We start from the raw sequence: 72,089 nt of genomic DNA, 5'->3' as shown, positions 1-72,089 counted from the left end.
GATTTAGCATAATTTTAGCAGCAAAGATAAAAGATAAACAGCTCTACCGGCATAAGGATCCCGGTTCGAGCCCCCGGCTCCCCACCTGCAGGGGAGTCGCTTCACAGGTGGTGAAGCAGGTCTGCAGGTGTCTATCTTTCTCTCCCCTTCTCTGTCTTCCCCTCCTCTCTCCATTTCTCTCTGTCCTATCCAACAATGAATTGCGTCAACAAGGGCAATAATAATAACCACAACGAAGCTACAACAAGGGCAACAAAAGGGGGAAAAAAATGGCCTCCAGGAGCGGTGGATTCATGGTGCAGGCACCAAGCCCAGCAATAACCCTGGAGGAGGAAAAAAAAAAAAGATAAACAGCTCCAAACAATGCAATTTACTTACAAAGCATTGTTAAGCAGACTTGCTTAGTTCACAGCAACGCCCATGATGCTGTGTGGTCATTAAGGTTGGTGGTGAAAGCAAGTGCTTTAGGGCCTCAGCAGGACTTTGGATCTAATACTAATGAATTCTTCACTCCAGGGAGAGAAGTCATTATATGCTTGAGGATGTCTGACTTGGTCGATAACCAAAGGGAATAAATCAGAAATCACCCAACACTTTTTCGGTGGGTTTTTTTTTTTTTTTTTGGTCTTTATTTTCAGCTTTTCCTTGCCTTCAGATCTTCACACACACACACACACACACACACACACACACACACACACACAAATAAATAAATAAATAAAGGGAGAAAAACAATAGAGCCGCATTTCTCCCCCAACCTTGTCTAATCCTTTCATAATTCAAGATCACAGGACGGCTATAAAACCTGGCCACACTGCTGTGCTTATTCCCTGTGTGTTTGGCAGAGCAAGCAATTCCATTTACCAGCACTCGGGCGAGCATGTGGTGATAAATAAAGCTGCCACCCTCCGCTTGCCCACCGTGTTTAAAGTGACACATTGGACAAGTGGGTCTCTATTGCCTCCGTTTTTTTTTTTTCATGAAAAAAAGCAAAAGGTGGTCTGCAAATGCAGTAAATCTTAATTTCTAATATAAACTCCAAACATAGGGGGGGAAACCATAGGGTAGTTTCGACTGGAGTGAATTTAATGATCAGATGGTAAGGATTTGAATACTGAAGAAGTAAAACCAATCTAGAATTCCTGCAGCTGCCTGGATGTGTGGAGCTTCTCCTTTACTCTCCTGGAAGCAAGTTTTCCTCCTCCCTGTGCCACTTGTTGGAAACTAAACACTCAAATGCATGGAGGGCAGATAATGTCTAAAAAAGGGTTTCTAAGAGCAGAATTGCAATTAAAATGTGACCTCATTGTGATTGTTCATTTAATAACTTTCATTGAAGACTTACTGTGTAAGAGGTCTATGCCAAGTTCTTTCATATATTTCATTGAACTTCTGAGTCTATGAATTTCCTTTTCAGATTCCCCTCTCTGGAATCAAGGACACTCTTTTTTCCTTAACAGGAGAATTGGATTTGAGTTACCCACTGAGTACTGAGGTTTGTGGGTATGACATCTAGGAGGAATAAGGCAGCGTGAAACCATCTCGTTGACCTATAATAATAGATCTCTTTGCCTATCAGCCAAAGTCCTCCTCAACCTTGTCCAGACTTACCTGTGACTCTTTATTTCTATTCCCTTGGTTTCATCTACTCTGTGCTCCAATCTCATCATTCAGTTTTTCCAACACATCCCATGCTTATCCACATCTCTACTTTTGTTGTTGGTCTGTAGTCTATTGGAATGGCCTTTCTCCACATCCTTATCTCGTTTCCTTGACTTCACCATCAAATCTAGCTCAGATTTCATCAGTGCCAGGGAGCCTTCTTGGACCCTCCTCCCCAAGCCGATAGTCACATCCCATTGAGTTCTGTTTACTAAGTTGAGGAATGGTCTTTGCAGCATAGTTATTACAGCAGCATAGCTATGATAACAAAAGATGGGGAAAGCATGATGATCACCCAGAAATGTTCCGGTTAAATAAATACTGTACTCTTGTATATTCTGAGAATTATATACCTGTTAGCCATGGTAATACAAGAGTGTGTGTGTGTGTGTGTGTGTGTGTGTGTGTGTGTGTGTGTGTGTGTGTAGGTGTACATGCACTGATTTAGGAAGATGCCCACTAAGTGTTGATAAATATTACCCTTAAAAACAAAAATAATTAGAGCTAACAAAGCAGCTTGTCTGAATAGTGCACCTGCTCAGCCACGGTGCCACCAGCCCAGGCTGCAGCCTGGCCCTTACTGCACTGAAGGAAGCTTCGGTGCTGTTTTCCTTCTTTGTGTCTGTCTGTCTGTCTGTCTGTCTATCTGAAAAAAGTCTGCCTGAAGTGGTGAAATCTGGGTGATGACCAAATTAACAACAACAACAATAGTAATGTTACCTGCTTTAATTTTCAGTGATTCCAAATCTCTTCTCTTTCTATCTGCCCAAGCAGGAACCATGCCCTGATCTTAGAAGTGTCCCAGGATTGTTTCTGAATTTTCAAAAAAAAAAATAAACAAAAAATAAAAAACCTAGGGAAAGAGGTTCCCATTTCCAGGACCTGCTTGTAAGTTCCTTTGTAACTACAGGATCTCAGTACTCTGCCTGTCACTTTCTAGTTCAATATCTTTGCAGGTTATTCCCCTCACCACACCACACCACACCACACCCCCCACAAATCCAAGGACCAGCTTCTTCATCTAAAATGGAGTGACTATATTATGTACAGCATATCTTTGTTTAGATGTATGCCATCAACGTTAGTCATGGGAGTGGGAGAGACAGCATAATGCCCATGCAGAAAGACTTTCATGCCTGAGGCTCCAAAGTCCCAGGTTCAGTCTTTTGTAACACTGCAAGCTAGAACTAAGCAGTGCTCTGATAAAAGACTCACCAACACCATTGTTCATCAGTTATAGAAATTTCTTAGAAACATTACTATTAAACACATCCCCAACTCTGTCCCTATTTCTCTCGCCTCGATATCAGCTGATTTCATCTGTGAGATTCTGAAAATATATATCCCACTACTTCTCATGTCCAACTGGACTTCTCTGAAATACAAAATTGTGCATGTCCAGCAAACCAGGATTTGGATGAACAAGCCAGCCTGGGAACATTGAGGACATTAGAGAGATTTTATTTTACTTCATCACTGCTGAGTCTTTGGGAAAATTTGTCTGTTCTGCCCCACAGGCTATGATATTTTGGGGCTCTGTGGATTGTTATGTGGAGTGGAACCCTGTGGAGTGGTTCCTTTTGTGGGTGTCAGTTAATTTATGAGGTGTTAACAGGTTCCTGGAAGAGTCATCACTGTCAAGTGAGAGGTGTTAGGTTTTGGTCCTCTGCTGAGGTTCAGGTAAATTGAATTTCAATCTTCATTCCCCCACCTCCACTAGCACCCCCCATTCTTATTTAACCTATTAAGATTTAAACTGTTAGGCCTATAACTGCAGTCATTGTATTCATATATTTTTAGTGGGCTAGACATTACCATTCTTCCCCAATGTAGCAGAGAGCCTTTTCTTTCCATGAGTGAAATTTGGACTTTCTTGTGAAAATCCACCATGCTCAAATTATGCTCTTTTGATCCATTCTCCATGTGAGAACTGGGCAGATCCTTACTGCTATGGCTCAAGTCAACTGAGAAAACAGGACAAGTAGGTTTACATTCTCAGGTACTTGGTCTCCATTTTATCCTGTGTTCCTCAGTCCAACAGCCACTCACTCTGTGTCAAATGTGCAAGGATTTCCTGCTGGTGGTTTTTCATCTTGATAAGCCTTCAGTAACTCCTCAATGGCTACTCCTTTGATGGATGATCATTCTTTTTCATATTTTTTTTCCTCTCACTTGCTTTTGATCTAAAAAATAATACCTATTAGAAAAATTAGAACATAGAAATGTGTAAAACAGAATATGAACGTCACGGATCAGCCTGTTGTCTTGAGACTTGTCAACAAGTGGGATGGCTTTCATCCAGACTCAAAGAGACTTGCTCAGTATTGGGACTGTCCTCTTTATGACCTTTTGCAGAGTCATTTTTTCCACATAGTATGTCAGAGCCACGTTACTATACCTGGTTGAACATTCTGACTTTTCGGCATGATTCAACCTGGCTCTAGAGCACTGAGAATTCCAGTCTACACCAGTTTCTCTGTGCTGACCTGGTCTGGCTCTTGAATTGGAAGCGACGACTAGAACTGGTTACAAGCTTTTGGAGTCCTTTAGGAAGGCTCACCTCTGGAACTAACTCAGATCTGAACATGGACATATGTTCATAGCAAGAATAATGTCAGCACCACAACAAAATATTTCCATCTCAAAATGAGTCAAAGGAATCTATCTGCTTAGGACCCTAGCTGAGAAACTTATTCAGCAGATGCTCTCATTGCTTTTGACCAGTTACCATTTTTATCTACTTACATATTCTTTGTTTATTAGAGCAATTTAGGTTGACAAAAAAATTAAACAGAAATTATAGAACATGCCCATATAACCGCTCCATTTCCCCGCTTCTAGCATTTCTCACCAGAGTGGCACACTTGTAGCAGTTATAAGTTGACACTGATACATCATTATCAATCAAAGCTACTATTTTACATTAGAATTCACTGGCTGCTGTAGCTTCTGTGGGTTTTGACAGGTTGAATGGCAAGTAGCCATGACTATAGTATCAGAACAGAAACATTTCAGAGCCGGTGGTGATGCACCTGGTTGAGCGCACATGTTACAATCCGCCAGGATCCGGGTTAAAGGCCCTAGTCCCCACCTACAGGGGCAAAGCTTCCCAAGTGGCCGGGCCGGTCTGCAGGTGTCTCTCTCGGCTCTCTCCCTCTCTATTTCTCCCCTCTTGGCTTCTGGCTGTCTCTACCAAATAAAGACAAAAAATATATAAATACATAAATAAATAGAAACCCAGAAGAGATTCACCTCCCCAAAATTCCTTGTACTCCACATACTTATCTTTCCCTCCCCTGAGTTCCTGGCTACTACTGATATTTTTGCCTCTACCATTCTGCTTTTTCAGGAATGCCATTTACTCATATCTTATGATATATAACTTTTTCAGATTGATTTCTTTCACTCATTAATATGTATTTAATTTTTTTTCTTGTCACCAGGGTTTAACTGGGGCTTGGTGCTTGCACAATTCCATTGCTCATAGAAGACTATTTTTTTCTACTTTTTCAAACAGAAGATGAAAGGCAGAGAAGGAGGAGGGATGCCACAGTGCTGCCTCACCACTTGTGATGACTTCTCTTTGTGTGGTGCTTCCATGTGGCGACCAGCGGTCAAGCCAGGGTCCTCACGCTTGACACAGACGACCCGAACTGCCCCTGCGGCTCCAGACAGACTATGACCCACAGAGTCAACGACTGTCACCTCTCCAGATTCAAAGGAGGTCTCGAAACTTGACATCAGGCTCAACCTGACGCTGTTGACTGGCTACGGAAGAAGGGCAAACGCTAGAAGAAGAACAGTGTGCTCTCTACAAGGTGACATGTCTCCTGGCCCCTTTCATGGGTTGATAGCTTTTTTTTTTTTTTTTTTAGTGCTAATGAACATTTTATTGTCTGGATTTATAACTATTACATCTGGATATAGTAATCCATCCACCTATTGAAGGCATCTTGATAGCCATAAGTCTTTCTCTCCCTGGGGTTAGTACCGAGGTGTATGATTGCTGGATTATATCACAAAGGCATGCTTAACTTTGTAAGAAGCTACCAAACTGTTCTCAGCTGGGTGTGCTGCCTTCACATCCCTACTAGCATTTTCTCAGTGCTCCTATTGCTCTGCATCCTTGCCAGCACTTGGGGTTGTCAGTGCATTGAATTTGAGTCATTCTTCTTTTTTTTTGTAGTTATTATTATTTTTAAAATTTATTTATAAAAAGGAAACATTGACTAAACCATAGGATAAGAGGGGTACAACTCCACATAATTCCCACCACCAGATCTCCATATCCCATCCCCTCCCCTGATAACTTTCCTATTCTTTTTTAAAAGTTTTTAAATATTTTAAAAATATTTATTCATTTATTTATTCCCTTTTATTGCCCTTGTTGTTTTATTGTTGTAGTTATTATTGTTGTTGTTATTCATGTCATCATTGTTGGATAGGACAGAGTGAAATGGAGGAGAGGAAGACAAGAGAGGGAGAGAGAAAGACACTTGCAGACCTGCTTCACCGCTTGTGAAGCAACTCCCCTGCAGGTGGGGAGCTGGGGACTGATCCTTACACCGGTTCTTGCCCTCATACCAGGTGCACTTAACCTGCTGCGCTACCGCCAGACTCCCGATAGCTCTCCTATTCTTTAACCCTCTGGGAGTATGGACCCAAGGTCATTGTGGGTTGCAGAAGGTGGAAGGTCTGGCTTCTGTAATTGCTTCCCGGATGAACATGGGCGTTGACATGTTGATCCACACTCCCAGTCTGCCTCTCTCTTTCTGTAGTGGGGTGGGGCTCTGGGCTTCGGAGCTCCAGGACACACTGGTGGGGTTGTCTGTCCAGGGAAGTCTTGTTGGCATCATGCTAGCATCTGGAACTTGGTGGTTGAAAAGAAAGTTAACATACAAAGCCAAACAAATTGTTGACCAATCAAGAACCTACAGGGTGGAATAGTGCAGATGAAGAGTTGGGGGTCCTCCATTTTGTAGATAGCTAGTAGGCATATTTAGTTATATTCCAAAGGGCCTGAGGCTATACTAGTTTTTTTTTTCCCCTGAGCCTGAAATCTGATATACAGGTGGATCTAAGTTATTGTCTGGGGAGATGATGTCATGGCTGGAAAAGGGACAGAAAGCTGGATCAGGGAAGAGAGTAGCTCCCTAATAAGGGAAAGGGGTATAAATATTGTTGACTGTAAACCCATCTATTTGATTTGGTCTTCTAACATGTAGCAGTGACTGTGTTTGAGAATATGGATCTGTGCTGTGTCTTCTCTGTTCCTAAATGGATGTACACTGACTTCTGGGAATTCCAAAGTTTACCCTTTTACCCCTCTGTTTCAGCAGTGAGCTTGGCATCTTGTAGGTGATTAGTACAACTGTTTTGCATGCAAAACTCTCAGTAGACTGGAAGCTTCTGCTTCTGAGAGTTGTATGGGGCTGATCTGGAGAGCTTGTGACTGACATGTAGGCATCTGCACACATGTACATGCAGACAGATGCACCGAGGAACCACAGGCAATTTTCTTTCTTTTTAATATTTTTTATCATCTGTATTTATTTATTGGATAGCAACAGCCAGAAATCAAGGAAGGAGGAGACTGAGAGGGAGAGAGATGGAGGGACATCTGCAGCCCTACTTCACCTCTTACAGAGCAGGTGGGAACTGGGGGCTGGAACCTGGGTCCTTGCATATTGTAACTTATATGCTCAGCCAGGTGTGCCACCACCAGGCCCCGTAAGGTGGTTTTCTGCACTATCTGGGACCACATCACCTGAGCTTTTGAATCCCAGACTTTGAGTACCTTTAAATGTTGCTGCTGATCTAGAAGTGATAATGAACTTTCAGTGCTGCCTTATTATGGCCAGTCATGAGGACCATAATTATCTTTGGGTCTTAGAACAAAGGAAAAGTCACTCATTATATTGTTGTCCACATACGCTAGTTCCACACTCCTGCATCTATGGGCAATGACTGATGACAGTTTTATTCACTACCCCTCTGTCTTCTATGTTCTTCCAAGAGGGTTCTTGGAAGCAAGGAGAGTCAACACATTCTGAGTGTTCTGGACATAAACATACCCCTCATTTCTCGTGCTTCCGTTCTACTCATTCTGACCCATGTGCCTGACACATGATGGGTGGTAGTGTTTGGTTTTTCAGAGAAATCCAAAGTTTGCTATTAAGAAACTACATAACATTTGTGGTCTCACTAATGAGAGATATTATTGCAGCTACTGTGCAGTAGCAGAAATCACCACGGGTTTGCCCTCATGAGCTCAAGTCCGTGGTCAAATGTAGAGTCAGTATATCCCACCCCACTTCCACCTCTTGCTTATTGTCAAAAAAAAAAAAAAAAACACGCCACAAATTGTAGCAATCATATTGCCAAAGCTTTACAGCATCTATAAATTGAAAACCACTGCCTCTGACAGTTATGTGCTGTGTCAACACCAGATCATATTGACTTTTCTGGAATGTGTTTGTGAATGTACCACACCAGCCTCGGAAGTTGTTGACATCAGAGGCTATAAGTTAATTAGATGTGACCCCAGAGTATTGTGGATCTTGCTGTATAGGAGGAATCCCCCCACCAACTTCTTTCACTCTCAGGGCAGGGGCTGTCTTGGCTGCCATGTCTGACAGCTAAAAAAGCCAGTCTAGAGGAGCTAGCTCTGCTGAATTAGTAACCTCTGTGAACTGCTTTCCCGTTTTTTCCCATTTTGTCAGATTGCAGTTGGAATGGTTGGAGACATGGGAAGTAGTGTGTGACCCTGGATCCAGCTGTAAGGGAGAGAATAAGCACGACCCGTGTGTGTCACGCAGGCTCTGGCTCAGTAAAGTGTGTGTGTGGGGGGGGGGTAAACAGGCAGAAATTAAGTTGCCTGGACTTTTTGTTGTGATCCCACTTCTTCAATGCACGTTATCTTTACTAATAGTGCATTAAGAAACTTCATATGGGGAGTCGGGCGGTGGCGCAGCAGGTTAAGCGCATGTGGTGCAAAGCGCAAGGACCGGCAGAAGGATCCTGGTTCGAGCCCCCGGCTCCCCACCTGCAGGGGAGTCGCTTCACAGGTGGTGAAGCAGGTCTGCAGGTGTCTATCTTTCTCTCCCCCTCTCTGTCTTTCCCTCCTCTCTCCATTTCTCTCTGTCGTAGCCAACAACAATGATGACATCAGTAACCACAACAATGTTAAACAACAAGGGCAACAAAAGGGAAAATAAATAAATAAATAAATATATATATAAAGAAACTTCATATGAATGTTAAACCAGTAACTACCACATCTTTGGAGGAAAACATTGACAGAACTCTTCTTGATCTAAGTTTTAAAGGTGTCTTCAGTGACTTGAATACATTCACAAGGAAATCAAATCAAATCAAATAAACCAGTAGGACTACATCAAATCGAAAAGCATCTGCACAGCAAAAGAAACCACCACCCAAATAGAGAGACTCCTTAGAGAATGGGAGAAGGTCTTTCTATGCCATATGTCAGACAAAAGGCTAATAACTACAATATACAAAGAGCTCACCAAACTCAGCAAAGAAAGAAAAATCCCAAAGTGGGAAAAATATTCACCAAAGAAGAGATTTAAAGGGCCATTAGACATGAAAAAGGGCTCACAGTCACAGTTTATCAGAGAAATGCAAATAAGGACAACAGTGAGATACCACTTCACTCTTGTGAGAATGTTACACATCAGACAGGACAATGACAACACATACTGGAGAAGTTGTGAGGGTTAAGAAACCCTTTGGTCCAACCCTTGTGGAGAGCAGTCTGGAAAACTCCCAGGAGGCTAGATATGGACCTACCTTATGACCCAGAAATTCCTCTGTTGGGAATATGTTCTAAGGAAACAAACTCATCCATTCAAAGAGATTGTTGCATACCTATGTTCATAGCACCATGATTTATAATAACCCAATCTTGCAAGCAACCTAGTTGAGTGGCTGCGAAAGTTGTGGTATATACATATACACAAGTGGAATACCACTCAGCTCTTAAAACTGAAGAAGCCACCTCCTTCACCTTATCTTGGATGGAGCTTGAAGGAATCATGTTAAGTGAGATAATCCAGAAAGAGAAGGATGGATATGGAATGATCTCACTCATAGGTAGAACTTACACAACAAGAACAGGAAGGGGAAACAAAGTAAAACTTGGACTGGTTTGATTTATTCCATCAAAGTAGAGGACTCAGGGGAAGGAGAACTGGGAGAGTGGGTGGGAGAGGGTAGGCTTTCAGGTCCTGGTACATGATGGTGAACTTGAGTTGGGGGTGAGAGTGTTTTGCAGACACCTAATTTGGTAAGATGAGAAACTGTACTCATATGCCAGCAATTGTACTGCATGCCATTAATCTCCTAATAAAAAAGAAAAGAAGTCATGAAGAAGGGAGAGAGTGGATAGCAGGATGAAGAAATATGTCATGGAGGAGTCACAAGAAGCTCTGTGTTAGCGGTACTCCTTTTTTCCTTTCCTTTTGTTGCCCTTGCTGTTTATTGTCATTGTTGTTATTATTGTTGTTGTTGTTGTTGTTATAGCTGTTGTTGTTGGATAGGACAGAGAGAAATGGAGAGAGGAGGGGAAGACAGATAGGGGGAAAGAGAGATAGACACCTGCAGACCTGCTTCATCGCCTGTGAAGCGAACCCCCTGCAGGTGGGGAGCCGGGAGCTTGAACCGGGATTCTTACGCAGGTCCTTTCGCTTAGCGCCATGTGCGCTTAACCCACTGTGCCACTGCCTGGCTCTCGGTACTACTTTCTGAAAGCAGTAGAGGCCCTGAGAGGGAGAGGCATGGTTCAGTGTGGATTCCTAAGAGTTCTCTCTGACTGCACTATGGAAGAGTATTTGAGGGAGCATCTGCAGGCAAGCAGAAAGGTTAGGCGTGTCTGGTCCTGGAAGATGAAAAGTCTCATACCTGAAGGGCTGTGCATAAATGCTAACTCTTCAGGGGCCAAATGAAAGAAATCGGTACCTGGTTTGATTTGGGAAAAAGAAGAAATAAAATGGGGGCATCTCAGTGACTCTCAGATTTCTGGCTCAGGTTTTCAATGACAGAAACAGCTCCACGACTCCCTCACTAGGTCTACTCTGCTTGCCAACAGTGATCAGGTACTGTCCTGTCCTTGACTCCCTTAACAATTCCTCTGCTCTTCACAGTGAAATCCAGTAGTTGACAAGTTGTAATAAACTCACAAGTGAACAGAAAGGGATTCCGTGAATTGAGGTTGTAGATACATGTTGATTTTGGCCATGTAGTTGTCCAGCTGTCTTCTGGTAGAGCTCTTGAGTTCACCTTGGCCAACAAGCTGCCTATGGCCTATGAAGTCCTGGCGGGTTTGTCAGCCCAATTAACTTAAACTGATTGACTTTGTTTGGTTCACTTGACCCAGGCATAGCCAGCTAAGTCACCCAAGAATTTTGACCTGCTTGATGCTGGGACAGAAAGTGTTCTGAGGAATGAATATTTGTTAAGAGTTCTCTGCCTTGATTCCAAGACCCTTCATTCTTACCCTTTTTAATACTAAGATAATCCTTTCTTTTTTAAATTTCTATTAGTGAGTTAATAATGATTACCAATACTGTAAAATAACAGAGGTATAATTCCATACAGTTCCTACTACCAGAGTCCCATGTCCCATCCCCTCCACTAGAAGCTCCCCTATTCTTTATCCCTCTGGGAGTATGGACCACAATTCTTTATTGGCTGTAGAAGGTGGAAGGTCTGGCTTCTGTAAGTTCTTCTCTGCTGGACATGGACATTGGCAGGTTGATCCATACCCCCAGTCTGTCTCTATCTTACCCTAATGGGGTAGGGCTCTGGAGAGGTGTGATTCTAGGACACATTGGTGAGATCATCTGCCCACAGAGGTTGGGCTGGCATCATGGTAGCATCTGCAACTTGGTGGCTAAAAGGTAGTAAGACATAAAGCGAACTGTTCAATAAACAGGAACGTAAAGGTAGGGATAGAGTGAATGAAACCGGGGGTCTTCATGTGGGAAGAAGCTCAGAAGTCTATTTTAGGTATGTTCCATGTGGCCCACGACTTTAGGAATTTTTGCCTGAGCTTGATAGCTAACATGCAAATGACTAAAAGTATTGTCTGGATACATGGTGCCAGAGTTAGAAAGCTGGGTTAGGGAGGAGAGTAGCTCCCAAACATGAGGAAGTATATAAATACCATTAACTGTTAACTTCATTATCTGACCTAGGGCTCATATACATTCATATTTAGCACAGGAGCCTGTGTGACCTCTGAGTCCCTGTCAGTCTGAGTTCACAGTCCATGGTCACAGCTGGGAGCATTCTAGGCTGCACTCACAGCCTGTCTTTAAATCTTAGGGACTGTTTTGTGTCCTGTTAGTAAAGTCCTTAAAGAACAAACACCTTGGGGAGTCAGGCACAGCAGGCTAAGCACACGCAGCGCAAAGCGCAAGGATCGGCATAAGGATCCCGGTTCGAGCCCCCGACTCCCCACCTGCAGGGGAGTCACTTCACAGGCAGTGAAACAGGTCTGCAGGTGTCGCAGGTCTGCAGGTGTCTATCTTTCTCTTCTCCTCTCTGTCTTCCCTCCTTTCTCCATTTCTCTCTGTCCTATCCAACAACGTCGACATCAATATCAACAACAATAATAACTACAACAATAAAACAAGGGTAACAAAAGGGAATAAATAAATAAATTAATTAATTAATTTAAAAAAATAACAAACACCTTAAACATACTCATTTTCTGTTGTTTGCTACTAAGAAACCCTAGCAGATACCTAGAGGGTAGCAGAAAAGACCACAAGTCTGGCAACTATCTCTGTTTAGCTTGCTTTGGACTGTAGGAGACAACAGTTCACTCCTACTGCTCCATCCTGTACTCTGCACCCGCTCTTGTGTCCATCTGTAATATGGAGTAGGGTTCCCCGCAAAAAGCCACTTTCCCTCTCCCCCCACCCCTTTTTAGCTTATGGGAACTGCTTCAGCTGTCCTACCGAGCTGCCAGACTGTCAGGAGAAGACACTTATAAACCAGTGGATGGTGGAACACCACCATCCACAGACCTTTTCCCAACAAGAGCATGGAAAAGACAAGAGAGACTTTGAACACCGAGGAGAAAGTGAAACAGGAAAGCCATAAAGGGAGGAACGACAGATGGAGGTGGCTTCAGGTGAGCTCTGCCAACATATTAGCTTTTCCACATTTTTAAAAAGTATTATTTCCCAGGTTCTGCTGCCAGATCTTTCTGAAATGCCATGTCTGCCTGCCAGGGCAAGTTGGAAAGCCAGCCAACCTGGGCTTCAAGTGCCAAAGGATCACAAACATTGTCACGAATAGCAGCTTGCTTGGTATTTCTATGCCTTTTCACTTCTGCCAAATTGATGAGGCCATCAAGGTAATCTTCCAGGCCTCCTGGCCCAGGTGCCATGCCCAGAGAGGTAGACTCAGCCTGAAATCCTGACACTGGCAGTTGGCAGTTGTTTAAGGCCTTTAACAAATGGCCCGTCATGTCACATTTAGGCAGGTCTGTAGCCAACTGGGAGCGTCAGCACACAGTGTCTCTGGCAGCCGGAAGTGATTGCGGAACATCTGTTGGTAGTTGGATCAGGACACACTCCTATCTCTAGTCCTTTGAGCTTTCATTCAACAAAGAGGACTTGCACTGTCTTCTCCCTCTACATCCCGCATTTGAAAGGTCAGCTATCAAAGAGCTGAATAAACAGATGCTTGTGCCTTCTCTATCTACAAAGAAATATCAAAGGCAGCAATAACATAAGACTTTCCCTGAGCAGGCACCCTTATCTCTTACCATAAAGCATGACTGGTCTAAAATATTATGCAGCTGATAACCTTAACTGTAAATTACTTTATTATTTATTGAATACCTACTATTATTGTCTGAAGTGCTGTCAGGAAAGCCTACCAGAAAAACGGGTGTCTCTCTAGTGATGGACAGAGGCAAGGTCGTAAATAACTGGATCTCAAGGTCTAAAGCTCAGCCCAGAGTCACCAGAAGCAGAAGCTCTGGTAAGGAAGGACTGATTCTAAATTCCCTGTGCTCTGCAGTGCCTTGTTCTGTGCCACTCTGCAGCACTCACACACACACTTCCTTAAGCCAGCTTTCCTTTTAAGTATGTGGGTATCTCCAGGGTAAGGCAAAGACTCACTTTTGACCTCGCACCTCAAAAAAGTGCACAGAGATTGACGAATAGGTTGGCGGAGGCAAATTCAAGGGCTTTCAAGGGTCACTTTAGGGCTCCTTATGCATGTCAAAGTTCAAGGCTTGGCTGGGTCAACTGTCACATCATTTAACATGTCGGTCTAAGCAGCCTGACTATTTTCATCAACACTACTTAAGTATGTCTGTACAAGATAAAAAGCATGAAACCATGACAACTATTCCTGTCCGTTCTTTTTTTTAACAAAGAGAAAGCAATCTTGCCTTCCATTAGACACAGTCCACTCAGTATATTCACATTATAAGAGTGATTATTGTCATGAGTGAGAGACTTAGTTAACTTAGACTAGGGGTTCCATTCTAGAAAGGTCTGGCTTCTGTAATTGCTTCTCTACTACACATGGTCGATCCATGCCTCCCCCCCACCCCCACTCCAGCCTGTTTCAGTCTTTCCCTAGTACAGCAGGGCTCTGGAGACGTGTGATTCTGGGACATATTGGTGGGTAGTTTACAACTGAATGACCATTCAGGACTTTATGTCATTCATTTGTTCTTTCTTTTTTTTTTTTATTTATTTATTCCCTTTTGCTGCCCTTGTTGTTTTATTGTTGTTGTCATTGTTGTTGGATAGGACAGAGAGAAATGGAGAGAGGAGGGGAAGACAGAGAGGAGGAGAGAAAGATAGACACCTGCAGACCTGCTTCACCGCCTGTGAAGCGACTTCCCTGCAGGTGGGGAGCCGGGGTTCGAACCGGGATCCTTATGCCGGTCCTTGTGCTTTGCGCCACCTGCGCTTAACCCGCTGCACTACAGCCCGACTCCCTCATTTGTTCTTTCATAATTTTTCTTCTCCTCCTTCTTCTTCTCCTATTTTTTTTCCCCTTCAGATCTGTACTGAATACATCAGTCCCATGCCTATCTCACTGACTCTCTTGTCCATTCCTCAAAGAAATGTACACAGCCTTTCTGTCAAAGTGGCCAAGTGCAGTTCCATGTGACCTGTTCCCTTGCAACCCAGGCTGGTTGGACCTGGGTTGGGAACTTCACACAGAGCACCCATTCAACTGACCTGTAGTGGGCTCTGTTGGGAAAATATGAGCTGTGTCGATTCAACCATTGCTCCTGGAAACTTGGATTTAAAGAGGTAATGGAAATATGGAGTCCAGTGGTTCAAGCTGTAAGACTGACTGGAGGGTAAGTTGGAAATCATGTGGAAATGATGGGAGACAAGTGAGTAAAGGACAAAGGATACAAGGTGACCAGAAAGACACACACTCTCTTTCTTTTTAGAATAAAATTTAGACAGCACATGTGTGAACACAATGTCTGACATAACGACGGTCTTGCCTATGGGCCAGGTTCATGTCCTTAAAATGCACGCTAGGATGATTGCAATGTGCAAATTCAGCAAGCTGTTTCTGGGAAGTAATGGAATCCTTCCCAGCACTGTGAGTCTGTGTAGAAAGTGCTTTCCTGCCTCTCAAAACTTGCTCAGTAACAAAGCGTAGCACAAGCACCATCTTAATTTCCTATCTATCAAACCACTCAAAGTAGGAGGCCCTCTGTACAAGCGCTTTCATTAGTTTTAGAGGTGTTTTCTACTCCTCATGTGGTATGCGGTAAGTTATTTCAAGCTTATTTATCTCATTGAGTTTCACTTTTTTTTTTTGTCTCAGCAGATTTTCTGTTTCATTTATCGGTGATTTAATAGTGGTTACAAGATTATGAGATTACGGGATTTTTCTGCATGATGATATGTGTGGTCAACCAGGTGGCTGGTCATCTTCTCTGTCTCTTTCTATCTGAAAAAAATTGGCTGGAAGTGGTGAACCCCCAGTGACGACCATATATATGCTTATTACTGGCGTATATATGTATCATTACGCCGACGCCGGTCCTTGCACTTTGCGCCACGTGCGCTTAACCCGCTGTGCTACCTCCCGACTACCTTAGTTCTGATTTAAAGTGGCTCTGGGAACCAAATCTGGGACCACTGGGGCCTTGGGCTTGCAAATCCTGTGCTCTAACACATTCTGTACAAAACAACATTGCTAGAGCAATAAAACTATTAGTATTTTTGAATTAAAATAGCCTCTAGGGGGTCGGGTGGTAGCGCAGCGGGTTAAGCGCATGTGGCGCAAAGCGCAAGGACCAATGGGAGGATCCCGGTTCAAGCCCCGGCTCCCCACCTGCAGGAGGGTCGCTTCACAGGCGGTGAAGCAGGTCTGCAGGTGTCTATCTTTCTCTCCCCCCTCTCATCCTCCCCTCCTCTCTCAATTTCTCTCTGTCCTATCCAACAACAACAACAGCAATGATAACAACAATAATGATGACAACAAGGGCAACAAAGCGGGACAAAATGGCCTCCAGGAGCAGCGGATTCGTAGTGCAGGCACCAAGCCCCAGCAATAACCCTGGAGGTTAAAAAAAAAAATAGCCTCTATACTAAACATCAGGTGTATCCCTCATGACTGGTATTTCTGAATGGCTAGGCAATATTTTATGCAGTGGAATAGGCTCTGGACACCTAACCCAGTGATGGTCCTTGATTGTCTCCTTTTCCAGTCCTCCAGGCTCCTAATCCAGACTTCAGCTGGGAATGAGGTGAGCTGATGGTGGGAAGGGGTGGGAGGATGGGGGCGGGAGAGTGTCAGAACTAGAATTAAGCCAGGAGCCAGACTTGAGGGCAGCCAAGCTGGCCATTACACAATGCTCAGTTTCCCAGTGCTGTGTCTGGCAGCCTTCTTGTACCAGCACAGAAGTAAATCTGGCTGGAGGGGGAGTGGGGAACTTTTATTATGCCTGAATATTTCCCCAGGGTAGTTGTGCCTGTTGGCAGCCAGTTCTGGGAGGGGACAGCAGAGAGAGGAACCACAGTCATCTGGAAAGACTCAGGTCCCATGGTGAAGTTGGCCTGCCAGGACTGGTAATGTCAGTGGGCTGAGGTGATTCCCTAGTTTGGTTAGCTTCCTGGAAGATGAAAGCTTGGATCCTCTGAGCATTTCCCTTTAATTATTGTGCTTGCCAGGACTTCAGCATTTAAGTTGACACAGCACAAAACAACTCGGGTACAGGGCCCCCAAAGAGGCCTCCAACTGTGTGTGTGAAAATTCCAGTTCCCCAAACGGCTATGTTTTTTCTTTTTCTTTCTCATTACCTCTATTCCCACACACGCCTGTGACATGAGTTTGAAATGTTCTGTTCATATAGACTTCTTGCTGTTACAAGCTATCCCAGCAATGGCTGAAAAACATTTAAGCTGTCCTCTTTGAGTGCAGTTAACAGAGCCTCACACTAAGCCACACTGCAATTAGCTTTGCATGTTTTTTGTCACAACCCAGCATCTGCCGTACACAAGACCAAGATGAAATGTCATTCCAGCTGACTCTGTGATGTGTGCATATGTGCATTTAGGCACTTGTTTAAGACATAACCACAGGCCAATGTGCCATTATCCACGCACATGGAGATCATTACTACACTTGCATTTTGAATTGGAAGGAAATAACAGCAGTTAACCACCTGAAATCTCAACAGACGAAAGAACACCATTAAAGTTTTACAACGGTGGGGTGAAAGATTGCAAAATATAGGTCCATTTTTTAAAACTATGAAATCAGTTATGTGACGCACTTGAGTCGTTTTTCCACAGTGCCATTAGTAGACCTCGATTACTTTTAAATATTTTATTAGTGGTTTAATATTGACTTACAAAATTCTAAGATAATAGAGGTATAATTCTGCACCGTTCCCACCACCGGAGTTCTGTGTCCCCATTCCCTTCACTGTAAGCAACAGCAGTTCTCCCAGAGTTGCAGACATGGGCTATTATTACTACAGTTATCTGCCTATATTTGCCCTTTTCCCCCAAGGTCTCCTCTTCTCTTCCTCTCCAAGCCACATCTACACCTATCACTACTTCCAAACGTCCTTCTCTTTTTCTCTTTTCTCTCAAGGTCCTGATGAAGTTGGAGTTCAGAGCCTTCTCATGATGTTCTCCCTATCATTTCTCCCCCACTGGGAGTCTGGATCAAAATTCTTTCTGGGGAGCAGAAGGTGCAAGTTCTGGCTTCTATAACTGCTTCTCTACTGGACATGTGTGTTGGTAGGTTGATCCATACCCCCGGCCTGTTTCTATCTTTCTGTGTAGTGGGGTGGGGCTCTGGAGAGGTGAGGTTCCAGGACATATTGGTGAGGTCGTCTGCCAGGGAAGTCTAGACAGAATCATAATAGAATCTGCAACTTGGTGGCTGAAAGGTGCCAAGATACAAAACAGGACAAAATGATTACTGAACAGGAACCAAAAAAGCAGAAATAAAGCAGGTGAGAATAGGGATCTTAGAGTGTAAAGGAGTGAGGAAATCTATTCTAGGTATGTTCCTAGTACTTTTTGATAGCATGGAGGTGGACAAAAATATTGTCTGAGAAGGTGGTGTCAGAGTTGAAAATAGAGCTAGAAAGTTGGACAAGTATAGAAAGTAGCTCCCGATATTTAAAAAAATTAGATATATTATTCATTTATTTATTTTATTATCTTTATCGGATGGAGACAGCCAGAAACCAAGAGGGTGGGCAAGACAGAAAAGGAGAGATAAAGAGAAGATTTCCTGGAAGCATTTCCACTCAGATCAGGTACTAGACAGGGCTGCCCACTATCACCATTACTATTCAACATAGTGTTGGAAGCTCTTGCCATAGCGATCAGGCAGGAGCAAGGAATTAAAGGGATACAGATTGGAAGAGAAGAAGTCAAACTCTCCCTATTTGCAGATGACATGATAGTATACATAGAAAAACCTAAGGGGTCCAGCAAGAAGCTTTTGGAAATCATCAAGCAATACAGTAAGGTGTCAGGCTCCAAATTAACATTCAAAAGTCAGTAGCATTCCTCTATGCAAACACTAAGTTAGAAGAAATTGAAATCCAGAAATCAATTCCTTTTACTATAGCAACAAAACCAATAAAATATCTAGGAGGAAATCTAACCAAAGAAGTGAAAGACTTGTATACTGAAAATTATGAGTCACTACTCAAAGAAATTGAAAAAGACACAAAGAAGTGGAAAGATATTCCATGTTCATGGGTTGGAAGAATTAACATCATCAAAATGAATATACTACCCAGAACCATCTACAATTTTTTAAATATATTTTTTATTTAAGAAAGGATTAATTAACAAAACCATAGGGTAGGAGAGGTACAATTCCACACAATTCCCACCACCCAATCTCCATTTCCCACCCCCTCCCCTGATAGCTTTCCCATTCTCTATCCCTCTGGGAGCATGGACCCAGGGTCATTGTGGGTTGCAGAAGGTAGAAGGTCTGGCTTCTGTAATTGCTTCCCTGCTGAACATGGCCGTTGACTGGTTGGTCCATACTCCCAGTCTGCCTCTCTCTTTCCCTAGTAGGGTGGGTCTCTGGGGAAGCTGAGCTCCAGGACACATTGGTGGGGTCTTCAGTCTAGGGAAGCCTGGCCGGCATCCTAATGACATCTGGAACCTGGTGACTGAAAAGAGAGTTAACATACGAAGCCAAACAAATTGTTGAGCAATCATGGACCCAAGGGTTGGAATAGTGGAGAGGAAGTGTTAGGGGGGTACTCACTGCAAACTCTAGTGTACTTCTGCTTTCAGGTATATATTTTGCAGTAGTTTACGGGTACGTGTGAACATATGCTGTCTCTCACAGAAACTGGTGTATATCTAGGTTTTGGGACTTTGTTAGAAAGTGAACCACCTGAGATGAAATTAGAGTATACTATGAAAGGAAAGGTCTCACCCGAGTAATGAAGTTGAAGGGTTGTCATTCCACACGTGAAGTCTCTGGACACAGTCTGAAGTGAAGAATGTTGAGGTGGCAATCGTTGTGTTGGTTAGGTTGCAATCGGCTGATGCAATATTATTTGATATGGATTGGGAGAGGCATACGGGAAAGTGGGCCCTATCCAATGGTTCCAGGACTGGGGGAAGTAGAGGCTCTATAGTGGAGATGTGAGGTTCCTGCTGTCTTAGGGTTCAAAAAGACAATCGATAGTTAATGTTATCATCACATTATTTGGTAATTGGGTTAACTTTGAAAAGTGCTTTTGTTAGGGTTTGCTATATAGTACCCAGTATCTTGTATATAGCTGTGCTATTGGTTGCTTCTGATCTACTTGATCTAGGCTTTTGAGAGAGTCTGCATATCAATTACACAGCCTATATATTGAAAACATTCACTTTGTGTTTTGAAAAACTTCGAGACATATAATTAATTCTCCCCCTCTTGTATTAATTAACTAGTGATTTATATGACTATATTTTACTAGGAGTGTACATAAACACCATTCCCACCACCAAAAGACTGTGACCCATCCCTCCCACCCACTCCCACTCCCCACTGTCCCAGGAAGCTGCATGTCTACCCCTCACCACAGGGTTTTTACTTTGGTGCCCTACTTACAATTTGGTCCGGTCCTGCTTTTAGTTTCCCTTCCGATCTTCTTCCTCAACTTCTGTTGATGAGTGGGATCATCTCATACTCATCTTTATCTTTCTGACTTAGCTCACTGAACATAATTCCTTCTAGCTCTGTCCAAGATGGGTCACCATCTACAAATTTAATGCTATCCCCATCAAGATCCCAACCTCATTTCTTAGGAGAATAGAAAAAATGCTACAAATGTTTATCTGGAACCAGAAAAGACTTAGAATTGCCAAAACAATCTTGAGAAAAAAGAACAGAACTGGAGGCATCACACTCCCAGATCTCAAACTGTATTATAGGGCCATTGTCATCAAAACTGCTTGGTACTGGAACATGAATAGACACACTGACCAGTGGAATAGAATTGAGAGCCCAAAAATGAGGCCCCACACCTATGGACATCTAATCTTTGACAAAGGTGCCCAGACTATTAAATGGGGAAAGCAGAGTCTCTTCAACAAATGGTGTTGGAAACAATGGGTTGAAATATGCAGAAGAATGAAACTGAATCACTGTATTTCACCAAATTCAAAAGTAAATTCCAAGTGGATCAAGGACTTGGATGTTAGACCAGAAACTATCAGATACTTAAAGGAAAATATTGGCAGAACTCTTTTCCGCATACATTTTAAAGACATTTTCAATGAAACGAATCCAATTACAAAGAAGACTAAGGCAAGTATAAACCTATGGGACTACATCAAATTAAAAAGCTTCTTCACAGCAAAAGAAACCACTACCCAAATCAAGAGACCCCTCACAGAATGGGAGAAGATCTTTACATGCCATACATCAGCGTTTAATAACCAACATATATAAAGAGCTTGCCAAACTCAACAACAAGACAACAAATTACCCCATCCAAAAATGGGGGGAGGACTTGGACAGAATATTCACCATAGAAGAGATCCAAAAGGCCGAGAAACACATGAAAAAATGCTCCAAGTCTCTGATTGTCAGAGAAATGCAAATAAAGACAATAATGAGATATCACTTCACTCCTGTGAGAATGTCATACATCAGAAAAGGTAACAGCAGCAAATGCTGGAGAGGGTGTGGGGTCAAAGGAACCCTCCTACACTGCTGGTGGCAATGTCAATTGGTCCAACCTCTGTGGAGAACAGTCTGGAGAACTCTCAGAAGGCTAGAAATGAACCTACCCTATGACCCTGCAATTCCTCTCCTGGGGATGTATCCTAAGGAACCCAACACACCCATCCAAAAAGATCTGTGTACACATATGTTCTTGGCAGCACAATTTGTAATAGCCAAAACCTGGAAGCAACCCAGGTGTCTAACAACAGAGGAGTGGCTGAGCAAGTTGTGGTCTATATACACAATGGAATACTACTCAGCTGTAAAAAATGGTGACTTCACCGTTTTCAGCTGATCTTGGATGGACCTTGAAAAATTCATGTTAAGTGAAATAAGTCAGAAACAGAAGGATGAATATGGGATGATCTCACTCTCAGGCAGAAGTTGAAAAACAAGGTCAGAAACGAAAACACAAGTAGAACCTGAAATGTAATTGGCATATCGCACCAAAGTAAAAGACTCTGGGGTGGGTGGGTGGGGAGAATACAGGTCCATGAAGGATGATAGATGACATAGTGGGGGTTGTATTGTTAAATGGGAAACTGGGGAATGTTATGCATGTACAAACTATTGTATTTACTGTTGAATGTAAAACATTAATTCCCCAATAAAGAAATAAATTTAAAAAAATGAGAGAGAGAAGATTTCCCTCTGCAGGTGGGGGACCAGGGGCTTGAACCTGAGTCCTTGTGCATTGTAACATGTGTGCTCAACCAGATGCACCACCACCTGGCCCCAGTAGTTCTCAATCTTGAAGATAATCTGTGAATAAAACTGTTTACCCTATCCACCTGACCCAGGGCCCATATATTCATATTTAGCACAGGAACCTGTGTAATCTCTGAGTCCCTGTCAGTCTGAGCTTGCAATTCATGGTCACAGCTGGGAGCATCCTAGGCTACACTCATTTCAGAACCAGTTTTCTTCAAGTGGTAGAATAAGATGACCCAGCCTCACTTCAGGGAGTGGGGTAGTTCCAACCATTGCTACTCTATAGTGAGGGCAAGTTCCTGGAGAGGGCCACAAGATAACTTATGATGATGTTCCTAATGGAAGTGACCAGTGATGGTGGAGAGAGGTGTCTGTTAGAGGTCTAGTGTCTGTGTGAGAGCCCAAGGATTCCCTAAGGCCCCAGATAATGGGGTAGTAGGCCTTAGCTATTACCTGCGATGAGAGCATTCCATTTCTGCAAATAAATAGAGTAAGAATGGGAAAACATCAATTGTTGCATCTTTTATCTCAAAGCTCATTATATTCAGAAAATACAAAAAGAATTCTCACAAGCTTTTGATACGTGGAGATAATATACTAGTGTTACTGATATTCTAAAATTGTAGTTATTAGCAGCAAAGATGACCACCATTAAAATTTCTGGTCAAGAATTGCCTTTCTGACTAAGTAGGCAACCATATTCATTTAATGGAGTAAATCACATTCAGATCCTGGAAAGATTAAAGCACCTTACTTAATCTTTAGCTCTCAACTGTAAGACAAATTGAGACCCAGATGTCCTTAATGAAACAGTGCTTTGGGAGAGAGTTCAAGTTGGCTTAAATGAAAACTTGCTCTCTTGAGGGCCATAGTCAATACAAACAAAACCTTCTCTATTGTGCTATGCTACTATAGTCAATGTACTGAGTAACTCTTAATGTTCATAGGGTTTCCTAAATGGCCTAGAAATAAAGCCAACAGAAGAGGGCAATATATTTCACTTAACTAACTTAGCAGTGCACCCAAAGTTATTTCTTTTCAAGTAGCTCATGAAAGGCCCTGGGCAGGATTTTGACAGCAGTAGAAATACTTGACTATGAATCCATCAGCTGCCTTGTAAGTCTCCAGACTTTCAGTACATTAAGAATGAAACATTGCTCTGCACGCTCTAACCTTTATAGGCCTGTATTTCTTCTTCCCCCCTCCAAAAAAAGTCACCACTCTCACAATAACAAAGAAAACTCAGTAGACACTCAACACTCTTTTTCAATGCGAAGTACCTGATGTCATATATTTTGCTTAATAAAGACTGAGTTGACTGTACACTAAGCCAATTTAAAAATCTGATCTGTAGCTCCCAGTCTTAATTACATAGAAAAAAAAAGTGATTAGGTTCATTAATGCTGTAAAAAGGACCAGTGACCTATGTGCCAAGTGGCAAGGTGGAAATCATTAATTTGGTTAATTAAAAAGAAGCAGATAATTTAAAATGCACAGACTTCCAGGTGGGGCACTGCATTCTCCTCTTTGGAACTACGAATTCTTACTGTCAAATTTGAACTTCTCAAGCAGTGTTCCTCATCCATGCCTGTTCTTTATGCCATGGCCCAAGTCTAGTGGGAAAAAAGATATTTTAGAGTTATAAATCACAACCTGTTTTTTTTTTTTTGTGTGTGTGTAATGTCCTAAAATATGTATTTATTGGGGCATCTCTAGAAATTTTTAGGGGCCTTCCCGCACACCCAGTGGCCTCAAGTTCCTTTCTTTCTTAGGGGGTTATTTTATCTCAATTTACGTTCAAGTTTGTTTTCCACTTTTCTGGGGTTTTAATAATATTTTTCAAAGTGCTGGAGTCTAAGCTACACTGTCTGGGTTATCTAATCCAATTTATGGTCCTATAACCTTGAAGCTTGCCACGGCCTGGCTGTCAGCACCAGATTCTTAAATATACAGGGTCGTGCACCATGGAACCGGAAATTAATCCGTTACTTTCCTATAAAGTGTTCTCAATTCCGCTTGACATTTACTAGCAAGTAGTAGTTCTTAGTATGATTTCAAAACAAGGTTACAGGACTGGGGTTACCTGCAGCTACGGCTGGAGCTCACTGCGCCCCCAGCCGGTCACCGAGCGCATCGCTCTCCGCTCGCGGTGGCTCGCCATCCCTTTCCTTGCTCGGCCAGGAGAACATTTACTCTCCAGTCAAATATTAATATCGTCTTCATTTAAAAACCACGACAAGGCTTGGTAAAAAGCAGCACCCGGTCTTTTTTAATGCGCTTGGGGTGGGTGGCGTGGGTGCTGGTGGGGAGGCTGTCTTAATGGCGGGAGTCTGGCTGTAAATTTCTGGTTGCTAAGGAGGAAAAAAAAAATCATCTTAAATAAAATAATACTAATGCTGCCGTGGTGAAGTGAGACTTCAAAGTCTCTTTTTTAGGTTTACGACTTGGCAAGTGAGAAACAGCGAGGGGGGCGGAGAGCAAAGGCGGAGTCCTGCGCGCTGCCAGCCCTGCGGGGGCGCCCGGGGAAACGAAATAAACAGCTGCAGTCAGCAATGCAAGTAAACCCGGGGCCTCCTGCTCCCGAAATAAAAATCACCCGGAGGGATTCCCCTTCCTGCAGTTCCAGCCAGTCTTTTTTTCTTTTCTTTTTTAATAAAAGCCTAAAGCATCGCTGTATTGTGGCTTATAATAATCCCTTACATTTGCCGAGCATTTTACAGTTTGCAAAGCGCTCTACATACTTGATCTCATTTGAGCCTCCTAACAGCCCTGGAGAGTACAAAGCGCAGGTCCATTGTGTGACTCGCCTTTCACAGATGCGGAAAAGGAAAGGTTAGGGCGGGCTGAGCTGGGGGCGGGGGCTGGCGGCTGGAATCAGCGACCAGATCTTGTTTGTTTGTTTGTTTTGTTTTTTTTTGCAGTTGTTAAAGCGGCAATTTCTTCCTTTTGTGCACACAAGCCTCAGCTCCCTCTGCCAAATACCTGCTCACACACGATCTGAAGAGGCAAGGGAGGCAAGGAGCTTGGGAAGGAGCAAAGGACTAGGTTGGGATGTGGGGAAGAAGGCACACTCTTCACTGAATGTGGAGTCTGGTTTGCCCTTAAGGACACAGGAAGCGGCCATTTCATGTTCAGTATAGTCTGCGTTGGTCGGCCAGGGAGGAGGGAACCTGACCAGTTGTTTTCAGGCCTTGGCAGTTCTGTACAGCCCTTTGCAGAAAACAAACAAACAAACAAACAGGCTTTCCCTCCACGAGCTGCCAGACTTGTGCTTATTATGACGGCAGATTTAAAAAAGCCTTTTATATAAGAAGCCCTTCTATGCTTGGGAATCCTGCTGTGTGAGACTGAGGATCCTGTGGTAGGGGTTCTGGGTTGATTTCAGTTTTGAAATAGGGAACTGCTCTCTGGCAGTCTCGGAAGCTTCTCTAATGTGTTTATGGTTTCCTCAGCAGGTCTCACTGAGTCTGCCACCATATCTTGGGAGTTAGTGCTTTTTGGTTTGAACCTCACAATCTGATAATATAATTTAGCAGGTAAAACACAGCTGCTGGAATGGAATCAAAATACCACAGCTGTGCTTACCAGCTGTTTGAGCTTGAGCAAGGCCTTCCCTGAAAACATGAGCTATGCCTACCCTGGAGCCCCACCTCCTCACACCCCTGCCCCACTAAGGAAAGAGAGAGGCTGGGAGTATGGATCCACCTGCCAACGCCCATTTCCAGCAAAGAAGCAATTACAGAGCCAGACCTTCCACCTTCTGTACCCCATAATGACCATACTCCCATAATGTTCATACTCCCAGAGGGATAAAGAATAGGAAAGCTATCAAGAGAGGTGATGGGATACGGAATTCTGGTGGTAGGGGTTGTGTGGAATTGTACCCCTGTTATCCTACTGTCCCGTTGATTGTTATTAAACCAATAAAAAAGTTTAAAAAATGAGATGATTCATCAAGTTTGTTTCATAGAGTTATTGTAAAACCAGTTGTCCTGTGTACAGTGCTTAGAATAGTGCCTGGTGTTGGGTTAACAGCTCTGTCACGCTATGTTCAGTCCAGCAAGGGAGGACTTTAGGCAGCAGCACTTGTGACGCTTTCCCCCTGCAGGTGGGGACAGGGGACTTGAACCTTGTGCACTGTAATGTGTGCACTTAACCAGGTGTGCCACTGCCTGGCCACAGGAGTAGGACTTTTAAGAACTGTAGAGATTCAAGCCCATTGCATGAGGGGAAGCTTTGGTGTTGTGGTATCTTTTCCTCTTTCCCTCTCTTTCACCCTACCTCTCTTTCTCTGTCTCTTTCTCTTGCTGACAGAAAGTTAATTTGTAGCAGCATATCCCCCTTTAATGCCCAGAAAAGAAGAGAAAAGAACTGGAGTGATCCGGGAGGTAGCACAGTGGATAAAGCATTGGATTCTCAAGCATGACATCCTGAGTTCAATCCCTGTCAGCATATGAACCAGAATGTCTGGTTCTTTCTCTTCTCTTACCTTTCTCATTAGTAAATCATACATATAATATTTAAATATATATATTTGAAGAAAAAGAAGAGAACTGGAGTGAGATAATTCATAGACCATCTTTGTTTACTAGTTGTATTTTTTTTTTTCCTAATGGAAAGTTGTAATTTGTTTTCCTAATGGAAAGCAAATTTCTCTAAGTGTGTGTGTGTGTGTCCAGGGATTGAGCCCAGGGGCTTGTATTTGCAAAGGATGCACCCTATCACTACACTACATTCCAGGCCTGTTTCTTGTATCTTTACAACAGGGAGTAGTCTTTTAACTTGAAGTGATGTGTTCATAGAAGTTAAAAGGTCTTACATTCCCCAGGGACTGGAGAGAGGGGTGCTATCTCCTTTCATGATTCTAATTATAAAAGATCACTCCTAGGTACTCCCAGAGACATTCCTGCACCATAAAACTATCAGGAGACTTATAAGAAGATATATGTATATCAATCAAAGGGGCTGAGAAAGAATTTACACATTATCTTTTTTTTAAAAAAGTGCTTCAGGGTAGAGAGTGGGGAAAGTCAGACTTATGGGGCCCTTAGAGTCACGCTGAGTAAAACTTCAAGGTCATCTTGGTCATTGGTGTTTTAGAAACTGGTTGGGGTTTGATGCAGACTATTCCTTTGTTTAAAATAACAACAACATTTATTTATTTATCAGAGAGAGAAGGTAAGAGAAAGAAAGAAAGAAAGAAAGAGAAAGAAAAAGAAAGAAAGAAAGAGAAAGAAAAAAAGAAAGAGAAAGAAAGAAAGAGAGAGAGAAAGGAAGACTAAAGCACGGTTCTGGCATGGCATCTGCAGTGCTGGATAGAACTCAGGCCCTCCTCCAGGACCTTGCCCTCACTGTAGAGCAACAGTGGTAGGGACTGCCCCACTCTCCGAAGGGAGGCTGGGTCATCCTACCTGCCACTCAAGGAAGACAGGTCCTGAAATGAGTGCAGCCTAGAACGTTCCCAGCTGTGACCGTGGATTTTGAGTTTAGACTGACAGGGACTCAGAGGTTACACAGGCTCTTGTGCTAAATATATATGTGTATGCCCTGGGTCAGATCCATGGGGTTTATGGTTAATGGTATTTATATACTTTCCTCATACTAATCCAGCTTTCTAGCCCTATTCTCAACTCTGACACCATCTTCTCATACAATACTTTTAGTCTACCTGTATGTTAGCTATCGGACTCAGGCAAAAGTTGCTGAAGTCAGGGGCCACGTGGAACATACCTAAAATAGACTTCCTGACTTCTTTCTACATGAAGACCTGTAGTTTCATTTGCTCTATTTCTACCTTTAGGTTCCTGTTTATTGAACAATTTGCTTTATATCTGACCATCTTTCAGCTACCATGTTGCTGATGCTACTATGACACCATCCTGACCTCCTTGGGCAGACAGCTTCACTGATGTGTCCCAGAACCTCACCTCCCTTTACCCCACTAGGGAAAGACAGAAACAGGCTAGAGGTATGGATTGATCTGCTAACGTCCATGTCCAGCAGAAGCAATTACAGAAGCTGGACCTTCCACTTTCTGCATCCCATAAAAGATGCATTTCCTCTTCTCTCCTACTCCTCCATCCTCTCCTTCCCTTGCCCTTTAGGTAGTGCTCTCCCTACTTTGGGGAAGAACTTTTTTTTCTTCCCTTCCCTACCCCTTCCCCTTCCCCTTTCCCTTCCCCTCCCCCTCCCCTTCTCCTTCCTTCCTTCCTTCCTTCCTTCCTTCCTTCCCTCCCTCCCTCCCTCCTTCTTTCCTTCCTTTCTTCCTTCCTTCCTTTCTCTCTCTCTTTCTGTCTCTCACTTTTTCTGCTTCACCCTGAAAAGAGAATGTGGTTGGACTATTAAGGAGCCACATGGCCCTGTCCCCATGCCCCCCGTCGTTCACGTCCTTCTCAGAGACTGGTGCTTGGGGAGGGCACGGGGAATACGCGGCCCTTCTTGCTGTAGTCCCTGAACTTTTGACTAAAATTAATTTAGAATTATAATTTTTTGTGTGTTTTAACCATTCAAAGGATACTTTATTTTTAAAATTTATTTATTTATTGCCCTTGTTGTTTTATTGTTGTAGTTATTATTGTTGTCGTTGTTGGACAGGACAGAGAGAAATGGAGAGAGGAGGGGAAGACAGAGAGGGGGAGAGAAAGACAGAAACCTGCAGACCTGCTTCACCGCCTGTGAAGCGACTCCCCTGCAGGTGGGGAGCTGGGTGTTCGAACCAGGATCCTTACGCCAGTCCTTGCACTTTGTGCCACCTGCGCCTAACCTGCTGTGCTACCACCCAACTCTCGATACTTTCTTTTTTTTAAAAAAAATATTATCTTTATTTATTTATTGGCTAAAGTCATCCAGAAGTCAAGAGAGAAGGGAAAGGGAGATAGAGAGAGGAAGAAAGAGAGACACCTAGAGCTCTTCTTCACCACTGGCAAAGCTTTCCCCAGGCAGGTGGGGACTAGGGACTCCAACTTGGAGCCTTGCGCACTATAACATGTGCACTCACTCCACCAGGTGTGCCACCACCCAGCCCCAGTATACTTTCTGCCTTAAGGCAGACCTGGAAACCAAATATTAAGGGCCCACACTGCAGCCTGTTGAGCTATCTTTGTTGTTTGTTACACAGAAGGCCTGAACAAGGCCTGGCTAGTGTTGTGGAGGACTGAGTAACCTGAGTTCACAGTAATCTTTGCTCTAGGCAAGTTCTGAGAACTCAACTGTGTTTCATGTTGGTTCTAAGAAGGCAGTATATTCTCAGCACGCACAAGCACTGGGCACTGGACATATGGGGGAAGAGACATGGTGGAGGGCGTATGATAAGACTCTGACCTGGGGTTCAGAAGGCAAGAAAAGATGAAACCTCACAGCAAGGCCCTCAGGCTGCAGTTTGGAACACATGGCAAGACACAGGATGTCTGTCTTTCCGTAGTAGAACGTGATGATTTGCAGAAGTGACACTGTGGGCTTAATGTCTAACACACGAAAAGGTGGCTGTCGTGAAGTAGATATGTGGGCAGTGATAGAATAGTTTCACAAAAAATGCCCAGCCACCAACCAGCTACATCATTTTTGAACCCCAGTGTGACCTTCAAATTAGGTGTCGATTGTTTCTCATTTATTAAGAATTTGAAGACAATGACAGCAGAGGATTAAACCAAGTACAAGGACCCTTCTGTGTACAAAGAGAGGCCTGTGTGACAGCACTGCTGCCCTGAGGTCACCTGCATTCCTAATAGCATGAACCCAAGTGTGGAGGGCATGCTATCAAGACTCCTCTGCATTCATGTGACAGAGTGGCCAGAAAATGAAGTTCACTCTCTTAAAAGAGAGTAGTGATACCAGCTGTGTGTGTGTGCGTGCGTGTGTGTGCGTGTGCGTGTGTGTGTGTGTGTGTGTGTGTGTGTGGTGGTGGTGGTGGGGAGGTGTTGGCAGATGGGGCGTGTTGTGGGTGATGGGTTACATTTTCTAGGCTGAGGATGGGGGATGGGGGCTGGGGTGTTCAGGGGGTAGAGTGGTATGTGAGGGGGTTGTCTTGCTCTTTCTAGGCTGTAATCTGTGCAAAGAGTTGATACCTGTTTTGGAGTTGCCTAGCTCCTGTGAAAAGGTTTCCTTTCCATATGCCAACCCCCACCCTCACTTCCTTCTCTGCAAACATGCAGCTCTTTACAAGTCTCTGCATTTTCTGTTGGCAAGCCCTACAATCTTTTATTAGATATATACTTAACTCTGAACTGTGATTCCAAACTGTGATTACACGATGTCTGGTTTTCCCTCCACTTGAATTTAATATCCTGGAAAATGGGCAGCTTTATTGGAAGGTTGAAATGTACCAGCAAAGGGACCCAGGGGTGAGTGCTGTGGGTCTGCTGGGTGCTCACATTCCACCACTTCAGTGTCTAGCTGACCATTACTTGATATTTGTTAACTTCCACTTTGCCTTTTAGGGCAATTTTTTTCTCCTCTTCATTTATGCTTATTGCCCGGTAGTTACAAACACCACCCCCCCCCTTTTTAAAGCAAGTCATTCATAATTCTGAAAACTTAACCCTCCAGCTGTTTTCTACTTTTCCACAGCCTCTTATTGTCCTGGATTATATTTTTGACTGTTGCATTCATACTGGAGCTATAACTTCTCATTCTGGTGTAGCTTAATTGTAATCCTTTCTACACTCATAAAGGTAAAACACACTCATAAAACTTAAAAGGAGAATAGTGAACAGTAAAGCAAGCAAGAAGCTTTAGATTTGCCTGTAAAATGGAAGCTAAAGTAATAATCATTTGGAGACAGAGAGCCTGATAAAATAGCACTGAAGCCATCACAGCTATTAGCTGGTTCTGTACCCTTCTCTGCCTCCTTCTCCTCCTCCTCTTTTTTAAAGATCCCCCCCCCCAGCCCCCAAAGAGATAGAGAACGCTAGAGTACCACTGTAGCATACACAATACTAGGGGTTGAACTCAAGGCTTCATGCTTGAGTGTCAGTGCATTATCCAGAGTGCCACCGCCTGGATCACCTGGGCCTTTATTTTATAGAAAAAGGAAGCAAGACCTAGAGGTTAAATGACTCACTTGGCAGCTGTTGGGGGCAGTAAGGACTAACAGGCTGCACATGACATTTTATGCATTAGCTGATTAGTTCTGCTTCCACACTAGCATTTTCCTGGGACATAAACATTTTAAATGTCTAGTCTTCATTTATGATAGGAAGGAGTTGGAACAGATGCTCTTAAGAAAAATCCTTCCAACTCTAAAACTTTGGCTGTGACTTGAAATAAGCACAATTGGACCCCTGGCTAGTCATTTTGGAGCTAGATACACAGTGAACATGTGCGAACGGTGAAAACAGTCACCACTTGAGCGAGACGGGCTGTGCTCCGATCCTTATGAAAGCTGGACTGGATCTCAGGTAGAACTGTGACAGCATGTCAGCTGCTAGACTGACCCATAGGTTAGGGATTTGTTTTAAAATGCCGAACTCTGAAAAAAGTGATAGGGAACTTTGCCAAAATAGAGGGGTGTTTCTATCTGAGTGGTGCATCAGATGCTGCTTCTAGTGACTTTGTCTTAGGGAAACACTTTTTAGATGGTTCAAGGCCCCCTCTACTGGTAGGATTTGTCATCCATCAGGAGGTCTGAAGTTTGTGAGATAATGAAAATCAGATCAGAGCAGTTTGGAATTGCAAAGAAAAGTGAAAAAAATATTTGGTAAAAAAAAAAAAAATCAGTTTTTAAGATAAGGAAACAGATCTAGAAAGTTAAATTGTAACAAATATATTAGGCAATATCTTCCTGAGAAACTTTCATATGTGGTGAAAAAAAAAGTATTAAATAGGATATTGGGGTTTGAGAGTGAGCTCACTCAGTATAGCACGCCAGAGGCGCAAGACCACAGGAAAGCACCGTGAATGCCATCAATGGAGCTGTTTGCATGGTGGAGCAGTGCTGGGATGTCTCTCCCTCTGAGGGGGGGAGAGAGATCAAATATTAAAGTTAGCTTTCTGAAAACAGAAAAAGATTTTCAAACATTTATTGAGTTGATAATGGGCAAAGTCCATTATCATTTTTTGCTTAGCAAAGAGCAAATGTCTAACATCTTTGCCTGAAATTCTGTTTTATTTGTACAAATCTAGTTTCTTAAACCCTAGTCATTCAAGAATCACCTATATCCATCTTGCCAGAGCCAAGCGTTACATGTATTATTATGAAATACTTTTTCTCTGTTTAAGTCTTTTTTTTTTTTTTAACCAGAGCACTGCTCAGCTTGGTTTATGGTGGTGCAGGGGGCTGAACCTGAGGCTTTGTAGCCTCAGACATGTTTAAGTCATTTTTTCCAGTTTTAATGCAATAAACTCCATAAAAATTTCAGTTTGGATGGGGGGCAGTGGCGTCCTGGTTGCTAAGCGCACATAGTATGAAGCACCAAGGACCCTCACAAGGATCCGGTTAGAGCCAGTAGCTCCCCATCTGCAAGGGGGTAGCCTTGAAAGCACTGAAGCAGGTCTGCAGGTATCTATCTTTCTCTTCTTCTCTTTATCTTTCCCTCTCCTCTCAATTTCTTTCAGCCCTATAAAAAAAAAAATCGAAAAGATGGCCACAGGAACAGTGGATTCATAGTGCAGGCAATGAGCTTCAGCAATAACTCTGGGGAAAACAAAAAGAAAAATTAAAAAAAATTTGTTTTGTTTGGATGTGCTGTGTATGTGTATACACACATGCAGTACAGTGAATATGTGTCTGTGACGAATGTTCTATATGTCAATTAAAATATATTTTTCCCTCCGAGGGAGCTCTGTGTTTGGGGCTCTGAGCCTGGATAATCCCTCTGCACCTGGTAGACATTCTTTTCTGAAAGAGAGAGAGAGAGAGAGAGAGAAAGGAGAGGGAGAGAGACACCACAGCACTGCTCCTCTGTTGGGAAGCTTAACCCATGCCATTGTTCCTATGTGGAAGCCAGGGGATTAAACCTGACTCCTTGCACAGGGTAAAAGGTGTGCTCTGCTGGCTAAGCTATCTCCTCACCCCCAATTAAATAGACCTCTTGTTTTCCACAATTTAGAAAAAAACAATGAAGTAAATATGCCTCGTGCTCAAGTCATGTAACTATAGTATTCATAATTTCAGCATTCTATTCAGTGCGAGTTGTTTCTTACAGCTCTCCACCTGGTCTTTCACTGTGCTCTGTCTCAAGCTCTTCTTTTTTCTTCTTTCCATATTCCACAGGCATTTTTCTAAGTCTTGACTATTCATATTCGTTTTCCCCAGGAATGTGAAGAAAGCTTTCTTACCTTCTTGCCTATCTAACTTATGTGATTCAAACCCTGGGGAACCATGTTGAAACAAACTGGTATTTGTTAAAGTGAACAAAAAGGCCTTTGTATCGCTTTCTTTTTCTAGGAATTGGGGCTTGAGAAAGACTGAAAAGTGATGTGATTTATATTTCACCTTTGTAGTCAGTCTTCTATGAGAAAAAGACGCTTAAACCTAGAAAGTTCAATTTGTAAATATACATGCAGCAATTTAGAACTACACTGAACTCCCTCCCACCTCCCACCTGAAACTACACTGAGATCCTATCTCACACCTGAGAGATTGGCTTCCATCAGCAAATCAGAAAATGACAGGGTGTTAGGCTGTGGAGAAAGAGGAACTCTGCTACACTGCCGGAGGGCATGCAAACCCTTGCAGCTCCTTTAGAAGACTGTATGGAGAGTCCCTGAAGAAATAAAAATGAATTAACTACATTAGGATCCAGCAATATCACTTTTGGATATTTATCCAAAGGACACTCAACCATTGATCAGAAGGGACACATGGACCCCTATAGTCGTAGCTATATTATTCACACTAGCCAACAAATGCAAGCAGCTTAAATGCTCATCAACAGACGACTGGCTAAAGAAGTTACAGGAGGGGGCTGAGCAGTGGTGCATCTGGCTAAGTGTACATAGTACTACTTGAAAGATACATAAGCCCCCTGCTCTCTACCTGCAGCGGGATGCTTCATGAGCTGTGAAGCAGATCTTCAGGAGTCTGTCTTTCCCTTTCTCTATCTTCCCCTCCTCCCACAATTTCTCTCTGTCCTATTAAAAGAAAAGGAAAAAAAATTTAAAAATCCACCAGAAACGGTGGATTCATGGTGCTGGCACTGTGCCTCAACAATTGGAGGCAGGAAAAAAAAGTTATGGGATATGTATTCCATGGAATACTACTCTGCAATCAAATTAGATGGAAGACTACTCTGCAATCAGATTAGATGGAAGACTACTCTGCAGTCATATTAGATGGAATACTACTCAGCAGTCAGGTTAGATGGAATACTACTCAGCAGTCAGGTTAGATGGGATGCCACTCTGCAGTCAGGTTAGATGGGATGCCACTCTGCAGTCAGGTTAGATGGGATGCCACTCTGCAGTCAGATTAGATGGGATGCCACTCTGCAGTCAGATTAGATGGGATGCCACTCTGCAGTCAGGTGGGATGCCACTCTGCAGTCAGATTAGGTGGGATGCCACTCTGCAGTCAGATTAGGTGGGATGCCACTCTGCAGTCAGATTAGGTGGGATGCCACTCTGCAGTCAGATTAGGTGGGATGCCACTCTGCAGTCAGATTAGGTGGGATGCCACTCTGCAGTCAGATTAGGTGGGATGCCACTCTGCAGTCAGATTGGTGGGATGCCACTCTGCAGTCAGATTAGGTGGGATGCCACTCTGCAGTCAGATTAGGTGGGATGCCACTCTGCAGTCAGATTAGGTGGGATGCCACTCTGCAGTCAGATTAGGTGGGATGCCACTCTGCAGTCAGATTAGATGGGATGCCACTCTGCAGTCAGATTAGGTGGGATGCCACTCTGCAGTCAGATTAGGTGGGATGCCACTCTGCAGTCAGATTAGATGGGATGCCACTCTGCAGTCAGATTAGATGGGATGCCACTCTGCAGTCAGATTAGATGGGATACTACTCTGCAATCAGATTAGATGATAATGTGTCCTTTGGGACAAAATGGATGATTATGCTTATTGAAATAAGAAATGAAAGCTAGCTACAAGATGCTTTCACTTCTATATGGAGTCTAGACAACTGATACACAGAAACTTGAAAAAACAAACAAACAAACAGAAACCCAGAGACCAAACTGTTTCTAATACTTATGAAAACTATGGGAGGTGAAAGGATGGGGACACTGAACTCTGGTGGTGAGTGTTGTGTGGAATTATATTCTGATTTTACAATCTTGTAACCTACTAATAATCAGAAGAAAAAAATGGTAAAATATATGCCATAAATTACTCGTTGGTGAAATAGAACTGAGAGACTGTTTTTGTTGGACACTGTGAATTCTGTGATAGCTATAGGGGAGTGAAGATGAGAAGATGTGATCTTCATGAAGTCATTTTCCTTATTAAACATCCCTACTGAATTGCTTCAAGTTTTGTTTCTTTAGTAATAAAGGCAACCATTATGCATTTACTGCTGGATAAATACACCCCATTCCCTGCTAAGTAAAGTTTGCTGCCTCTGTGGATGTCCAGTTCACAGTGGATTATCTGTTTACAATGGATTGATTATCTGTGCAAAAGAAAAAAAATCAGCTCTAAAATCTCTTTCTATAATCTAGTTTTTTTTAAACTTAATATAACATCTCTATCAATCCTTAATGAGAAGTGAATAAGATGTCTTTTGACACAGAAGTTGTTTGTTTTTATTTTATTTTATTATATTTAGCTACTTGGACATAAAAATCCATGGGCAGATTTTCTTCAAATGTCAGCTATTTCATAAGAAATGAACTGCATGAAGTTATATAGAAAACATTTCTTCCAAAGAAAAGAATTTCAGAGATTGAATTGTCACTTTGGTAACACTTGCATAGTAGTTTCCAGATCCTGTGGAAAACTTTTACAACACTGCCTATGAAAGCTACACACAGATACAAATTAAAGTTACAGCAATTGATCCCTGCAATACCTTCTTCTTGGAAATTTCAAGCCTATTCAATGCTAAAAAACAAACACACAAACAAAAACAGTTACAAGACTGCAGGACCCATGGGGAGAAATGGGTGCGCTGTATTTACTGTGGTTCCCCAAAGAGGTTCATTCTGATGGTGAACAGATGGAACCCCCATGGAAGAGGCAACTTTCTGCTGCCACTATCCCAGGGCTACAACTTGCCTTTGAAATGATATCAGTCAGGAAATCAGGGTTTCAGATTTCACAGAAGAATTTTCTTTGTGGTTTTTTTTTTTTCTTTTCTGTAGGTCCAAAGAAGGCAGGAGGAGGCAATAAATTTTTAGAACCTCTCTTGGTAGGTATTTAAAGAGATTATATGAGTAAATCAACTGTCCCAATCCCCAGATATGATATAGACCATCCGGTTTGAATTTGAATCTTTTGTCTTCATACTAGAGAACCATGTGAGCCAACAATTCAGAATAAGTTGACCCTGATAGGTGGAACGCAGTGCTGGGAGGGATATTCAAGAACTAATGTATTTATTTTTTATGAAGTTTTTCCTACTATTAGGTTTATAACTGGCAAAGGCCAAAGTTGAAGCAGTACAGTGTAGAGATTAGCATTTTTCTTGGGAGAAAAGATTAGGTTGTCTCACATTAACACCTGAGTTTCTAAAACACTTTACTAGGTGCTGCTTTTATTTTCATTTTTCTTCTTTTATTATTATTGAGATTTTATGGAAACACCTAAATGAATGTGGAAGAAATTCTAAAATTGAAGTATATACTTTTCATGATTCATTATCATGTTGGTCTTGTGGTTTTGCTAAGAAGCAGTAAGTAAGCTTCGGCCTTTGGACAGCTCATGTCTGTAGAACAATTTAATTTCCAATTTACTTTTTAATTTTTTTTTAAAATCAGAGCACGGCCTGGCTAAGCTCTGGTTTCTCATGGCACCAGGGATTGAACCTTAGATTCCTTCTACAAAAAGCAAAGGTTTTTAAATAATTCTTGAATTCATGGTATCAAATATTTTCCCAACACAGTGCCAGGGAATCGTTCCTGCTCAAGTTTCCTATTGTAAAAAATTAAAAGCAGGAATGTGAGAGGGAGAGACACCAAAGCATTTCTCTGCTACTTATGAAACTTCACCTGTCACTGTTTTTGATGCTCTTATGTAGTGCTTGGAAATGAACCCAAGGCCTCACAGAAGCATGGGAGACACCCATTCTACTATTGAGATGCTGTCCTTAAGTGTTTTTTTTTTTCTGAGAAGATAATCCAATTTTTAAAAAATATTTACTTACATATTCCCTTTTGTTGCCCTTGTTTTATTGTTGTAGTTATTATTCTTGTTGTTATTGATGTCATCGTTGTTGGATAGGACAGAGAGAAATGGAGAGAGGAGGGGAAGACAGAGAGGGAGAGAGAAAGATAGACACTTGCAGATCTGCTTCACTGTTTGTGAAGCAACTCCCCTGCAGGTGGGGAGCCGGGGGCAGGAACCGGGGGCTCCAACTTGGATCCTTATGCCGGTCCTTGAGCTTTGCGTCACCTGCACTTAACCCGCTGCACTACCGCCCAACTCCCTGTCCTTAAGTTTTTTAAAATAGAGGCTTCATTTGTTTGAAAACTACATGATGAAGGAGATAGTGCAATGTTATAGTACAGAACACTTGCATGACTGAAGCTCCAGATTCAACCCCCAGCACCACCTTATGCCAGAGGTGAGCAGTGCTCTGGTCTCTCTTATATTCTTTCTCACAAAAAATATTTTTAAAGAAAACAACTATTTAAACATTTAAGTGCTATGATTTGTTTGTGGTCCAGGAGGTCGTGCAGTGGATAAAGTGTTGGATTCTCAAAACCTGAGCTCCAGAGTTCAATCCCCATTGGCACATGTACAGAGTAATGTCTGGTTCTTCCTCTCTCTCCTATTCCTCTCATTAATAAATAAATAAAATGCTGTGAGTTTTCTATTTGTTTAGATCTTCAAGCTTCTTTAGGTTGGGCACCAGGATTATTTTATTCTCCAATGGGTTTCCCCCTCCCCCCATTAGCTTCCAGGTGATCTCTCTCTGTTTGTGTAGGAAAGTGGTTCATATATATCAATTTTTCTCTCTGTGCAGGAAAGTGGTTCTTAACCTTGGCTACCAACTAGAATAATCCTGAATAAAGATAACACATTATGTGTCCTAGGTTTCTAGTTTTACATCACTTCAAATGCTTATTACAACACATCCATCCACCACTGAAGTACTAACATCCCTCAGCATTGTCCACTGGACTCCTTTTTTTCCCCCACCAGGATTGTTGCTGGGAATTCAATGTGTGCACAGCTCCCCCACTCCTGGTGGTCATATATTTCCCTGCTAGTGCCCTTCCTTCCTTCCTTCCTTCCTTCCTTCCTTCCTTCCTTCCTTCCTTCTTTCTCTCTCTCTCTCTCTCTCTCTCACCTCCTTCTCCCCTTTCTCCTTTCCTTCTTTTTCTAGTGGGTGAGAGACAGAGAGATATAAAGATAGAAGCAAAGACAACCACAGCACTATTCCACCACTCCTGAAGCTTCTCCCCTATGGGTGGGGACCAGAGGTTATCATGCTAAAACCCAGGTCTACTATGTGAGCCACCATCTGGCCCCAACTGCCACCATTTTCTCCCCTTCATCTCAATCTGACATGATAGACCTTAAAATAAATAAAATTTTAAAAGCTAGGGACGGACATTACTTAATGCTCAGAGGATCAGTCAATCAAGAGGATTTAATGATTATTAACATCTGTACACCCAAGGAGAGGCCATCTAAATACATCAAACATCTACTGAAAGAGCTACAGCAGTCTATTAACAGCAACACAGTAATAGTAAGGGGATTTCAACACCCCCTTACTATTACTTGGGTATTAGACCAGAAACTATCAAATTCATAGAGGAAAATACTGGCAGAGCTCTCCCATCTAAATTTTAAAGCGGGAGTCGGGCTGTAGCGCAGCGGGTTAAGCGCAGGTGGCGCAAAGCACAAGGACCGGCATAAGGATCCCTGTTCGAACCCCGGCTCCCCACCTGCAGGGGAGTCGCTTCACAAGCGGTGAAGCAGGACTGCAGGTGTCTGTCTTTCTCTCCCCCTCTCTGTCTTCCCCTCCTCTCTCCATTTCTCTCTGTCCTATCCAACAACGACAACAACAATAATAACTACAACAATAAAACAACAAGGGCAACAAAAGGGAATAAATAAATAAAATAAAATAAATTTAAAAAAAAAATAATAAATTTTAAAGCATCTTCAATGAAATGAATGCAATTACAAAAAAAATGAACAATAAACACATAGCAGAACTTGGACTGGGTCTGGTGTATTGCAACCAAAATAAAGGACTCTGGGATGAGGGTTCAAGTCCTGGAACATGATGGCAGAGGAAGACCTAGAGGTGGGTTGAATGTTATGTGGAAAACAGAAATGTGAACAGAGGTAGATTGCATGATGGTCATGCAAAGAGGCTCCAAGGTCTCAGGTCCATGGTGAATTCACTTTCTTTATCCCATCTTGGATGGAGCTCGAAGATATCATGTTAAGTGAAATAAGTCAGAAACAAAAAGATGACTATGGGATGATCTCACTCACAGACAAAAGTTGAAAAACAAGGTCAGAAGGGAAAACAGTAAGCAGAACTGGACTGGAGTTGGTGTATTGCACCAAAGTAAAAGATTGGGGTGGGGGGAGGGTTCAGGTCTTGGAACATGGTGGCAGAGGAGGACCTAGTGGGGGTTGTATTGTTATGTGGAAATGTTATGCATGTACAAACTACTGTATTTTACTGTTGACTGTAAACTATTAATCTCCCAAATAAAGAAATAAAAAAAAAAAAGACAAAAAGAAAAACCAACTGAACAAAAACCAACCAACCACCACCAACAAAACCCTACAGAGTAGAATGCAGTAAAGCAGTGAGAGCACAGGAATTGGGTCAGAAGCTCTGGGTTCTGGGGGATGGGCAGTAGCACAGCAGGCTAAACGCACATGTTGTGAAGCGCAAGGACCAGTATAAGGATCCTGGTTTGAGCCCCGGCTCTCCACCTGTAGGGGGATCACTTCACAGGCGGTGAAGCAGGTCTGCAGATGTCTGTCTTTTTCTTCTCCTTTTTGTCTTCCCCTTTTCTCTCAATTTCTCTCTGTCTTATCTAATAACAACAAGGGCAACAAAATGGCAAAAATGGCCTCCAGGAGCAGTGGATACATAGTGTAGGCACAGAGCCCCCAGGGATAACCCTGGGGACAAAAATAAATAAATAAATAAATAAATAAATAAATAAATAAATAAAAGCCGTGGGTTCTGATTGTAACTTTAGCTCTGTGATCTTAGGGAAACTATACTAATCTTTATGGGACTCACCTAAGAGATACATTCAAGATATGAAGTAGTCTAAACCTTGGGTAGATGCATTCAAAGTGTTTATCATGATGCCCAACTCGTAGTTTAAAACATCTAGTTATGCAACATGTACAAATACTACAGAATAATTCCCTAATGAGTTTCCATCTTGTATCCTACACAGTTATTTCTAGAGTAATTTCATGATTTTTCCATTACTTAATTACAAATCTTATGTATCTTCAAAAATGTTTTATTTATTTTGGGCAGAGACAGAGAAGTTGAGAGTGAAGGGGGAAATAGGGAGGGAAGGAGGGAGGGAGAGAAAGAGCGAGCGAGAGAGAGAGAGAGAGAGAGAGAGAGAGACCTGCAATGAAGCTTCCTCCACTGCAGGTGGGGACTGAGTACTTGAACCTGGGTTATTGTGCAGTGTACTGTGTGCATTCAGCCAGGTGCACCACTGCCGAGCTCCTCAAATCTTACATACTTTGTAAAGACAGAAGCTCATTTCTGTTCCTTGCTTACTTTTTAAATGTAAAAGAGAGGGAGAAAGAGAGAACCACAGCATCACTTTGGCGCAGACAATAACAGGGAGTGAATTCAGTACCTCATGCTTGAAAGTCCAACACTTTATCCACTGCACCATCTCCTGGGCAGCTCACCTGATTGTTAATATTTCCATGAGACCATTTAAACGTAATGAGTCAGTCAGTATAAGAGCAAAAGACCTGGAAACAAGAATGACATTTAATCATGAAAAAGTTCTGCCTTTTTTAGTCAACACAAAGTAATGGCACACTTTTTTTTTTTCCCCAGTTTTTAAAATTTTAAAAAAATTTTTATTTATTTTCCCTTTTGTTGCCCTTGTTGTTTTTTTATTGTTGTAGTTATTATTGTTGTTGTCAGATAGGACAGAGAGAAATGGAGAGAGGAGGGGAAGACATAGAGGGGGAGAGAAAGACACATACCTGCAGACCTGCTTCACCGCCTGTGAAGCGACTCCCCTGCAGGTGGGGAGCTGGGGGCTCCAACCGGGCTCCAACTGGTCCTTGGGCTTCGCACCATGTGCGCTTAACCCACAGCCCCCAACTCTGTTTTTAAAATTTTTTATTAGTAATTCAATAATGATTAACAAGATTGCAAGGTAACAGGGGTACAATTCCATACCATTCCTACCACTAGGGTTCTGTCCCATCCCCTTCATCGGAAACTTCCCTATTATTTATCCCTCTAGGAGTATCCAAAATTCTTTTTGGGGTGCAGAAAGGTGGGAGATCTGGCTTCTGTATTTGCTTCTCTACTGGACATTGGCAGGTTAATCCGTACTCCTAGCCTGTTTCTACCTTTCCCTAGTGGGACAGAACTCTGGAGAGGTGGGTTCCAGGACATACTGGTAAGTTGTGTGACGAGGGACATCAGGCTGGTGTCATGGTAGCATCTGCAGCTTGGTGGCTCCATATGTCCCTTTCCTTCTCCTTCTCTCTCTCTGGGTGCTGATGGAGCTGGAGTTCAGAGCTCTCTTATCTTCATCCTATCACTTCTCCCTCACTGGGAGTATGGATCATGGTTGTTTTGTAAGGGTACTCCTTAGCATATGTGAGCTTGTATTTTCTTGTAGCACACTCCCTCCCTCCCTCCCTTCCTCCCTTCCATCCACCCTTCCTTCCTTCCTTCCTTCTGCATAATGTTAGTTATCATTTGATTCCTGAAGTGTTCTTTTGCTTTATAATGTAACACCTGAATCCTTGTGCACTATAATGTGTGCATTCAACCAGGCGTGTCACTGCCCAGTTTTAGAATACCTCTTGCTTTGCGTGTAGTATTCGTCTTTTGTAAATACAAAGTATAGGAAATAGTTTTAGAACAGTTGGAATAGCTAAGGCCAAGAGATTGAGCCTTTATAGAAGAACCTCTGATCTTATGCAACAGGAACAGGAACACTAGCCACCCAGTAGTTTCCTGGTGCATCTTTTAGACAATTTCTCCAGCTTTATTGAGAAATGATTGGCATCTGTCACTGAGATATGTAGCACAATGGTTTGATTGACATATATTTTGCACTGACTATCAAAACAGGTTCAACAAATGTCTATCTTCTAGAGATATACTCAAATAAAAAAAGGTGCACAGGAATTTTTTTTTCTTTTTTGTGATGAAAATTTAGGATTTATTCTTTTAATGTCTTTCCTCTGTATCTTCTATCAGTATTAGCTATAGTCATCATTACGTACCTATTAGAGTGCCTGTTGTCCTTTGGGGCTAGATGCGTTTGTTTGAGCCCACACGTCACAGTGCTCAAGGACCAAGGTTCAAGGGGGAGACTTCAGGAGCAGTGAAACTGTGTTGCAGGTCTCTCCCTCTCTCTCTCTATCTCTCCCTTCTTTACAATTTCTCACAAATAGTAATAAAACAGCTTTTTAAAGGAAATGGGTGCTTCTTAATCACCTTTCAACTTGGTGAATCTTGTCAAACTCTTTAAACACATCATTTTCAGTGACTTGCTATCTTAGCTCAAAAGACAGAGAGATATCAAGTCACTGATAAGAATGATGTGTTTAAGGCTGGGGGTATGGATCCACCTGCCAATGCCCATATCCAGCAGAGAAGCAGTTACAGAAACCAGAACTTCCGCCTTCTGCTCCCCATACTCCCAGAGGGATAAAGAATAGGGAAACTTCCAATGGAGGGGATGGAATACGGAACTCTGGTGATGGGAACTGTATGGAATTGTACCCCTCTTATCACACAATCTTGTAGATCATTATTAAATCACTAACTAAAAAAAAGCTAATGTGTTTAATTTCACAAACAGGTGCAAATTTTGTGTTGGGGCAAGGACTTGAATTTGTTTTTGTTCATACAAGTCTCTGAAATCAAGTTGTCGGCAAGTCTTAAACTAGCAAATGCTCACCTTTCGTACGAGAAATTTCCGTAGAACTCTATTTTCTTTTATTGAAGTAACATTGACTTATATTATGTATGTTTCAGATATATATCACTAAAATTCACCATTTGTATATACAATATTATCCCCATCAAAGTCAGTTTGTTTCCACTACCATATATTTTACTGCCTTTCCCCAACTTACCTACCCTTGATCCCTCTTTCCTCTGGTAACCACTGTATTGCTCTCAGAATCTTAAGAGTTTGTTCTTGTGGGCTGGGGAGATAGCACAATGGTTATGAAAAATACTTTCATGCCTGAGGTTCCAAGGTTCAATTCCTAGCACTGCCAAAAATCAGAGCTGAACAGTGCTCTGGCCTTTCTCTCACTCTTCTTGTCTCTTTCTCAATAAAATAAAAAGTTTTTTGCTAAAAAATTAAGTTTTTTACCTTCCACATGAGTGAAATTATATGGCATTTGCCTTTAAATCAAACCAGCACAGTTCATTTAGCATAATACCCTCTAGGTCTATCCGTGTTGTCACAAAATTTGAGGTTTAATCTTTTTTTTTTTTGTAACTGGGTAGTATTCCACTAATTTTTTTTTCTTTTTTACTAATTTCTACTAAATTCCTTTTTTAATTACCCTGTATGATGCTGTTTGCAGGATTTCAGTATGTAGTGGATCGATCTTGGTCCCACTCCAAGAAAGCTTATTTAATCAAACAACCAAAGGAATCTTAACTAGTAGTGGATTCAAGTACAGTGAATCTGTAAATACTCAAATCCCAACTCTGTACTGCACAACATTGAAGCAAAAAAATCCAGTACCTATAACTAATTAGTTATTGCCTATCACTGGCTTTTATTTTTTAATATAACTTTTTAATTATGCTTTTCTAGTTGTTAGTTTTTATTGGTGCATGTTGTATTACCTTTCAAAAATGCATGGTTAAATTATTTCTAAAGTCACCTTGATACTCACAGTGCTAATTTACCTATACTTACTGCTAAAAGATTAGCATGCATCTTTTATCCTTGTTTGTGGTTTCAACTGCCTACTATCAGAGAAGTGAGGAAATAAAAGATGACAAGGTTGATAAGCTAAGAAAGATAGATTTTTCAGTTCTTATTTAGGGGTAGGGTCAGTTGTAGTACACACTATTATATATTTAAAAGGCCCCACTGAAGGTAGAAGAAATAGTCCAAGAAAAAGCTTTATAATCTCGAAACTGTCTTTCGGTACTATGTGACTTTGTCCTTTTGTGAAGTCTGTGTGACCTCTCCTGTTTGTATTAAATTAAAATAAGGATGTAAGGACTGATGATTCGATTTGGTGGGTTTGTTACAGAAACAGCTCTGGCATCTGTTACTTCCACTCTGTTACCCATTACTTCTGTTCTGCTAATGGCAACAGGCATTTGATTAAGTGCAGAGATTTGGACAAGACGGGGGTCCAAGGTGGGTTGTGAACTAAATCACACAGCTAAATGTGTTTCATCTGTACTTCACCTGTTCTTTGTTTTCAGTTTTCTGGCAGACCGGCAGCTGGAAGCTTTCAACCCAGGGGCAGGAGAGAGACTAGTTATTTTTTAAAACGTGGACTAAAATGCATACTACAATATCCTGTTAACAAAAGGCACTGCAGGTGAGTATGTTTTCTTTGATAAGAATTAAGTGTGAATATCCCCTTCACCAACAAATAAAAACACTAATGAATAAACTAATTAGAGGAAATTAAGATACTTAATCTTTTCTAAATAGTTTTCAAAAGTCTTATCTAAGTCATAGGTAAGGACTTATATATGTTCATAGCTAAGGTTAGAATCAAAAGATCCAAGTAGAAAAAGAGTAAGATAAAAATTCAGTAGTAATAAAAGTGCTATAACATCCAGTAAAGACAACAACCTTGGGGGTTAATATTTATTGTATATAAAAATGCCAGAAAAGTATTCATTTGAAATATAATTACACATTCATTTCCTACTCACTTGTTTATTCAAGTCATAAAGGAAGAAAGATAGCTTTCTTCTATGTGGCATGTACAGAATCAAATGTTTTAGCTAGAAGTATAAAGACCACATATTTCAATAGTGGTTCAAATGTCTGTAAGAGTCACAGAGATAAGTGAATTTCTTAAGACCTAAAATTAAACTTTGGAAGGTCTGAAATTCATATCCTACTCTTCCCATTGTCCACTCAGGGCTCATTTTTTCCCTACACTGACCACACTAGAAAGCTTAAACACTTCATGTTTGTTGGTACTGACAAGGAGGCATAATCAATTCTGGAAAATAAAAAAATGGGAAATGACTGTAAAATTTAAGAACCAACCAATTATATTATAAAAGAAACATTAAATCACCTACTGAAACTTGTAATAGAGACAGAGAGAGAGAGAGAGAAAGAGAACATATTCATTTAACACCTGTATAGGGCAAACAGTTAAGATTAGACTGTTAGAATGCCAGTTTGTCTTTATTTGCTAAATGAGAAATAGTTCAGTCAAAAACTAGATATTTACAATCACCAGAATACCACCAACACTCTCTTCTATAATTCACCGGCTTATAATACCACTTTTTTTTTTTTTAATACCCTGTTTAATTCTAGCAACTCTTCAATGGTCACCTACATCTAAGTCTGGTCACATGACCTCAGTTAAGTCCCAGTGTTGGGGGGGAGGGCACATAGGGTCTGAGCACTGTCTAATCTGGATTGTAAAGGATTTGTCAGACTTGACCTAGATTATGGAACACTTAAAAGAAATGGAAAAGTTTCCACAATATTCGGCATATAAAGTCATCTCTTAAAAGTCTTTAGGTTTTTCCTCTAAATCTGAGACCATCACCATCAATGAAATAAATGGTAGTAGCTCACATAGTAGATAAAAGTGACTTAGATTAGTATTCACAAAGAGTCAGACTCTGATAGTTATGCAGGATTTCAGCACCTAAAGACCTAAGGAGGTCACGCTATAGTGGAATTACTTTGTGAAGAGTTCAGCTGAATAACTTTGTAGCTGGGGTTTCTTCTTGAAGGGCAGGAAATTTTTATAGCAGGAATTCCTACTATTTGTTGAAAGCAACTAGGTTGAACCATAGATATCACTGTTCTCATAGGCTGAAAAAAAATTTAAAATCATCAGTTTCTTGTAATTTGACCTAAAGCTACTGACTTTTTCGAAGTCAGGTCAAATGGGAATGATAGTTACATTTATAAACAGCGAAGGGGTAAGAGGCTGAGGAAATAAACAATAAAGCTCCTGTAGTTTATAGAAAATTAAATGCCTGAACAGACAAATAGGGCTTATCATGAAGACCTCAGAACACTGAGAGGATTTTTATTATGAAACTGGCATTATGAATCTATAAGATCAAGTTTAGAATCACTGCTATACCATCTGCTGTGTGAACAGGAGGGGGCTTTGATGAGGTCCTGGGAATAGAGTAGAATTGTCTTTATTTTTACAGGAGGTTACAATATGGACAAACTCTAGCATTAATGTGCCCCAAGTAGAAACAGAAGGGTGAGAATTAAGACTACCTCTGTTACTAGTCACAGTTAAAGATTAATTATGTACACAGCAAGAGCTTATTATTTAAACTATTAACAAATGGGATAAAAGCAAACCATGAAATTTATTAATGGTTACTGTCTCCACATGATAGCACCATAATTATGTTATGGCACAATATTTGGCATTGGCGTGTACATTTTAAAAAATGTGTTTAGAACACAGGGAATATTTTTGTTAAAATATTATAACTATATGGGAAAGGTCTCCAAATACACACTAAAATGTATGTGAAACTTATTCATTAAAATTAATGCAATCATTAAGGGTAAATTTTTGGAGCACACAGTCCTTGAAATAGTTATTTCAGGTGTCCAATTCATTAACCAAGTTTTAAAATTGATAGAATCTAGTCCTTGCATGGTATAATCTTGTTGTGTAGGTTCTAGCAAGCACGAAAGATACAAAAATAAAAGGAATATAGGCACTGCATACTACTAGGCAGGGATTTCTCGTTTTTAAAATTGTTTCATAAGTCCTAAGAGTTCAATTCTTTTGGTTATATTTCATTTTCAGAGGTTTCTCAAAGAAATGTAATATGTAAATTATTTGTAACTATAATCTTCAATCATACTAATGTCAAGATGTAAGATAGGCAAAAATATCAACAATGAATACAGGTAAAACAGTGTCATATAAATATAACAAAGTATACTGATAAAAGTCCTAAGACATTATTACATATTCCATCCTATTATCTCATAAATCAAGGCTTTTAGCTGTCTGGATTCATATGTGACTGTATTCTTCCCAGAGTGCATTCTTTCTTCTTCCAGGGGTTGCTCGATAACGGCAGGTATATTCCTACCATGAACTTCACAATGCTCAAGAAACTGCACACATTCTTGAATAACATTGTCACGCAGCACTATCATGTGTTTTGACATGTTTTCTAATAGGGACAGGAAGCATCTTTTGGCATAATACCAGGTGTCAGTTCCCAGTTTTTTACCATACGGTTCTAAGCTTTTGATAACTCGAGAAATGCCAAAGTCATAATTCCCTTTGGCACAATAGAGTGTGCCTATCACCAAATTCACAATGCAGAGGTGGTAGATTTTTTTATCTGGGTCGTCATAGGAGAGCTGCTCTTCTTCCTTTTCAATCTTCCTCATCAGCTCCTCAGCCTCTTCATTTTGACTTGTCATAATATATGAAACGCAGAGATTTGCCAGTACAATAGCACTGACATTCAGAATGTTGTCGTAATGCTTCTTGACTATGGGTTCGTAAAAACCGATGGCTTCTTTGTATTTGTTCTCCTGCATGAACAGAACATGTGCCACGTTCAGCTTCCACACGTCGTGGTCACTACAGAATTCCACAGATTTACGGAAGATCTTTTCCACCATTGTGTAATTTTCAAGGTTCCAGTAGATTTTTGCCTGGGCCATCAACACAGGGATATACTTCTCCAGAGTGTCATCATATTCATTCACTGATTTTTTGACAGCTTCTTCATCTCTGTTGTGTCTTGCCTCTTGTACTTGTTTAGTAAGTTTTCGCAGCTGTTCAGTCAGCATCCCTGCTAGCCCATCCAGCTTCACGAAAGCCTCTTCAGGAGCTGTCTGGCAAGTGATCATGGCATCCAAGAAGTCATAGAGATAGGGTGTGAGGAACTTATAAGTCAAGTGGGCGTTCTCTGCCAGGACATCTGCTGCTAGGTCAAAATACTCATACTTACAGTAGAGTAATAACAGGTTGCCAAAGGTCTCTGGAGGGAAGGGGTTCTGCTGGAGCAAAAACTGGAGTTTTTCAAACCCTTCCGTTGGCTTGGCATCCATGTTCATTAGTGCCTGGTTGTGTAGAGTCACAGGATCTAACTCTTCCTCTGCTCTAGGTGGCATGTCAGTGAGGGTTTCCTGGGCCACCTCGTAATTTCTCAGTTGATATTCTATGGCTGCCTTGAGGTTGAAGGCTTCCACCAGAGCAGTCTGGTGAAGGACTACGGTGTTGCCCACACTGCGAACATCAATGCCTTCTGTGGTCATGCCTACACCCAGCTCTGGGTGCTGGCAGATGCCATGTTCAATAATGTCTGCAATATGCTTCAGAGCTGCAGCATACTGCCTACTGTTGTAAAAGGCCAAAGCTAGGTTGTAAGAAAGGTCAGGCTGGTAGCCTGAGGCTTGCAGGGCCGCAAAGAACTTGGAACACGCAGCCTCATACTGTCCCTCTTTGTAGAGCAGGCAGCCCAGGTTCACCTGGCCATCAGTCTGAGTCTCCCCAGCACTGTCGTCTCCCCCGTCCCCACTCAGCAGCTGTTCCACCAGACTTCTGGCCCCAGGCAGGTCGCCCTCGCTGTACTTGATGGCAGCTTGCAGGCGCAGGACCCGGCTGTGATAGGCAGGGCTGTCCAAGAGGAAGGCGACCCGGGTGGCCTCCGGGTAGAGGCAGGCCTTGTAGAGCGCCTGGGCCTGGTACAGGCGGTACTGCTCCAGCTCGGGGTGCAGCTGGCCCAGCTGCTCATAGCAGTCGGCCGCCAGCGCGAACTCCTGCAGGCGGTAGTAGCAGTAGCCGAGCAGCGAGAGGCCGGCGCGGCTCTTGGGGCTCCGCTGGAGCTCCCCGCTCAGCAGCTGCACCGCCTCGGCGTAGCGGGCGTCGCGGACCAGCCTGTACACGACCGCCGTGAACTCGCCATCGGGGATCTGCGCGCCGCCCCCGAGCGCCGCCATAACTGCCGGGAGGGAAGCGCGTCCCTGTTACCAAGGCAACAGGCCGACCGGAAACGGAAGATGGTGTGGATATTTGCATATCGGTGGCTATTTGTCGCGGCAGGAGGAATAAATACACCTGTTAGGGCTGAAACGAAATCAGTTAGATATTTCCATTCTTAACTGAGTCCTCAAGGAATCTGGACACTTGCGATCACGCCACAAAGAGAGTAGAACTGCTGCCATGTAGTTCATCTTTGAAACTCCACTTCCCAGCATGCTCTTTTTCCCATCGTGATTATTAAGTGGACGTGACCGCGGTACATGCTGGGAGTTGTAGTTTTCGGAGCCGGAGTGTAAACTGGGAGATGAGGTTTCGAAGATCTTTCTTTGTTAGGGTTGTTTATAAAGTCCGTCACCTCCTCTGGTCTCTGATAAGGGGAAGAAAGTTTTATTAGCCCCAATCTTTGTGTTTTCAGCCTTTTACACTGTGCAGTTGCATGCAAATGATGGCCTTATACGTTCTGCTTTTATAAATTAATGGGAAGCAAAAGTGGACTATTCTTTGGACTAGAATATTTCTATTTTTGCCAACGCCCATGTCCAGTGAGGAAGCAATTACAGAAGCCAGACCTTCCACCTTCTGCACCCCATAATGATCCTGGGTCCAGTCTCCCAAAAGGATAAAGAACAGGAAAGCGACAGGGTAGATAGCATAATGGTTATGCAAATAGCTCTCTGAGGCTCCAAAGTCCTAGGTTCAGTCCCCCGCACCACCATAAGCCAGAGCTGAACAGTGCTCTGATTAAAAAAAATTTTTTTTAATTTTAAAAAGTTAAAATATCTAAACAAAAAAATTTGAAAGGGGATCGGGCGGTAGCGCAGTGGGTTAAGCTCATGTGGAGTGAAGCGCAAGGACGGGGGTAAGGATCCGGGTTCAAGCCCCCGGCTCCCCATCTGCAGGAGCGTCGCTTCACAGGCGGTGAAGCAGGTCTGCAGATGTCTATCTTTCTCTCCCTCTCTCTGTCTTCCTCTCCTCTATTTCTCTCTTGTCGTGTCCAACAACATCATCATTGACAACAATAATAATAATAACCACAACAATGATATAACAACAAGGACAACAAAAGGGAAGAAAAAACTAGCCTCCAGAAGCAGTGGATTCGTGGTGTAGGCACCGAACCCCAGCGATAACCCTGGAGGCAAAAACAAACAAAAAAACAAACGAAAAGACCAGGCAATGGTGGTCGAGCCCCAGCTCCCCACCTCTGCGGGGATTGCTTCACAAGCGGTGAAGCAGGTCTGCAGGTGCCTTTCTCTCCCCCCTCTGTCTCAGCCACCTCTCTCCATTTCTTTGTGTCCTATTCAACAACAACGACATAAATAACAATAATAACAATAACCACAATGATAAAAAAGTAGGGCAACAAAAGCAAAAAAAAAAAAAAAAAAGAATAGGAAAGCTTCCATTGGAGGAGGTGGGATACAGAATTTTAGTGGTGGGAATTGTTTGGAATTGTACCCCTTTTATCCAACAGACTTGTCGATCGTAATTAAATCAATAGTAAAAAAAAAATAACATTCCTGTTTTTAAGAGATCTTGAGAGCACACTTTCGAAGAACATAATATACTGGGCCTGGGAATCCTTATTTTTGTTGTTTTCTGAGGGATATGATAGAATGCTATTGTAAATCTTACCTGGTGTTGGGAGAGATTAATTTCATTTATGTACTTATTTTTATTAGCGATTAAATAGTGATATAATTCCTTGTCAGCCTCACCACCGAAATTCTGAGTGCCTCCCCTCCACCCCATTAGTTTTCCCAAGTATCTAGAGACAGGTTGGTTGTTGCTACTGCCTCTTCTTTCATCTTCTTCTTCCCTTTCTTCTCCTTCTTCTTTCTTCTTTTTCTCCTTCTCCTTCTTCCCCCCCTCCCTCTTCCTTCTTTCTTTCCAAGTTTGTGGGTTTCAATTCTTTATATTCTCATATAAGTGAACCCATGTGGTAGTCTTTTACTTCCTTACTTTGCTAAACACAATCACTTCCAGTTCCATCGGTTTGCTCTGAGGAACACAACACTTCCTTTTTTAAATTGCTGAGTTGCACTCTATTGAATAGAGGTCCCATAACTTCTATGTATTTATTTATTTATTTATTTTCCCTTTTTGTTGCCTTTGTTTTTTCATTGCTGTTGTAGTTAATGTTAGGACAGAGAGAAATGGAGAGAGGAGGGAAAGAAAGAGAGGGTGAGAGAAAGACAGACACCTGCAGACCTACTTCACAGCCTATGAAGCGACTCCCCTGCAGGTGGGGAGCCGGGGGCTCGAACTGGGATCCTTACACCAGTCCTTGCGCTTTGCGCCACCTGTGCTTAACCCGCTGCGCTACCGCCCAACTCCTGTCCCATAACTTCTTATCCTATCATTTGTCAGTGGGCACTCAAGTTGCTTCCTCATTTTTGGCAACTGTGAATAATGCAGCTATGAACATGGGAGTGCATTTATCTCTTGTTTTTTGAATAAATGCCCTAGGTGTGAAATTGTTGGATCATAAGGTGTTTCCATTTTCATGTTAAGTATTCTCCACACTGTTCTCTGTAATGGCTGTACCATTATGCAATCCCGTCAGCAGTGTAACAGTGTTCCTCTTTCTCCACATTCTTACCAACATTTATCATTTCCTGTTCTGTTGATGCAGGGGGAGAGACTCAATTTAGATTTAAGTGTCCTCACAGCCTCCCTAGCCCTTCCCTTTCCATTTCCATAAACAACCACTATTACTGAGCTAGTGTTGCTATTTAAATTTAGCAGTATCTACTGCCTAGTCTCCAGGCTTTCACTACAAATAAGAACCAGTCTTCATTATTCTCCTTTCATCTCTAGTGACACTGATCTTCCATGATCTGCACTTGCCTAAGATAAAGGGTACTTGAAATAAAAACATGTGATGGTCATAAAAGACTTCAATGTAAGTCTTTTATCTGCTTTCTCTATAGTTTTGCCGCTCATTCATCTCTTAAATATATAGATTTTAGGGCCAAGGTCAACCCATATTCTATTGCATTCTACTGGACCATATGTTATTCCTAATCTGCATGACCACCCTGTTTTTTCATATTACAGCTGAAAAATCTGTGTAACAAGGAGGTTTAAGTAATTTAAAGAGCACACTTCTGGGTGATTAGCAACGAGAAAATAGTGACTGAGAACAACTCATTCCATATATCTCCTGTACATGAGTTAGCAAAGGTGCAATGTTTGCTGCCAAGTCTTTTTTTTTTTAATATTTATTTTATTCTTTGTTGTCCGTGTTTTATTATTGTCATCGTTGTTGCATAGAACAGAGAGAAATGGAGAGAGGAGGAGAAGACAAAGAAGGGGAGAGAAAGACACCTGCACTCCTGCTTCACTTCTTATGAAGTGACTCCCCTGCAGGTGGGGAGCTGGGGGCTTGAACCGGGATCCTTATGCTGGTCCTTGCGCTTTGCGCCAAGTGCGCTTAACCCGCTACACAACTGCCTGACTCCCTGCTGCCAAGTCTTATGAGAGATTAATGGAAGTCAGGTTAGTGGAGGAAAAAGTTATCCACTAAAATAACCAACCATTTGGTGTATTGCACCAAAGTAAAGGATTCTGGGATGGTGGGGGGGGGGTTCAGGTCCTGCTGTGCTATGGTAGTGTTGTTGGGGATTAAAGTGTTTTGCAGAAAACAGAAATTTTATACATGTACCATCAACTTTATGTACTTTTAACTGTAAACCATTAATTCCTCCAATAAAAATATTAAAATATAGCCAACCAACACTTTGAAGGTAGCACAAATGTAAATGTTTGACATGTGAACTGTGTTGGTTAGTGGGTGTTAGCAACTAACTAGTAAAAGTAGTATAATTCATAGTTTTTAGTCACCTGGTGTAGGTAGGAAGAAACTATTGTAGCATATGATTGTTTATATCATAGAAAATTGATTGTATGGGAGTCGGGCGGTAGTGCAGCGGATTAAGCGCACCTGGCGCAAAGCATAAGGACTGGCGTAAGGATCCCGGTTTGAGGCCCCGGCTCCCCACTTGCAGAAGAGTGGCTTCACAGGCGGTGAATCAGGTCTGCAGGTGTCCATCTTCTCTCCTCCTCTCTATCTTCCCCTCCTCTCTCCATTTCTCTCTCTCCTATTCAACAACGAATGACGTCAACAACAATAATAATCACAACATGGGCAATGAAAGGGGAAAAAAAGGCCTCCAGGAGCAGTGGATTCATGGTGCAGGCACTGAGCCCCAGCAATAACCCTGGAGGCTGTTGTTAAAATTTCGGAAGGCTCTTGCCGGGCCGGCTAGCTTCACAGCGGGTAACAGAGATGCGGAGACAACGGCTGGGCAGGGAAGCTGTATTTCTTTATTCAGGAACAACGATTCACAAACTAAGACAAACTAATCACCAAACAGAACTCTGCTGTCTCTTTGCGGCGGCGCAAGCACTCTTTCTTTTACACTGGAACTCAGGAACTCTCCAACTCTGGCACTCTGGAACTCTCGTACTTGAGAGCCCTCTGAAACTCTTCTACTGTGGAACTCTCTCTTACTCTGTAACCCTGAAACTCTCGAACTCAGGAACTCAGGAACTCTGTCACTGGCCTCAGGAACCCTCTCTCGGGGTTCCTTCGGGCGGGGCCAAGCAGGCCCGCGAAATTAATTGGACTGATCCAATTCTCTTGGCGGGGGGAGGGCTAGGACAAACCAATGTAAAGCATACGACAATTCCCCCTTTTCTTTTTAACTAAATGACTATAGTATCAAGGGTGTGGGGTGAACAGAAACATATATAACAAAAACCAGCATGTTGCCAAGGGAAGGCCTGAGGGGGCCATATCTGAAAAAAAAACATTTCTTGCCTCTGGGGGCTACTTGCCTCGACGGGCAATTGCATGGGGGCGGGAATGGCCTAGAGTCCCACAGGCAGCTGGCTGCAACTTACTTACTATGAAACAAAACTTGTTATTAGCATATCTACTGTACGATCCAACGTTTCTAATAGAGAAGGAATTTGAGACTTTTACATATCAACAACGTCTTTTAACCTTTTGTTACACCCATTCAAGATGGAGACACACCCTAGGTGTGGGCTGGAGAGGAAACCTCAGGCATGAGAATAATTAGCATAGCCATTGTGCGATCTACCATTTCTAATAGAGAAGGTAGTGTTTTACATATCAACAAGTCTATTTAACCTTTTGTTTAGACCAACTTAGTTAAAATATATTGATTGTTAACTAATTTTTACCTCAGACTTTAAATGTAAGTTAATTTTATCTTTATGAGAATTACATTGAAAACCTTTTTCATTTAACTTTGACTAGTAAGAATTTAGCCTTAAAGCTACTGTTTACCAAACTTTAAACATACACATAAACATGGTCATTAATACACTAGGAGAGAAACCTTTGTTACGAAGACATGTCATTTTAAACACGAATTTAAATCTGTACTGTCTTAGTTGTTGGGGGGGGGTTCACCATCCGGAGGTGGCTTCCCGCACAGCTTCACTTTTAGGAATTGCAGGTTGCGATCTCTGCACAAATCTCTGCGTACTCCAGCTTGTCTGCCTTCAGGCCGGACCAGCGGCTGGAGATCTCGTGTGCCCAGTTTCGGCAGGGAGCCCGGGGGTCCGGGAGGCCTGGGATGGTTCCAGAATTCATAGAAAGAGGGCAGGCAGGCCAGCTTTGCAGAAGGTGTGGGCCTAGATTCCCAGGGGTGGCGGCCATGATGGGCTGCTGCGGCCCTGCCCCATGGCCCTGCCATGTCTGCTGCCCTGTTCGCAGTGGCCGAGCAGTGTGGAGGGATCACGTGTCCTGTGCCCTGCACCACGCGGTGGAGAGCCGGCTCCTGTGGGCTGACCTCGGGCTCTTGCGTGTTGGCCTCGGGCTCCAGGGGCTCTTGTGTGCTGGCGTCGGCCTCCTGCGGGCTGCGGGGCTGCAGGGCTGCGGGCATGGTGCGCGGGGTTGTCTGGGCGCAGCCGGCTGGCTGGCTGTTTAACCAGGTGGAAACAGCAGCTCCGCGCCTCGCCGCCAGCCCGCTGGCTCTTCCCGCTGGCTGTTCTGAGTTCGCCCGAGCGAGTGGAAACCACAGAGTGGTCCAGAGATAAATGTTCCAGAAACAGCAAAACAGTCTCGTGAAGAAAGAGCAGAGGCCTTTGGAGATCTCTTCACAAGCAGAAGAGAAGGCCATAGTACATAGGGAGCCAAATTGTCTTTACTTATCTGAGAGATGCGCAGGTCAGGTCCACGTGGGCGCCATTTGTTGTTAAAATTTCCGGACGGCTCCAGCTGGCTGGGCTGGCTTCACGGTGGTGAACAGAGACGCGGAGACAACGGCTGGGCAGGGAAGCTGTATTTCTTTATTCAGGAACAACGATTCACAAACTAAGACAAACTAATCACCAAACAGAACTCGGCTGTCTCTTTGCGTTGGCGCAAGCACTCTTTTTTTTACACTGGAACTCAGGACCTCTCCAACTCTGGCACTCTGGAACTCTCGTACTTGAGAGCCCTCTGAAACTCTTCTACTGTGGAACTCTCTCTTACTCTGTAACCCTGAAACTCTCGAACTCAGGAACTCAGGAACTCTGTCACTGGCCTCAGGAACCCTCTCTCGGGGTTCCTTAGGGCGGGGCCAAGCAGGCCCGCGAAATTAATTGGACTGATCCAATTCTCTTGGCGGGGGGAGGGCTAGGACAAACCAATGTAAAGCATACGACAATTAGTTAACAATCAATATATTTTAACTAAGTTGGTCTAAACAAAAGGTTAAATAGACTTGTTGATATGTAAAACACCTTCTCTATTAGAAATGGTAGATCGCACAATGGCTATGCTAATTATTCTCATGCCTGAGGTTTCCTCTCCGGCCCACACCTAGGGTGTGTCTCCATCTTGAATGGGTGTGACAAAAGGTTAAAAGACGTTGTTGATATGTAAAAGTCTCAAATTCCTTCTCTATTAGAAACGTTAGATCCTGCAGTAGATATGCTAATAACAAGTTTTGTTTCATAGTAAGTAAGTTGCAGCCAGCTGCCTGTGGGACCCTAGGCCGTTCCCCGCCCCCATGCAATTGCCCGTCGAGGCAAGTAGCCCCCCAGAGGCAAGAAATTTTTTTTTTTTCAGATATGGCCCCCTCAGGCCTTCCCTTGGCAACATGCTGGTTTTTGTTATATATGTTTCTGTTCACCCCACACCCTTGATACTATAGTCATTTAGTTAAAAAGAAAAGGGGGAATTGTCATATGCTTTACATTGGTTTGTCCTAGTCCTCCCCCCGCCAAGAGAATTGGATCAGTCCTGTTAATTTCGCGGGCCTGCTTGGCCCCGCCCCAAGGAACCCCGAGAGAGGGTTCCTGAGTTCCTGAGTTCCAGAGAAAAAGAAAGAGTGCTTGCGCCACCGCAAAGAGACAGCAGAGTTCTGTTTGGTGATTAGTTTGTCTTAGTTTATGAATCGTTGTTCCTGAATAAAGAAATACAGCTTCCCTGCCCAGCCATTGTCTCCGCGTCTCTGTTCACCACCGTGAAGCTAACCCACCCGGCAAGAGCCTCCGAAATTTTAACAACAGGAGGAAAAAAAAAAAGAAAAGAAAAAGAAAAAGAAAAAGAAAATTGATTGTATGTACTCATTCTTTGCTGAAAAATTTGCAGAATTGGGGAGTTTGGCGGTAGCGCAGCAAATTAAGCGCACATGACCCAAAGAGCAAGGAGCAAGGACTGGTGTAAGGATCCCGGTTCAAGCCCCCGGCTCCCCACCTGCAGGGGAGTCACTTCACAAGTAGTGAAACAGGTCTGTAGGTGTCTTTCTCTCCCAGTCTCTGTCTCCCCCTCCTCTCTCCATTTCTCTCTGTCCTATCCAACAACAACGACATCAGTAACAACAAATAATAACTACAACAATAAAACAAGGGTAACAAAAGGGAATAAATAAATATTTAAAAAAAACCTGGCAGAATTGTCCATTTGAGTAGAACCAGACAAGGAACCTACCATTGCATGAGTACCAAAAAGGGGACAAACTGTGCCCTGAACTACCCACTTCAGAGGGGTTATGCTTGGCTTTGAAACACCTAAGATCCCCGGAGAAGGACAGTAATTATGACCATTATAATCATATTTCGGAGCAGTTTCTTCTTCTTCTTTCCTCTTTCTCCCTTTTTCCCCCTCTAGGGCTATTGCTGGGGTTTGGTGCCAGCACTACAAACCCACTGATTCAGGAGGCCTTTTTTTTTTTTTTTCCATTTTATTAGATAGGACAGAGAGAAATTAAGAGAGAAGAGGAAGATAGAGGGAGGTAGAGAAGGATAAACACCTGTGGACCTACTTCACCACTTGTGAAGTGACCCTCTTACAGATGGGGAGCCGGAGACTCAAACTGGAATCCTTGCGTGGCCCGGCCCCTCACTTCTCCTCGGCTTCCTCCTCCCCCTGGCGCTTTCCCCATTTTTTTTAAGGGGGGGATAAAAATAGCACCGAAATGTCTTTCACTGTGGTAGAGGTTGGGCTTGCACCATGATCATGCACGTAACAAGCTCAAAGCTTCTTTTAACCCAATCTGTGCATGTACTTATTTATTTTACTTCAAAGTTTTAATTTTCTATATCATCTATTTAGAATCATGTATATTTTATCATCTATTTAGAATGCATGTATGTTTCCTCTTTTATTACTTTATTAACTTTCCCTTTTGCTGCCCTTTTTTATTGTTGTAGTTATTATTGTTGTTGTTGATGTCATTGTTAGATAGGACAGAGAGAAATGGAGAGAGGAGGGGAAGACAGAGAGGGGGAGAGAAAGATAGACACCTGCAGACCTGCTTCACCACCTGTGAAGCGACTCCCCTGTAAGTGGGGAGCCGGGGGCTCGAACTGGGATCCTTACACTGGGATCCTTGAACCATTCCTTGCACTTTGTGCCACATGCACTTAACCCGCTGCGCTACTGCCCGACTCCCTGGTTTCACCACTCTTATGCCAGCATTTTCATTCAAACCAAGAAAGCTCACAGCAGCAGAGCTCTCTGTAGTGCTGTAGTACTCCTGTGTAGTAGTATTGGGATTTGAACCTGGAGCATATGAATGGCAGGGCAGGAGTCAGATCTGATGAGCTAGCACTCTGCCATTTTTTTCCTAGTAATTAAAAAAAAAGTGTGTGTGTGTACTTTAGACTGACAGATAGACAAGCTGTGAGCACACTGCTTTGCCATTTTATGCATTGCCAGATTGTAAACCCAGGGCCTCACACATACTGCTGACTCACCTCCCTGACCTGGTCAATTTCAATTTCTTTAACCTAGAGAGGTATATGGGGAGAAAGAAGCTGACTAGTGCTGCTCAGTAATTAGGGACCGTCTGGGGTGAGGAGAGTGGGGCAGTGTGGGGAGCTTCATGTTTATGGCTGGCTAAGGACACCTGCCCCTTAGAAATTCAGGCTCAATATTTTAAAGCCTTCTGGATGAGCTATTACTTTAGGTGAGTTGCTATTAAATCAAAATAAGATGACAGAAAATGGAAATGGGGAAGTGCCTTTTCTATCTTTAGCCTGTCTTCATTTCTTGAGTCTATTTGCATCACACAAGCATTCACCTTCAAATGGCTTCTTGGAATTGTGTGAAAAATAGGACTGCTTTCCCCAAATTTCTCGGATTCCTTCAGGCATCAGTGAAGGTGCCCCTTTTCGTCTGGGAGTGTGGCAACTGAAGTGGGCAGGAGGGAGACCATTCTGACTTCCTCCTTATTTCATGTGCTGCTGCTCCCGAGGCCTGGCTTGAAAAAAGCAGGACATTCGGCGTAGACAGATGGAGGGCAGGGTCATTTTCAAAATGAAATGAGTGCACAAATCACACTGTGAAATTGACATGACCATCACTGCTGCTGTGATAGAGCGACTTTCATTTAGTCTGCGATTGGCAGTTGGGGAATAGATTAGTTTTGGGGGGTGGTGGTAGTAAAAGAAATCTAATTAATGATAGAAATCCTGGAAAATGCAGTAAATGGGTGGAATCACAAAGAGTCACTTTGTTTCAACAATCTTGGAACGCTGAAACATATAGTTAAAAAAAAAAGTTGGTGTTCTCTTCCCGGTTACTGCCCTTTTGAAAAAAATCAGGCTCTGAGAAGATGCTAATGGACTAAGGGTGGATTTTGCTGTATAAGGAAAGGTAGGTTTCCCATATAGGATTGATTCTATTTAGGCGAAAATGGATAGAAACTAAGAGCATGATGTTTGGTTCTTTTTTTTTTTTTTTTTAATATTTATTTATTCTCTTTTGTTGCCCTTGTTGTTTTATTGTTGTAGTTACTGATGTCATTGTTGGATAGGACAGAGAGAAATAGAGAGTGGAGGGGAAGACAGAGAGGGGGAGAGAAAGATAAACACCTACAGACCTGCTTCACTGCTTGTAAAGTGACTCCCCTGCAGGTGGGGAGCCAGAGGCTCAAACCAGGATCCTTCCACTGGTCCTTTTGCTTTGCGCCACCTGTGCTTAATCCACTGCGCTACCACCTGGTTCCCTGATGTTTGGTTCTTAACATGCTTATGTTTCTACTGCCCAACATGTGAGATGACCAAATCCCATTTGTGTTTGCATGTGTAATTTATTTGGCACTCTTTTTAAAAACTAGGTGGAAGGTATATTTTATTACTTATAATACAATATGTCCACTTCTTGTTGGTAAACACTGATAATTTTTTTTCCTATGGAAAATACTCTGAAACTAGGGAGATAGCATAGTGGTTATGCTGAAAGACTTTCACGCCTGAGGCACCAAAGGTCCCAAGTTCTATCCCCAGCACTGCCGGAATTCAGCAGTGCTCTAGTAAAGAGGGGAAAAACTATATGTATCATGCTGCCACCACAGCTATGGCCAAGCATCTTCACTGATAGAAAAAGACTTGCAAAACCAGTTTCCAGTTGTTTATTCCTTCTTTCATCCAGAGCATATTCTCCAGGATAGTCGTTTTGCGGGACTCAGTCACCTTGCTTCTCTCTCATCTCTCTCTACTCCAGATTCCAGTATAATTATAGGAAAAGAGAAGAGATTAGTGTCAAACTGAACTTGTAGTTGTCAGACTTTTAAGAACATTGGTCAATCTTTTTTTTTTTTTTCTTTTACTCTCTATCTCTCTCTTTCTCTCAGGGGTATTGCTGGAGCTTGGTGGCTACAATATGAGTCTACTATTACTAGTCACTATTTTCTTTTTCTTTGTCAGAGAGATTGAGAGTGAGCAAGAGACACACAGACTTGCAGCATTGTTCCCTTGCTCATGAAAAGTCTCCTTTGCGAGTGGGGACTGGAGACATAAATTGGGGTCCTCATACATGGGAATTTGTATGTGCCACCGCCTGCCTCCCGTTGTTCAATCTAAGATTTTTGGAGAGATTGTATATCAAAGTAACACTTGTCAACATTATGTTCAAAAGGTGAGACATTTAACTTCATTATGAACTCTTCTTTGGATGACTCTTACAGCCTTACTAAAATTTTAATTAGATTTTCTTTTTTAAATATTTTTATAAACTTATTATTTTTCTTTAAATAAACTTTTTAGTGGTCTAAATGTTCATTGACAGCAGGGGAAAATGGAACAGAATGAGTACATATGCAGATGGGATGATGAGAACATGCAACTTTAAAAAATTTTAATATGTATTTATTTATTTTCCCTTTTGTTGCCCTTTTTTGTTGTTGTTGTAGTTATTATTGTTGTTGTTACTGATGTCATCGTTGTTGGATAGGACAGAAAGAAATGGAGAGAGGAAGGGAAGAAAGAGAGGGAGAGAGAAACATCTGCAGACCTGCTTCACCACTTGTGAAGTGATTTTCCTGCAGGTGGGGAGCCGGGGGCTTGAACCGGGTTCCTTATGCTGGTCCTTGGGCTTCGCGCCATGTGCTCTTGACCTGCTGCGCTACCGCCTGACCCCCTATTTGTCTTTTTATTACCTTTATTTATTGGATAGAGACAACCAGAAATCAAGAGGGAGGGGGTGACAAAGAGGGAGCGAGACAGAGAGACACCTGCAGCTCTGCTTTACCACTCTTGAAGTTTTCCCCCTGCAGGTGGAGACTGGGGGCTCAAACGCAGGTGTCTGAGTATTGTAACATGTGCGCACAACCAAGTGTGCCACCACCCGGCTCCTTAATTAGATTTTTTTTCTCTTGAATATGCCTAGTTTTAGACCAAGTAGTTTATATTTTGGTGCTCACTGTATTATTTAACTTACCCTAGAGTACACAATAGTGTTACGTTTTAGAAAATGTTTATAAAAGGCATTAACAAAGAAGTCACAATTGTGAGTAAGGGCATTAAATAAATCAGTCAGTGTAATCTTACAACCTTAGAATCTTGCAACCTACTATTAATCACAAATTTTAAAAAATTAAATTTAAAACAAAAACAATAATCAGTCAGCCACCCAAAGATTACCCATTACTGTGTCTTACGTAGTATTTTCTGTACCAGGTCCCCCGTTGCTAGACTTCCCTCATGAACCCTTCCTTTTGTGAATTAGGTGACTGATTGCGCTGCTCGCCCCCCAACAAGGCGTGCAAAGCACCAAGAAGCCACATTACAGCGGCCCAGCACCGGGCTTGGTGACTGTCGATGCTGGCCAGTAGGGGCCGCGCCACTGCATCTCTTCCCTCTGTCCCTGTGAGCCTCCCCCCCCCCCCCCAGTCATTTGAATGGATCATTTGCTGTAGTTTGTTGGGACAGAACAGGCACAATGGTGTAAGAATTTTAAAGTTTAAGCACCGAAGCCGTTGTGTAATTGTATGGCGGCGTCCATGTGACGGGCGGCTCTGCCTAGATGCGAGTCCTGGGCTAATTGTCCATGCAAATTTGCGCTGCCAGTAGAAGACTGCAGGGGCCCACGCTGGCTGCAGACTCCTCTCCCTCCAGAAGAACTTCAGTAATTCGAAGAACCTTTTGTCGTCTTTACAATGCTCCGTGGACAGGACTCTTCCAGAATCCCTCTCTTTACACAAGCAGAAACCACATTAATTAATGAACTAAATTAACAGTCGAATTTGAAGTTATTGGTTATTTGGATGTGTGCTTGCTTCTGTCAGCCTTTATGTTACCCTCCTCAAGAGAAATGAAAATTATTTCAAAGTTTTAAACTTAAAGCATTTTTACTAAAAAACAAGTCTTTAAATTTCCTATAGCAGAGTGCTTCAAAATTATGGGTAGTTTGTTGCTTGTGAAATGGCCCAGTGATCTATAATGTTCTTATAATGAATCTTCAGACTGGGAAATCTACACAAAGGGACTGCTTTCCAAAACAATGAATTGAAGACAAAGTTCACTTCTCTTATATAGAGCAAAAACAATTCAGAAGCAAGTCAGTAGGGGATCTTTGTTAGGTTATTACACATCAGGAGAAAGCAGTTTTTTTCCAAGGGGATAAGGCTCAACAAAACCTAGCTTTCTAGTTCCAACTCTACTGTTTTGTTTTTTTAAGCAAATTCTAAATAGGTTTAAATTTAAAGGAAAAATTGCTATTTTAACACATGTACATGGAAATCAATACAAAGATGGCCTCAACACTTGTTTTTTTTTTTTTTTCCACAGCAAATACTTCATTTACTTAATAAAGGTACTCCTTAAAAGTGTATACATTCACTGACATTGGTATAGATATGGTACACGGATAAACAACTTATCTGTAGAATTGTTGAAAGATATAGCAAATACACAGGAACATTCAAAATTAAATCACAGAAGATGTAAAACCCAAAATGATTAGCTGAGGAAAGAGTAACAATATAAACAAGACAGTAGGCGTTGCTAACTCCAAGGGCATAGCGTGAAGCTCTCCAGTCAGATGCCATTTTTTACTTTAGAATTGATGTGTTTTGCTCTGTTATTGTTCTGTTATAAAGCTTTGGTCTTCTTGCAGTCAACCTCAACCTTTAGTCTTCCTGAGACATTTGAGTTTGGGGAGTTCTTTCTAGCATATGGCAGAACAAGAGTTCTAGACTACTTTTTTGAAGCCAACAATGAAAGGAAACTTCACTATATTACCAGAGTTTCAGGGCCCCAACTTAGGTTTTGTTTTGCTGCTTTTATCTTATTTTTTTCTTGGCTTTTATTTTCTCTACCCCAAACATTTTACCTCTAGATTTATATCTTTGCATAATATGTTTAGCTTCTGTTCCACTTGAAGAGAATTGTTTCGCATTATTACTAGAGACAAAACTGTATTTCATCTTTCTGCAATTCATTAAGAGCTAGCAGAAGAAATGGGTTTTAGAATAATTGTATAGCAAAGCAAATTGAGCAGGCTGTTTAATGAGCTAAGTGAGTAAGTAAGGTCTGACAAACTATAGCGCTTACAAAAAGGAACTGAATTCTTGTAGCACTACTAGTATATGACATTGTTATTCCACTAGCAAAAAAATCAAAGATTATTTCTTATACAATGTACGTGCAAAGGTAAAATATCTGGAAATGTACAAACATCTCAGATTTCAGAAACAGAAAAAGCACATGCAAATTTAACTTTTTTTGACTCACACTATAAACTTACTTCTAAATTAAATTGACTACCATTTATGGACTGTCTATGACATCACACACTCTAAAATGTCCTTTATAAAATAAAAGGGTATACATTAAAAAATTGTGATGGGGCTGGACAGACTGCATACATTACCATGCACAAGGACCAGGGTTCAAGTCCCCTATCCTCACCTGCAAGGGGAAACTTCACAAGCAGTGAAACAGTGTTACAGGTATTTCTTTCTCTCATACTATCTCCTCCTCCCCTTTCAATTTCTTCTTGTCTCTATCCAAAGAAGAAAAAAAAATTTTTTTTTTCTGAAGATCTATTTTCATGACCACTGGAGGCAGGCTCAGGCATGTCTCTGGTAAGCTTATTTCTATATTTACCTGAGACCGTCAAAGTCCCAAGACAACAGGTTCATCTTACGGTCAAATCAGGATGATGCCTGATGAGGTAATGCACTTGACAGTGTGCTGAGCTGTACCTGCTAGCTCCGATAGCCAGTTACCATGTGAATTTTGCATTACACCCACCCACCGACCAATTTATTCTTACAAACAGCATGCTTTAACAAGACACATTTCATAGAGAAAAGTAGGTTGACATCAACCATTAGTGCTAAGTGAACAAAGAAGCAAGTATGCTCCGGTTTGTGGGTGATTTCTTAAAAAGACTTTTAAAATGGCTTCCTCCAATAGGAAATAAAAGCCATTGAGAAAGCATCTCTCTCTCTCCCTCTCTCTCTCTCTCTCTCTCTCTCGGAAAAACAACAAAAAACACAGACTGTCAGGATAGCCACATATACCTCCCAGTCTTGGAAAGGTATTTAAAAAAGAGATGAAAAATTCCTCATACTACCTACAGCTCAACCTCTAGCTCCTGGGGGTCATTAACACTAGGGAGCAGGCAACTACCCTCCTTTCAAGGCTTCCTGGTCTGGGGGGGGGAAGTGGGGGGCAGCACAGATTTATAGCATTAGTCAGCAGTTTCTGAATTTTGACCTATGATAGGAAAGATACCTTGAGACAGGAGAAATAGATGGAGGCAATTACAAGCAGCGACTTGATTGATGGTTGACATTGTCAGGGCTCCCCTGTATGGCAGATTGCTATGGTGTTGAACTCCCCTTGCTATCAGTGGACGTTGCCATTGGCAACCATGCAGTGAAGCCAATAAAAAGGCAAGGAAATGAGAGGAAAACTCAACTTTAGTGGAAACCGTAGGGCTTGTGCTGTAAATTATGTTCCCCTTAGCAGTATGCAGCATCAATGTTTACGGTGCTCAAAGCTGCCTGCAGTCTTCACTGGACCCTGGGTGGAGTTTTATCTCACAGCACAGGCTGTGTGTAGACTGTCGTTCGTCTGTCTGGGCTGTTTTGTGTATTGTTGGGGAGGATAACAGATGTGGGTTCATCTCTGCCTCACACAGACTGGTTTTCAATTCCCATTTGTGATATAAACATGATGCAGGCACAAGCGCCAGAAACACCTGCAGTGTCTGAGACACACCCCCCCAGCGGGGGTCTTTCTCTAACTCCACCCACCCTTTGTTCTTCACCTGAAGGAGGGGAAGCAGCCCCAGCAGAAGCTATTTTCCTTTACAGTGGAGTGATTCAGAAAACTGGCTTAATAAAATCCATAAATCTGAACAACCTGCTCTGCAGAGGCAATCTTTCCTGCAACCCCCCCCACCCCCTGTCTTTCCAGTCTGCAGAAAGACAGCTACAAACTCTTCCCTGTTAAAATATTTCTCTTTCCTAAGCTGTTGATGACAGGGTTCTCATTTATTTGCTTGGAAGTGCCATTCTTTTTGTTGGATTGATTTTCGTCTTTCTTTGGTAGTTTCTTGCCAAGTGTCTGCGCTCCTATTGTTCCCTTCTTACTGTCTTCTTATGATGCCCTGCCTTTTCTCTCTCCTCCTCACCCCTTCACTCTTCTCTACTTTCTAACCCAACCTTCTTTTCCTGGTTTCTAATTTTCTTATCCTTTATTTCTTACTGTATGCATTCTTACATTCTCCTCTGGATACCTGCTTTTCCATTTATTCTTTAAATATTCCCTGGATTTTTTACTCTGTGCCAGGAAATCAATGTCATTGTGGAATTTGATGTTCATTAAAAAATATTTGAGGGGGAGTCGGGCGGTGGCGCAGTGGGTTAAGCACACGTGGCGCAAAGCGCAGGGACCGGCATAAGAATCCCGGTTCGAGCCCCCGGCTCCCCACCTGCAGGGGAATCGCTTCACAGGCGGTGAAGCAGGTCTGCAGGTGTCTATCTTTCTCTCCCCCCTCTCTCTGTCTTCCCCTCCTCTCTCCATTTCTCTCTGTCCTATCCAACAACAAAGCAACGTCAACAATGGCAATAATAACCGCAACGAGGCTGCAACAACTAGGGCAACAAAAAGGGGAAAAAAATGGCCTCCAGGAGCGGTGGATTCATGGTGCAGGCACCGAGCCCAGCAATAACCCTGGAGGAAAAAAATATATATATATATTTGAGGGAGTCGGGTGGTAGTGCAGCAGGTTAAGTGCACGTGATGCAAAGTGCAAGGACCTGCATAAGGATCCGGTTTTCCAGACCCCCAGCTCCCCACCTGTAGGGGAGTCGCTTCACAAGTGGTGTCTACAGATGTCTATCTTTCTCTCCCCCTCTCTGTCTTCCCCTCCTCTCTCCATTTCTCTCTGTCCTATCTAACAACGACGACATTGATCACAACAATAACTACAACAACAATTTAAAAAAAAAAACAAGGGCAACAAAAGGGAAAATAAATAAATAAATAAAGTATAAAAAATAAAATCATTTCCTTGTTGTAATTTCACTCGACAAATAAGAAAGCACATTGGAAGAAGTTAGGTAGGTTGTCTAAAGTAATTCAGTCAAAGATGTCACAGCAAGGGGTGTTAAGTCCAGCTTCTAGCTCACCTGTTCCTTGATAAGGAATGCTATGTGCTCGTCTCTCAGGTTAAGTAGGAAGCAAAGTAGCCTTCCTGTCATTGCATCTACTGAATACAGGTTACCCTTACCTTCTATAAACCTAGCTTCCTATAGAAAATTTGCTCTCTGCTCAGACTGTTATTTCTTACCTTTCATGTCTTTACTTACATGTAAGGGAAAAAAAAAAAAAACCCCAAGTTGGGAAACCCAGCATTTGACTATAGGTTGGTACTGACAGTCACCTTAAATTTTATAGTAAAATGCCTCACTAGGAGAACTCAGTGATCACTCTCTATGGCTCTGCTGTATGCTGTGAAATGTCTCACTATTAGAAATAGTTCCTAAATGTTCATGTGCCACATGTAGTAAATCCAACTATAGATTTCCTTTCATTCTTACTTTAATTAAAGTCTGTCAATCCTGTCCTTCTGGGAGAAGGCTTGTTCTACAATGAAGGTTGAACTGAAAAACTCAAAGAAAAAAAAAAAGAAAGGCATGGCAATCCTTAATGCTGTGCTGTGAATCTGGAATTAGCACTAATCAGACAAGGACATTTGCTATATTCATACTATGAACCTTTGAAAGGGGAAACTGGGGACGGCTGGTATTTGTAAGGATGACATAGTTTATCTTTCAGGTGGGCAATTCTAAGGCTCTGAGCCATCATTAAGAAACTTTAGGGTGAGAGATAAAATACCTCCAACAGAATATAAGTTGGGACTTGGGGGAGGGCAGTCTTGCCCAAAGGGTGCTTATGAGAGGATGTAAAGGCAGGCATTCTTGACTAGCAACAGAGAGAAGAGCCAAAAATAACAAGAAGTAGCACTCATGACCCCTTCACTGTTCTGTGCCCTCTGGGCTCAGAGTGAGTAGAGTCCCACGACTGAGTCCTCTGCCCAGGTCCCATGCCCGCCCCCAGGAAAGCGGAGGCTCCTGGGATGTGCTCTCTGTTCCATCTTCTCCTCTCCACCCCTGCCCCAGTCACACTGTAGATGAAAGCCGGGGCCTCCTTTTCAGCAGAGTCTTGAGACTAGGTCTGAGTTTACAGGAACAAAAGCCAGAGCTGAGCCTTGCGAGGGCCGTCACTGTGTAGTAGTAGCAGACTCGGAGGTTCAGTTTCTGTCTTCCCCCATCACCTGGAGGCTGGCAGGAGAGGGAGAGGCAGCGGACACTAGTAGCCTTTTCTGGTGCAACTCTTCCCACTTACTTCTGTTCACAGCCACTGATTCCAGCATGGGCTTCAGTTTCCCGTTGACCTTCACCAGCGCCTAGAACAAAGCAAGAGGAAAAACAATAGAACGGAGAGGGGACTCAGAATCACATGATTTTCCAGCATTCACATATGAGTGAGGCATCTGTAAGAGGATGATTCTTTTGGCAAACATGAGCTAGTTACAGGAAGCCAATATACATTTAGTGCCATTTCGTTATAATAGGGTTTGTGCAGAGAAATAAATAAATAAATGACAAGGTAACTGTGTGCTACTCCAGGGACTACCAGTCACACAGATTATCATCCTGTTTTAAATTGACATCAAGTAGGACAGAAAATAAAATATTCCAGCTCACGAATGCTTACTAGTATGTGTATTAATCTTTCACAGAAATAAATCTACCACTGTGCTTCACCATGAAGCTGTGTGGACTTATCTGGATTAAATAAGGTCTGGAAAAATCCTCAAAAAAAAAAAAACTGCTCATTTAAAAATATTAACTTATTTATTGGATAAAGACAGAGAAATTGAGAATGAAAGGGGAGCTAGAGAGGAGGAAAGGGAGGAAGGGACTGGGCAGGAGCACAGCTGGTTAAACGCACATATCATGAAGAGCAAAGACCCTGGTTTGGGTTTGAGCACCCGCCCAGTCCCTACCTGCAGGGGGAGACTTCACTGGTGGAGAAGCAAGTCTGCAGATGTCTCTTTTTCTCTCTCCCGCTCTGTCTGCTTTCCCCTCTCAATTTCTCTCTGTCGTATCAAGGGGAAGGGGGAAAAAAAAAAAGAAAAAAGAGATGCCTGGAGCAGTGGATTCATAGTGCTGGCATCAGGCCTTAGCTATAATGCTGGTGGAAATTAAAAAAAAAGAAAGAAAGAAAGAAAAAGAAAGAGAGGGTGGGGGAAGAAAGGAAGAGACACCTACAGCACCACTTCACGAAACTTTTCCCCTGTAGGAGGGGACTGGGAGCTTGAACCTTCAGTCTTGAGCCTTTCGACATGTACATTCTCCCAGGTGTACAACTGCCTGGCCTGAAACTACTTGTTTTTAAAACCAAGAATATTGGAAGTAAATGCACAGTGTGACCTGGAAACAAGTAGAAAACAGACACAAAAGAAAGGAAAATAAGTGTGCAAGAGAGGAAGCAGAGACATAGGAGACATGAGGGGAGAAGTAAGGCAGACTGTGGCCAGGGGTCAGCTGAGCATGAGGCTAGTGAAGCTCCCACTCCAGGATTCTTACTTGCACGAGGTCCTTTTTTTTTTTTTCTTTTTGTTTCATTATCTTTATTTATTTATTGGATAGAGACAGCCAGAAATCGAGAGGAAAGGGAGAGGTAGAGAGGGAGAGAGAGAGACAGAGAGATACCTGCAGCCCTTCTTTACCACTCATGAAGCTTTTTCCATACAGGTGGGGAGCAGTGGGTCAAACCTGGGTCTTTGTGCATTGTTAACCTGAGCGCTTAACCAGATGCACCGCCGCTCAGCCTCTGCACGAGGTCCTTATAAACATTTTCCTTTCCTTTTTTTACAATAATTTTTTTAAATTTATTTTCCCACTTGTTGCCCTTGTTGTTTTATTGTTGTTGTAGTTATTATTGTTGTTATTGATGCCATCATTGTTGGATAAGACAGAGAAAAATGGAGAGGGGAGGGCAGACAGAGAGGGGAGAGAAAGACAGACACCTGCAGACCTGCTTCACCACCTATTAAGCGACTCCCCTGCAGGTGGGGAGCCGAGGGCTCGAACTGGGATCTTTATGTTGGTCCTTGTGCTTTGCGCTACCTGTGCTTAACCCACTGTGATACCGCCCGACTCCCCCCCCCCTTTTTTTTTTAAGAGTGACCAGTACAGACTTGGCTGGATTATATTAGATGTTCAGATTTTTCCTTTCTTTCTTTCTCTATTTCTTTTTCTTTCTTTTCTTTTCTTTTCTTTTCTCTTTCTTTCTTTCTTTTTTCTCCAGGGTTATTGCTGGAGCTTGGTGCTCGGAGCCTGCACTATGAATCCACTGCTCCTGGAGGCCATTTTTCCCATTTTGTTGCCCTTGTTGTTGTTGTTATTGTTGCCATTGCTGTTATTGTTGTTGTTAGATAGGAAAGAGAGAAATGGAGAGAGGAGGGGAAGACAGAGAGGGGGAGAGAAAGACACTTGCAGACCTACTTTACTATCCGTGAAGTGACCCCCCAGCAGATGGGGATATGAGGACCGAACTGGGATCCTTACCCCAGTCCTTGCGCTTGGGACATGTGCACTTAACCTGCTGCGCTACCGCCCGCCTCCCCTCATCCTTTTTTGAAACCAGAGCACTGTTCAGCTCTGGTTTATGGTGGTGCAAGGACTGGACCTGGAACTTTAGAGCCTCAGGCATGAGAGTCTCTTTGCATAGCTATTATGCTGTCTACCTCTGCCATAACATTTTCCTCTTGTGCTTGGCTTTGAGTTAGTTAACAAACATAAAGAATCTTTTGCTCTCAAATGGTATCAACTTAATACATCAGAAAAATCTGGATACTTTCATAGTGGAATAAAGGCCTTGGATAGCTTGGGGCCTGGCAGCGGCACACCTGGTTAAGTGCACATAATACTAAGCACAAGGACACATGCAAGGACCTGGGTTCGATCCCGTTCCCCACCTGCAGCTGGGACACTTCACAAGCGGTGAAGCAGGTATGCAGGTGTCTTTCCATCTCTATCTTCACTCTCCTCTCAATTTCTCTTCGTCCTGTCCAATAAAATGATTGGGGGGAAATGGCAAAAAAAAAAAAAAAAGAATATCTAGAGAAAATTATACTTCTCATATGAAAAATCAAGGATACACTGGTTATACAGAATGATTATCTAGAGAAAACTGCTGAAGATGTAGGAGAAAATTACTTAGATGTAAGAGAAGTCAGGAAAAAGCCAATAAGGTAATAAATTAAGCGTGTTGACACTGTGTGGCTTTAAGCTTTACCAACAATCAATTCAAACAGTGACTTTGTTATGTTTCTAGACAATGTGTGCTGGTGAGATTGAGACTGTGATGTCTTGTCTTGTCATCCCATTGGGGTGAGGCCAATGGAAAGAACTTTTTTTTTTTACTGTCAAATGAACTATATGATTATATATCTATATATTTGTCTTCCGAAGGCTTCACTAATCCAAGCTACTTCTTTTTATTGGGGGGACCAAGGGTTTACAGTCAACAGTAAAATACAGTAGTTTGTATATGTGTACCATTTCCCAGTTTTCCACATAACAATTCAGCCCCCTCTAGGTTGTCCTCTGCCATCATGTTCCAGGACCTGAACCCTCCCCCACCCCAGACTCTTACTTTAGTGCAATACACCACAAGCTACTTAAAAATTTACTTATTTATTTAAATATTTATTTATGTGATAGAAAAGAGAGAAATTGAGAAGGGAGGGGAAGATAGAGCAGGAGAGAGACAGAGAGACACCTGTAACCCTAGTCCACTGCTTATGAAGCTTCTTCCTTGCAGGTGGGGATTGAGGGCTTGAACCTGGGTCCTTGTGCATGGTAACACTTATACTTAACCAGGTGTGTCACTGCCCAGCCCCCTCTTCAAGCTGTTTTTCTTCAGAGAGAAAAAGAGATAGAGGGAAAGAGGGAGAGATACTACTGCACAGAAGCTTCCTCCAGTGCAGTGGGGGCTGGGATTGACCCTGAGTCACGCATGACAAAGCAGGCACACTAGCCAAGTGAGCTATCGTGCAGACCAGAACTATATGATTATAATGTTGGATGGATTCCCTCAACAAATCATACTGTAATTCTATGTAATTGATTAATCATAAGTGACATTTCTCTTTCCAGGTATGAGTTAGCAGTTTTGAGATCTGAACCTCATATTACATATACTAAGCCTTATATAG

General features: G+C 42.5%; 1 protein-coding gene and 1 long non-coding RNA gene across 3 annotated transcripts; one reads left to right on the top strand and one right to left on the bottom strand.

Moving 5' to 3' along the window:
* Window positions 1-15,337: 15,337 nt before the first annotated feature.
* On the top strand, window positions 15,338-69,064 carry LOC132534242 (uncharacterized). 2 transcript variants are annotated; one of them, XR_009545918.1, is made up of 5 exons: window positions 15,338-15,450; window positions 16,397-16,435; window positions 17,788-17,887; window positions 44,826-44,944; window positions 68,219-69,064. It is a non-coding gene; the product is annotated as an uncharacterized LOC132534242 (long non-coding RNA). The 2 variants fall into 2 exon arrangements; XR_009545919.1 differs by lacking the exon at window positions 16,397-16,435 and having other exon boundaries at window positions 15,341-15,450.
* Window positions 45,758-49,705, bottom strand: LOC103114965 (intraflagellar transport protein 70B-like). Its single transcript, XM_007524699.3, has one exon. The coding sequence runs from the start codon at window positions 49,546-49,548 to the stop codon at window positions 47,551-47,553; it is 1,998 nt and encodes a 665-aa protein (XP_007524761.2). The 5' UTR covers window positions 49,549-49,705; the 3' UTR covers window positions 45,758-47,550.
* Window positions 69,065-72,089: the final 3,025 nt, after the last annotated feature.

This window comes from Erinaceus europaeus, chromosome 18 (assembly GCF_950295315.1).
Source record: "Erinaceus europaeus chromosome 18, mEriEur2.1, whole genome shotgun sequence".
NCBI classification, from domain to species: Eukaryota; Metazoa; Chordata; class Mammalia; order Eulipotyphla; family Erinaceidae; genus Erinaceus; species Erinaceus europaeus.
Note: the sequence above shows the minus strand (reverse complement) of the source record. Positions and strands in the feature narration are given on the sequence as shown.

Bases quoted from the DNA above. Each gene is read 5' to 3' on its own strand.
- LOC103114965 (XM_007524699.3), bottom strand. From the start codon at position 49,548: ATGGCGGCGCTCGGGGGCGGCGCGCAGATCCCCGATGGCGAGTTCACG.